Source organism: Mya arenaria, chromosome 13 (genome assembly GCF_026914265.1).
Source record: "Mya arenaria isolate MELC-2E11 chromosome 13, ASM2691426v1".
NCBI classification, from domain to species: domain Eukaryota; kingdom Metazoa; phylum Mollusca; class Bivalvia; order Myida; family Myidae; genus Mya; species Mya arenaria.
This window is the reverse complement of record NC_069134.1, coordinates 57,106,334-57,167,281: the sequence shown is the minus strand read 5'-3', so window position 1 is coordinate 57,167,281 and position 60,948 is coordinate 57,106,334. Positions and strand designations below refer to the sequence as shown.

At 34.3% G+C, this 60,948-nt stretch overlaps 5 protein-coding genes across 7 annotated transcripts in view; 2 read left to right on the top strand and 3 right to left on the bottom strand.

Annotated features, from left to right (window-relative positions):
- Positions 1-256: 256 nt before the first annotated feature.
- On the bottom strand, positions 257-24,903 carry LOC128214775 (phospholipase A-2-activating protein-like). The gene is made up of 12 exons (XM_052921413.1): positions 24,728-24,903; positions 23,440-23,633; positions 21,447-21,548; positions 20,830-20,949; positions 19,868-20,171; positions 18,603-18,754; positions 17,083-17,243; positions 11,368-11,590; positions 9,918-10,139; positions 2,959-3,066; positions 2,492-2,638; positions 257-1,835 (listed from the first exon to the last, which is right to left on the bottom strand). Exons 1-12 carry the CDS (start codon positions 24,865-24,867, stop codon positions 1,276-1,278), a joined length of 2,433 nt encoding a protein of 810 aa, XP_052777373.1. The 5' UTR covers positions 24,868-24,903; the 3' UTR covers positions 257-1,275.
- A 167-nt stretch (positions 24,904-25,070) lies between these two features.
- On the top strand, positions 25,071-32,965 carry LOC128214635 (39S ribosomal protein L13, mitochondrial-like). Its single transcript, XM_052921200.1, has 7 exons — positions 25,071-25,211; positions 26,818-26,941; positions 28,116-28,209; positions 28,836-28,896; positions 30,454-30,540; positions 30,844-30,965; positions 32,221-32,965. Exons 1-7 carry the CDS (start codon positions 25,191-25,193, stop codon positions 32,315-32,317), a joined length of 606 nt encoding a protein of 201 aa, XP_052777160.1. The 5' UTR covers positions 25,071-25,190; the 3' UTR covers positions 32,318-32,965.
- Positions 32,966-33,829: 864 nt separating this feature from the next.
- Positions 33,830-37,967, bottom strand: LOC128214722 (uncharacterized). Its single transcript, XM_052921346.1, has 4 exons — positions 37,786-37,967; positions 36,902-37,153; positions 36,355-36,428; positions 33,830-35,347 (listed from the first exon to the last, which is right to left on the bottom strand). Exons 2-4 carry the CDS (start codon positions 37,132-37,134, stop codon positions 35,076-35,078), a joined length of 579 nt encoding a protein of 192 aa, XP_052777306.1. The 5' UTR covers positions 37,135-37,153; positions 37,786-37,967; the 3' UTR covers positions 33,830-35,075.
- A 118-nt stretch (positions 37,968-38,085) lies between these two features.
- On the top strand, positions 38,086-45,404 carry LOC128214790 (3-oxo-5-alpha-steroid 4-dehydrogenase 1-like). Of its 3 annotated transcripts, none has more exons than XM_052921434.1 (9): positions 38,086-38,132; positions 39,386-39,532; positions 39,666-39,749; positions 40,492-40,571; positions 40,980-41,033; positions 42,626-42,718; positions 43,104-43,246; positions 44,079-44,259; positions 44,943-45,402. In XM_052921434.1, the coding sequence occupies exons 1-9, from the start codon at positions 38,121-38,123 to the stop codon at positions 45,004-45,006; spliced, it is 858 nt and encodes a 285-aa protein (XP_052777394.1). In that variant the 5' UTR covers positions 38,086-38,120; the 3' UTR covers positions 45,007-45,402. The 3 variants fall into 3 exon arrangements, with proteins under 3 accessions (XP_052777394.1, XP_052777395.1, XP_052777396.1); XM_052921435.1 differs by having other exon boundaries at positions 43,104-43,210; positions 44,943-45,400; XM_052921436.1 differs by lacking the exon at positions 39,666-39,749 and having other exon boundaries at positions 44,943-45,404.
- Positions 45,405-48,038: 2,634 nt separating this feature from the next.
- Positions 48,039-60,948, bottom strand: part of LOC128215411 (cadherin-12-like) — a 152,739-nt gene continuing 139,829 nt past the window's right edge. Inside the window, exons 6-8 of the mRNA XM_052922096.1 lie at positions 48,923-49,024; positions 48,418-48,558; positions 48,039-48,109 (exon numbers count right to left, since the gene is read on the bottom strand). Coding sequence (XP_052778056.1) covers positions 48,039-48,109; positions 48,418-48,558; positions 48,923-49,024 — 314 coding nt within the window. The remainder of the gene's footprint in view (positions 48,110-48,417; positions 48,559-48,922; positions 49,025-60,948) is intronic.

Below are 60,948 nucleotides of genomic sequence, written 5' to 3'. Positions count from 1 at the left end.
ATATTTACGTTCTTCAGTGTTAGAACCTATTAAAATGGGGATGATTCATGTATATGATAATCACGATTAACTAATTTTTATTTGGTAAAATAAAGACTATGTTGGAAATTTGGCTTACTGAAATAAACTACCTAAGCTCGTTATACTAATGAACTCTTAAGAAATAGAGGCCAAGTCATCAAAATACCACAACTAGGCATTTGACAATAAAGGAAAAAGAAGAAACACTTTCTCAGGAAAATAAATAATTTACTGGTTTAATGTTAGTTTCAATTTTATTTCATACAAAACTGTAAGTTACTACATGCTAAAAAACTTCACAGAACCAAATATCAGCTGTCTGCAAATTTTTCTGTTATTTTTGTCTTTGAGGTAAACTATTTCTGTTCCTTCTATATTGTCTGGAAGCTTGTTGTCTAAAAGCTTTCTCTGTTATTTCCATGTCGTCTGAGAGGTTTTCTGTTATTTCTGATTCATATGAGAGCTTTAAGTAAGTAAGCTTTGTGAACATATAAATAAGTGAAGAACTGGTAAGTAAACTATAAATCTTTTATACATGTAAATTAGAAATTTTTCATGAAGCAGAGCACGACAGATAACACTTAAGGAAATCAAGATATGCATTGCTCGATGCAGACAACTTAGAGAACGCAGATTAGTTTTTTTTATAAGAAATGGTGAACGAGTGTATTCTCAAATGATTCAACTTCAATTTTAAATCACATCAATCACATTTTCTTCCATTTGAATCTGCACTCGCACAGATTGACCAATTAGACAACTTTAGACAACTTTTTTTATTTTTGGTCTCAGAATCAGCTCAATTTGTCATCAATGCCTTCAATTTGGTCAAATGAGATAGCTCACAATACAACAGATCTCAATTGTTTGGAAAACTGCCCAAAATTCCATTTTTTTTGAAAGCATTCGTTAGTAACGCTTTTAGCCATAAAACACCCATTTTTGAACATAAATATTAAAAACTGCGACCTTTTGACATTTACTTTAAATCACTGGTTTCCAGACATTTACACAAAAGTTTGCTCATTTCAAAACAAAACATAAAAAGGTTGTCTAACCAGTCCATCTGTGAGAGTGTAGCTTTAACACATATTGAACTCAATAACGATGAAAACAAATGCTGAACAAAGAATTCAAATAACGTTAGCTAGATGAAAAGTGAACTTGACATGCCAATATGCATGTACCAATGTCTTAGCAGTTTAATTGCATACATACAATCCACCTTCAAGTCATATTTGATGAGTTTTCATTTCATCGTAAGAGATCCTGCATAAAATTTGCACAAGATGAGATCTTTGCAGGCTCAGATACTCTAAGATAATCTCCGAGCATATTTGCGATTCCGAGGCTTTTAGCCAGCTTTTGTATATTTTCATCCTTATGAATTAGTGTTCCCATGGCGATGAATAATCTAAATGCTGCTTCAGGATCTGGCTTGGATTTCAAACACTCTGATGCTGCTTGTAAAGTCTTCTTTTTTCCTTCCAAATCCAGCGAGCCAAACAAAGCAACAGAGAAATTCAGAATTAATGTCCCAAGGCCGATATGAACATTCTTGTTCTTAGAATCTTTAATAACGATCGCGGAGTTGACTATCTTCTCGCGGTTGTCCATGCACAGTTTAAACCCCTGGGGCTGCGCAAACATGTTACAGACGACCTTGAGACTGAGGACCTGGTTGGGCACGCTGTTTTCGGGTGTCCAGAACTTCATCATGGCAGCGAGAATGTCATCTTTCACGCAAAAGGCCACGTTCACCTCCTGCGTCTTGATGGTGATTCGTAGAACATCCAGGGCCGGAAATACACAGTCTGAAGATATATCAACTCATTTAAATATATGTATTATTTACACATATCTATTACAGGCATGTCAAAATGAACTTGGGCAACACCATTAACATTTTCGTCCTACAGCTTTTGGCCAAGAGAAATGGAAGTGAGCAAGTGAAAAAAACAAAACGGAGAAGGCAAAGACCAAACAACTTTATCCTTTATAAGTGATTTAAAGTGATAATTCTGAATAATGATAACAGAATTCACTACTCTATGTGTCTAGGTTAAAGAAAATACCCCCTAAAATATTCATTTGATATGTATACCCTTTTAAGTTTTCCAAAGTTGTCACTGACATAAAGTTATGTTTTTTTGCATTGCTATATGTAACATTGCTTCAATAGAAAGCATTGATAGGCATTTGTTATTTATTTCTTGAGTAAAAATATTAAAGAATATTAAAATATTCCAATTTTTTTTGCATTTTCTGCAAAATAGGCAGAGTAAAACATTTGAATATCTTAAATGGTTAATGAGTAATGCCAAAGTCAAGGTTTTTCAGGTCAGCTGATCCTGCCGAAGTAATGTCAACAAACAACTTCATCACATCATATCATTACGGTGAAGTAATATCAACAAACAACTTTATCACATCGAAAACACCAACATGGGCTTAAAGGGTATAGTCTTACTGTTAGGCCAGAGTAGAAGAGCCCGTAGAGTATTGAGGTTGTCCTCTGAGGGAAGGTCACGGTGAAGCAGCCCCTCAAGACCTTCAATGAGTTTGTCATCAACCTTCAACCCAGCCTCAACTGTCCCGTTGAACTCCCGCAGTTTCCCTGTCATATCAGGGTTGAGATCATATTAGATATGCAAATTTATATGTGTAGTACTTGTATTTAATGCATATATGTATATAAAATGTATTTATGTATATTATTGATTGGTGATGGTAGTGCCGAGATTGTTTATATTTTCCTTAATATTATCAATATTTTAAATTAAAAGTCTTCTCTTTGGGTGGTTTGCCTAAAACCCTCAATTCCCTCATAGGAATGACCACAGTGAACAGATTACATTCTGTCTACCCTTAAAAGTTGAAAACTTTACTGGATACATATCAAGAGTGTTTTGGGATAACCATCCCCAGATTTCTCACCCATAATCTGAGCAGGGTTGGCAGCATCAAATGTGAGCGTTGTTTCTTTAGGGAAAAACTCATTTCTCTTAGACAGGTTGGGGTTGACAGTACCTGTTGTATAAGCTCCTGAAATATATAATAAGAGATATAACATGTCATTTCAAAGTTTGAATATTTTCATGTTTTTTTTTTTATTTTATTTTTTTATTGTTTTTTTTTTTATTTCAATTAAACTTAAAAAAGCAATTCAGATATAGTTGGAAAGAATTATCTTGTACATATCCACTTTTATTTATGTCATTATTTGATTGTTTTGCTTCTTAATACAGAATAGTGATTTTTCCTTTCTTTTCTTCAATGTCTTTTTTTAAACTAGTGTTTAAAAAAAAAAGTATCGTAAATGCCTCAGAGTCATTGTTGGTGTTTTATAACATATTTCAATAACATTGTCCACAAAAATTTCTTGAGCTTAAAGGACATTTTGTCTGATGTCTTATGTGATAAATAACATAGGTATGGATTATGTCATACCAGGCATAAAAAAGTTATATTTTGTTTCTTTTATAATGTTAAACATGTGTGACGTTGGCTATGGCTGATTAGGATTGAACAAGGATAAGTGCTTCAAGAATTTAAGCAGTAATTTGTTTTGGAATTATTTTTACTGCCTGTGCCTTGCAAATTTGGAAAAATAATCCACTTTGGGAAAAATACAAAATCAGGCCAAAACAGCTTAAACAATGGCAAATATACCAGTACATGTTTTAACTTTTTTATGCATACATTATGTTGTAAAAGAGTAAGTCTTGTCAAGAGTTGGTTTATTTTTCAAGAATTTTTCATTGCTTTCTTATTCCTTCAAGTAATTGGCATTTCACATTTTTATTTGGAAAAAATGGACATTTTTTCACAAGGGGAAACAGCCTTTAGAAGGCAGTAAATTGCACCAAAAAAATCACAGTAAAGTCTAGGTAAACATGCTTGTTTGATGAATATGGAGTCAAAATTTATTCAATCACAATAAATCAAATTGCTTGCATTCGAAAATAATTTCTATTATTTTACATTTTAGGTGTTATTATGATTATAGAAAGAGCAGTGAAAATTGCATGTAAAGGATGTTAAACAAGACACAGTGACTATCCAATTAATTCATTGTTCTGGTGGAAAAATTTGATTATTGATATGCGAGACAATTATGTCTGGCATAAGACAATTATGTTTAGCTTCACACAATTACACTGTATAATCTGGCATAGTTTGCATTAACTCAAGACAAAATAAATATTCACCAGCAATGTCCTGTTGTCAAACATATTTCGTGTGCACTAAAATAATTAAACAGCAGGCTCCAATTTCTCGAAACTTCTTAAGTCCCTTATAACAGGATTAAGCTAATCTCACTATTTTTGGTGTTCTATAAAATCAAATGTGTTATCTTTACTTCTTATGGAATTTTTAGGAATAATCTGTATGATTATCAGAATAAACCATTTCTCATTTATCAAAATCCATTTTCAGTATGTATTTTTGCTAACTGAAATAAGCGACTTAAGCTTAAAAAGTTTTGAGAAATTGGGGCCAGTTCATGTGTATTCATGGTTCTTCAATTTCTCTTGGCCACAGATATGATGACAGATCAAAAATCACTATTCTGAGAATCTTCTTAACTTTTAGTGTGAGGGCAGGGTTCATACAATCAGACTGGCAAAAAAAAATCAAGGAGTTTTCAGGAGATTTCAAGGACCTATAATTGACTTTCAAAGACAATATTATAAAACTATGAGAATAATACATATTTTCAAAGACTGTAATTATTAGCAAACTACCTAAATAATACATATTTGTGACACAGTAACCTGTTATTTAATTGTCCTTTAGAGGGACTGTACACCAGATTGGCACCAAAAATAGTTTTTTTTTGTAAAGAATCTCAGAACAATTATTTAATAACAATTTTTACTCTTTGATATCATAATTTTAAAAATAAGAGCCGTCGTAAGACAGCGCGCTCGACTACGCCAAGGGCCATAACTTGTATTTAGGCTTAAAATGGAGTTATGTTTCTTGTTGTAAGATGGTCGTTAATAATTTAGAATTTTATTAAGTGCATTTAATGAACGGTATAGAAGTTTTTTTTATTAAAATCCCAACTTGCCCTTAACTTTTACTTGCCTAAAACTTTAACCTAAGTCAATCGGGGGCCATAACTTGTATTAAGGATATGGAGTTATGTAACCTCATTGGGTGATGGTCCTGAACAATTGTGTGAAGTATTAAGTCAATTGAATGAAGGGTATAGAAGTTATTAAACAATATCCCAACCTGCCCTAAAACTTTAACCTAAGTTCCATAGTCAATCAGGGGCCATAATTTGTATAAAAGATAATATGGAGTTATCTAACCTCATCATGTGATGGTCCTGAACAACTGTGTGAAGTATTAAGTCAATTGAATGTAGGGTATTGGACTTATAAGTGAAAATCCCAACTTGCCCTAAAACTTTAACCGGACGCCGACACCGGGGCGAGTAGTATAGCCCACCTTTTCTTCGAATAGTCGTGCTAAAAATACCAAAATGCAAAAAAAAAATATAGTCGGAGAACAGGTTTGAACCAGTGTCGCCAAAATTGCAGTCCAGTGTTGTACCCACTGTGCTACGAAGGCTTACGCTAAGTCTTTGAAATATTTAAGCTATATATCTAACTTGGTAATATTACGTGATAACATCGACTAGCCAATCACGCATAAGAATGAATTCTACTAGGTAAACATACATAGTAATCTTTTTTAATGAAAAAATACGAAAAACACTGCAAAAAATAAATTTTTCAATGCATTGTACACATACTAAGTTTTTGTCAGTTTTTGACAATTTTCTTTTTTCCCCCCGCTATTTCATCATACGGTGTATAGCCCCTTTAAGGTTTTCAATTATTTGTCTAATTTTCTGAGAGAATATCTAGCAAAGCTTTTATTCTCTTACGACCTCTTTCTATTTCAGTTTAAATGGAATTGTAAACATATATTGGGTATAACTGGTGCCGTGGTGATACTGGTAGGCAGATTTCTCTTGTGTTTTTCCAACTTTGTGCTTTTGTAAAGATGGTCCTTTATTTCTACAGACACTTCATTTAAGGCAGAACAAGGACATTTAAAGATTGATTTATATAAATACAAGCACTATTCAAGCAGATTTCAAGGCAAAACAAAATTTATTTTAAAGACTTGCTTGCAAAATCAGCCAGGAGCCTAAAATTCAAGTACTTTTCAATCTGTGCAAACCATGGTGAGAATCAAGCCCAAAGCTCGGCCAAGAGGCTACGACCCTTGTTTCAATGGTTTCCAAAGCCATGTATGTCCATTTCAAGGTACTTCTGACAATTTTTGATGCAAATTTCCAACAAAAAACTTCACAAATGCACAATCGTCTGATATCAAGAGCTTTCAATCACGATTTCAAGATAAATCTTGAATTCAAACATCCTTGTTTCCATAATAAAAGCAGTTTGAAAGCAAATTCCCTCATGAAACTCGTTTATGATTACTTCCTATTGTCATTTTCCTACCAATTGCTCTTTGACGAGTAAAAGTAAATAACGATGCACAATGCCGAAAAATGTGTTTAATGAAACATTGCCATGGAAACAAGACAAGTCAGTTGTTTGATTTTAACCTCCAGCAATGATTTAGCAGAATCAATGGACAAGTTCAGTTTGATCGATCTGAGAGCTCAAAACTTTTCAACTTGAAACAGAACTTGGACAAATTTTGATCAAAGACTTCTGAGGTTTTTTTAAATATTAAACAGCACATGGACACATAAAAATAAGCATTTTATTTTTCTGATTTGTTACTCTTTGATTTATAAAAGCAATAATTTTCCTCGAAAACACTAAAGCTGCACTCTCACAGATTGTCAGTTTGACACTTTTTGAATTACTTGTCTCAGAATCGGCTTATTTGGGTATCTGAGTGCCTTCAATACTGCCATATTAGATAATTCACAAAATATCAGATCTCAATTGTTTGGTAAACTGCTGAAAATTTCACTTTTCTTAAAGTTTAAGTTACGCTTTTAACCATAAAACATTAATTTTTTAATATAAATATAAAGCAGCGATCTGATCTTTTGTCAGCAGTCTTATATCACTGGTTTCTAGACATTAACACAAATATTGGCTCATAAAAGACAATTAAAAAAAATAATTAGTCAAACCAATCAATTTGTGGGAGTGCAGCTTTTAAAATGTGCACTTAACTGTCTGTTTAATTTCATGTACCAGTTTATTAAGGGGCATAACATTTTGACTATTTTGTCAGACTGATTAGACTCCAGGCCCCGATTTCTCGAAACTTCTTAAGTTCCTTATAACAGGATTAAGCTTAGCTTACTATATTTGGTGTTCAATAAAATGCAAAGTATTAAATTCTTTAAGAGCTTTAATACTTTAGATAGGAATTATCATTGTTATTGATGTTATTGAATATATATAATATATATATTTTTTTTAAATCACTTATTTTCCTTTTAACTTGACTATGAACATTTTAAGATATCGACTTAAGTTAAGAAATAACTAAAGATGTTTTATGAATATTGGTCCAGCTTAACTCCTGCCTACTGTTACCGGTAACTGTGTACAATCAGGTTTTATGTGAATATCTTCAAGGTTATTTTTGTAGCCAGGTTGTACGATGATGAATACAACAACAACAATGCCATTACAAGACCTCGTGTTTTTTTTTAAAGTTGAAAGAAATATATATGGCAGTGTTGACTGGCTTTTTAATCACTAGAATTTTAGTCATGTGAATTTCAAAGTGACACTCTTATTCAAAATCAATACATACACATGTATAACAAACATAATTTTAAATTGTGTGATTAACCTTTAACTATTCTTATATTGAAACTGTATTTAATAGCTGAATACGCAAAAAACTTAAATGATTGGTGAGTGCTAAAAGATTTACTGTGATTCACTTTCGTTTAATAAGGTAGAAATACCCTGTTTTCAGCACCTTTCTTTCAAATTAAACTTTTTTGAGTCCTTCATATAAACCATTGATTAAGACATTTATTGATGCTTTTGGCTATATCAAAACAATTGTATGAATGGTTGTAAATCTTATTTGGGAGTAAGAGTGCATCTTCAATATAGCAAGAAAGGCATCTAACTTCATTTTAGAAGCCAGACATCTCTTTAGCTTCAAGGCTTTCTTCTTAATTTGGTCTCCACTATAGTTATTGCGCAAAATTTACATGTTTTCTTTCAATGCGTAACATATTTGGTCTTTGTCAATTTTGATTATGCTCAAAATTTGTCAAACTAAATTAATTGTATATGTTAAAGCTGCACTCTCACAGATTGAACGTTTTGACAACTTTTTTTATTTTTTGTCTTGGAACGAGCCAATTTTTGCGAACATCCATGGAAATGAGTTATATAAGACTGCTGACAAAAAATTAGATCGCATATTTTTATGTTTAAGTTCAAAAAATGATGTTTTATGCATTTTTCTTAAACAGTTAGTAACGGTTAAAGGCATAAAACATTAATTTTCGATCAGAAATATGAAAATCTGCGATCTGATCTTTTGTCAGCAATCTTATATCAGTGGTTTGCAGATTTTTACGTGAAAATTTGCTCATTCCAAGAGAAAAATTAAAAGTTAACAGTAAATCTGTGAGGTTGCAGCTTTAATTCAAAATAAATGATATTTAACCAAAGGCATTCAACTCTTGAAAGTGAATTAGTAGTAAATTCATGCAACTCAGCATATCCACAAATAGACAATACCACTGCAACCCTATAGCAACACTTGTCTCTTGATTTTTGTTAAGTAAGCCTAAAGGAATAAAAGAAACAGACATTTTTGCCAGTGTGATTCAATTTACTTAACATTTTAGAACTTTGTTAAAGTTAAGGAAGTTGTTAATTTCATCGTCGTTTAAATATTTATTTGCTCTCAAAGTTTATTGGATACACTTGTGATCAGCAGCATTTCTAACAAGATTATAGACTGTTTAAGTCGTACTTGTTTTATTTAAATATATTAGCACATCGTCAAATAGCTTACAGAGCTAGACACCAGATGGTCCCGAAATCAGCAAATACCGTATTTCCTCAAAACAAGCCAAGAACTTATTATACAAGTGCAAGTTGTATAGTGTCAATCAGGAGGGGTGTAGTTGAAGTTATTGATTTGTACAATGTTGTCAAGGACAATTAATTAAAAAGTTGAAATTTCACTGTTTCTGTTCCTTATTCGAGTTTGAATAAGGAATAGGGAACTAGTTCCTTATTCCTTATTCGACTTAGTGTGCGTTATAAAGAAATTGAAACTCTCCATCCTTTTAAATAAGTAAATGCATTTATTCAAGTTGTTTAAAAAGATTAATTTTTGATATTTCTTCAAAAAATTAGCAAAAATTTTAAAGCACTATGTGTAAAAAAATACCTTAAAAGGGACTAGACACCAGATGACCCCAAAATCCGCAAATACCGTATTTCCTCAAAACAAGCCAAGAATTGTCAATACCAGCTAGTATGAGGCTGATAATACACCACTTAACATGATTAAAAGAATATCATGTCACTGTCTCAGCTGAGTTTACCTGATTAAAATTAGCACTTAATGACTTCTTCGTTTATAGTGTGTATATTTAGCATATGAAAGGCACATAATTTGTAGAGATACAATACCAAAATTATTTTCTATTTTACTTGTATTTATGTGGTAAACAAACGCAGTTAAATTCAAATTGGAAAAATAAGCAAAAACTGAGAAAGTTTCATGTGTAGTAAGCGATGTGATACACCAGTAAGTAAGATTCAATGTGTTGAACAAAATGATTTCAATTTTATGTTAGTTTTTGACATTTTTTTTCTTGTAAGTGTATCATCAGGTGTCAAGCCCGTTTACAAAAACACAACAACCCACATGCTAAAACTCAGAAACCTCATACTAACCAACAAATACATCACCACCTCCTCCACCTCCAGTTCCAGTCTGTTCGCCATTGTAGGATGGAACATATCTCCCCCCGCCTGTGAATGGGTCTGCCCCGCCTCCCCCACCTCCAGCACTTGGGGCAGAACTACCCCCAGGGATATACCTCCCGCCTCCTGTGAATGGATCGGCCCCTTCAGTTGACGTGGAGCTACTGGAGCCAGGAACATATCGGTTCCCACCTAGAAGAAATAGAAAATATTACAGTTAAAATTATTACAGTCATTATAAATGTCATGTTTGGTAGCCCTATATAATGATAGGCACCATTTGAAAGCAGTCTGTGAATAGAGAAAAAAATAGGTTAATGTTAAGACCAAAAGAATTAAATAATAAAAAAATATAATTCTCAATAAAAATCATTACAAATGGAGATTTCAAATGGTGTTTCATTTTAAAAAAGTTTCCTTTTATTTTATTGTCGAAAATACATTTACTAACAAATCCCTTTTTTACCAGTTTGATCAAACAGTTACAGAACGGTACCATTTTAACTTCAGTTGCTCCTAAAATGCAGCATTGATCTTATCATTACTAGAAAAACGCTCGTCTCCCCCATTGTGTGGTCATAGGTGATAAAAAATCAACAATGGACACTTTTGCACTGGTGACAAACAGACATAGGAGTCATCTACTAGTCATGACCAACCTGTATCATGAGTATTAAGTTCCAGGCCCTAATTTCTCGAAACTTCTTAAGCTTAACAGGTTTAAGAAGCTTATTTCAATTAGCTAAAATACATACTTAAAAGCGATTTTCATCAATGAAAAATTGTTTATTGTGATTATCATAATGATATTTCCTATATTACGTCTAAAAACTCTTAAAGAAGTAAATATAATGCACATTATAGATACACACAAAATAGTGAGCTTAGCTTAATCCTGTTATAAGGGACTCTAGAAGTTTCGAGAAAGAGGGGCCTGGGTCTTAGCAAAAACAAGATGTCTCCCCAATTCATTAAAGGGAGACATAATGCATGAAAGCAATATGGTTCTAAGTGAAATCAAAGAAAGAAGCACTATAAACCATTCTGGTTTCACTCCCTTAAAACTAAAATAATACTTTTTACTAACAAATACTTCCCTTCTCAAAAAAGTGTATGAAATGCAAAAATTAAATGCGCATTTAATCTGCATTAAACGCAGCAGTATTGGCGCTGTATTTTAAGCATATTTTTTCTTACTGAGTGAATTAAAAACTAGAAAATAGTGCACATTTTATGGATGAAGCGCATTTACTCTGAACTAAAAGCGTATTAATGCACTTAAGAGCATTTTTTCTGTGTTAAAAGTGCATTTTTTTCTGCATTTTAAGTGCTTTTTTCTTTGTTAAAAGCATTATTTTTTCTTCATTTCAAGCGCATTTAAAAAAAACAAAAACGTTTTGAAAAAGGGTTGGGTACCAACCAGTGAAAGGATCTGCGTAACTAGCTCCAGAGCCCTGGGTCAAAGTAGCCCCTTTAGTGTTTTCAGTGATGAAGTTTGCCACTTGGTCAAGGAAGGCCTGGCTGAGGTTGTTTTTCTCTATGAACATCTGGGCCGCAAACCATGGATCCTCAGTTAGGTTGTATGGCAGCTTTAGCGGTGGTTTCCCCTCCTCAATATCCACGCTGAACACATAGTCATACTCCTGTAGATAGACAAATAGTTCCAAGCGTTACAAACAAATTTTACTGCAGTAAAAGCACCAATTTCCCCATCCTCAATATCCACCCAAACACACATAGTCATCCTCCTGTAGATAGATAAATAAGTCCAAGCGTTACAAACAACTTTTACTGCAGTTAAAGCTGCACTCTCACAGATTAATCGTTTTGACAATTTTTTGTATTTTTGTGTTTTAATGAGCCAATTTTGCCTAAATGTCTGGTAACCAGCGATATGAAACTGCTGACAAAAAAGCAGATTGCAGTGTTCATATTCAAAAATTGTTTTATGGCTAAAACTGTTGTTGTTTTTTAAATTATCGACAGTTTACGGAATTATAATCTGTTTCATTGTGAGTAATTGAATATTACTGATTTGATGTATTGATGCCAAAATCAGCCAATTCTGAGACAAATAATCTAAAAAGTGTCAAAAACTGACATTCTGTGAAAGTGCACTGCTTTAAAGCAGCAATTTCCCTATCCTCAATATCCACACTAAACACATACTCCTGTGAACAAATACATATACAAGAGCAACACAAGCGATGCAACTGTTTGTCTTTTGTTTTCCCAGACTATAAAGGGGCATAACTTGGCTACCTGATAACAGTGGGGGATCCGTGGACTAGTGGCAAACCACTTGACTGTCAACCCAGGGGTCACAGGTTCGATTCCCAACAACACTACAAACATACAAATTGTCTTCCAGAAGAGACATTAAATGGGGGTCCTGTGTGACAGTGAAAAACACTGCTGCATGTTAAAAGGGGGGGGGGGGCCTGTGAGGCAGTGCGATACACTGGTGCATGTTAAAGAACTAGGGTAGCTCTAACAAGGGTTAAATTCTGTCTGTGCAAACTATGCTCCAAATACCTAAAATGACTAACAATCATATTGGAGCACTCGCCAAATAGGTTTTGCCCAAGTGCGATTATAATAAGCTTACAAACAACAGGTAACATAAAAGTCGGAGTTATGAGTTTATGAAACAGGTTTGTGCAATGTCATTGGCCTAAAAAATTTATCTGTGTTAAGGGGAATGGTCTGAGACTAGACACCATATTCTCCCACCTCAGATAAGTAGATCCAATAATTTAACCGTGCTAGAAATTCTTATCTTGCCCACGGGCGAAGATAAAATGCCCGTATGGAACTCCTTTTTTATGGTCATCACATTGTAATTACCTCCCTTGTTAAAGACTGTCGTCTGTAGCATCATGGAAACCCTGTCTTGTGGCAATATTTAGAACGCTAAATAATTATTAAATGTCACCATAAAACAATTTTCACGCACCTTTCAAGAAATAATGCTTCACTCTCCTTAGAACTATTTGAATACCGGTTCGACCATTCACATAATCAAAATCACTGCGCGCATATCCATGACAACCACGAATTATCGCATATCCATACGCAATTATTTTCACTAAGCACAATAGTTTCAGCAAAAAAACATTTTTACTTAGGGCTATTCCAGTAAAACATATGTCCCACCCCAGGAAGGCACTTTCAAAATGGACCATCCCCCTTCAGAAGTTTTTTTTGATGAGAAAAGAACCCCCTTTAGAATATTTTCTGAGCAAATTCGGACCCCCTTGAGAAGTTTATTTTTTTATACGTCTATATGCAAAGATTATTTGCAATTACTCTTTTGTAACTCTTTGATCAGGTGAGCTATATAGGACCTTATAGCTCACCCTAGTTTCTATGCCAATCATCACCCTGAGATTTTCAAATCTTTGCTCGAATAGGTTTCATATAAGATCACATCTGCACCCAATAAGTTAATTATTATAACTAGGTCAACAGACATGGCGCGCGCCAAATGAACTTCGAGCAGCCAATGGGCACGCTGTATACGGCCTTGTTCGATGATTGGCTTAGAAACTAGGGTGAACTATAAGTCGGTTACAGCTCATGTAATGGAAAATAACAAAACTTATTACTGGGCTTCGCTTGTAATAAATTTTGTTATTTTCCATTAATAAATTTGGTTATTTTCCATTATATGGACTATAACCTACACACCACGGTTCTCTTGTTTCTTCATATGTTGCTATAAGTGCATATTAAGCCACATGAGGCTGCTTGTTTGTTCCCTTGAATCGGTGTATATTTCTTGAATAAAATTATTTGTTTTGGCCTTAACCTAACAATTGTTTCTTTTATATTCCTATCCAAGTATGGAAATAATTTTGTTATATTTAGCTCAAGGAACTGAAAATTTATATTGAATTAACACATGAACATGACCGACGGAAGATGTGATGTTCTTCCAGCATTTCCAGCTCATTTGTTGGACTAGAATGCTCGCAGGCCAAATGTGGATAACAGACACCTAATGATCCCAAAAGCTCACCATAAGCTAAAGTAATACCTATAAGTTTCATAGAACCATTCAAACATTAAACTATCAAGTGACAATCACTGCAATGTAGAGATGCCATTAAATGTACAAAGATACATTAATACGGATCTATTCTATAAAGATTCACCACACCAGTTTATTACCTTTGATTCTCCAATTGGGAACACTTATAATTGAACGATCCCCAAAGTGCAACATAATGAAGTCAAAATGCCATTATTTGGGGACTATACTATAGCCACCACTATTCTATGTTTACCATTGATTGGGGATCGCTAAGTACAAGCTACTCCTGCAGCTGTAATATATCATTTTCACAATTCAATAGCAGTATTTACGGAACATTTTTTTCAAAGTTCACAAAAAAAGAGAGTGAATTCTCATCATTTAATACATGGGTGAAAAAGTTTGAAACTGAAAAGCCCGAAATAGCCATGGGAAACCGCATGGATGAAAAACAAAATCATGTATTAATGCAACAAAGTCCACAAGTACAAAAAAAATCGGCAGCACTTCCACATAGGACAGAGCCAAATTTGATTTATATAATACTGTTGCATGACTTTTAAATAGGAGTTGGACAAGACAGAAATAGAAAAGGCTTGGTCTAGTATTTCTGACTCATAATTGGCTAGTGCCCGTGTTCAGAAATACCACCTTTTCCCAGTTAGATAGACAATAAAACTCTGTTACCTGTTATCCCAGTCTTCTGATTAGATCATGCAAATTCTGATGTTCGCTTTATTGTTTAAATCCTAAGCATATATGCCTCTACAAATTCACTAGACATATACATTATTGACAGTCCGCAAGACACCATTCTCCGTTTCTGGTTAAAAAATTCTCTGTTATTCAGTCATTCTATAGTTATTTATAGCAACTTCCGAAACTTTGAAAAATCATTAAAAAATGACGGAAAAACTAAACAGATTGTGTTGACAGAACTTTTCCTATATAGATCTATATGTTGGAAAAAAGATGTGGACAGAAGATCGGAACTGACCGAGAATGTACGATTTACGATAACCGCAAGAACGGTGGATAACGGCAAGAAACTTTCACCCATGTAATTATATACAACCTAAAAATAACTTGTGGTCGAAATGTTAAGGGGACGAAACATTCGGATTTATAACATTTACGCAATACGTACAAATTATGATTTCTAATAAAATTCTAGACAACTGTTGTCAATTTGGTATACTTACCACGAAACGTATCCACACATGCGGCGCAACTATTGGTTTCTAGCCAATTTTGTAGGTTGGTCTTCGACCACGACTTTACAAATTCTGGCGCCTCCGCCATCTTGTTGTCAAGGGACGCAACTTCTTCTGATTTCCGGTACCGCGGAACCGACTCGTAATATCGCGAAAATTTGTATCCAAACCAATTCGGTACACGACGTTCGGTAAAATATGTTATATGGATTAAAAAAAACCGGTATTTCACCATCGGGCAGTGAATATAAATGAGCAGATACGGTCAGAAGCAAAAAGAAAATGACGCCCCCCTATAGAAGGGAAATTGGACTTATCACCACCCCCTACAGTAGCAAATTAAGAAAAAGACCTACCCCCTACAGAATTTCTTTATTTTGCCGTCCTGGGGTGGGACATATGTTTAACTGGAATAGCCCTTAGTTTTGTTTAACTTAGGTGGGAGAAAGAGCATCTACCATAGCCGCTCGTGTAAGATAGGTTCATCCCAACCCTCACGCAGGATGATGTGCGGAAACTCGGTAAACCTCGTTTCCGCAAAACACCTTATGCTCGGGTCGGAATGAACCTATCTTACACTCTCGGCCATTGAAGATACTTATATAATTCATTTGCAAGAAAAAAAGAAAATTTAAAAAACTTGCATAAAATTGACATCGTTGTGTACAACGCATTGAATCTTTCTGATGTATCATAAAGCTTATGCAACATGGTTCTTTTGCAGTTTTCTTGCATTTTTCCAATTTGAGATTTACAGGGGTTGTCTATCACGTAAATCCCAGTAAATTTAAAAATAGCGTCGGTATATTTATATGTACTCATAAACAGATATGATTTAAACCATGAAATCATTATGCGCTATTTATAAAGGAAACACAGATGAAACAGCAACATGATTGTTGCATTTATTATTTTATTATTACCAATGCGGTCTCGATCAAATCGAGATTGCTATTTTCATGCTCTCGATGTATTTTGTACTTCTGAAGAATCTCTTTAATGAAATACACAAATCATTAAAAGTTCATGTTTTTTTTAGATATTGATAAAAATTTAATTTAACATTTCCAGTGGCTAGGAAATTAAACTATATCGAATATCAGACTAAATATTGCCTGAAATATCAGGTTTATAAGGAATGATACAGGCATTTTCTAGGCATTTAATTGGTCAGATATATTGAGTCATTTCAAATGGCAAAAGTCCTTAAATCATTCAGCATTCCAAATTTTGACATGTACTCATTGGGATTGACATTCCCTATACAAATATTTCAGCAATAATTTAAGGTTTAAAAACTTGCAAGTTGCAAAGAAAGAGGTCTGCAGATGATTATTATAGTGACATGTACTTTTTGAGAGGTAAAAGCTAAAACATTCTATTAAAAGTGGCATAATATAAAGAACCAGATAAAACTGTTTCACTTTCAACCATCGATTTAAACCATGTTTTGTTTGTTTATTTGAGTTTATCAAGGTCAGCCCGCATCCATTGGCTGCATAATGGCTTGACCACAAGTGACATGAGATAAAAGTGACAGCAATTCGCAGTCAAATCCAGACATTGGAAGACTTGAAGAAACAGAGTAAGATACAAGAGATCCGGGTGCGATACCCTAGCTCTTTGCGAAGAGATGTCTTGGCTCTTTAACGTGCTTGGTGTAAAGCGGGATACAACTTTCCTGGGTTTAACCAGTACTGAGTACACCACTTTTCCTAGCCCTACCCTTTAAATGCCGAGCACCATGCAAGGGAGCTACTTGTTCCAACTTTTAAATTCTTTCAGTATGACGCGGCCTGGGATGGAACCCACAACCTCCTGCTCTGTAGGCGGACGCCTTAACCACTAGGCCACGGAGACGGTCTGATTTAAACCATTCCCTCACCTTTCCCTCATAAAGCGTCTTGCCGGACGAAGCCGTAGTTCCACCAGATGATCCCACAACATCTCCGACCTTCTTCCACTGCTGGATTCCACTCTCCCATCCATAAAGCTCGACCTTACCCTCTGCATTGCGAACCATCTTAGTCTGACCTTCCTTTGCACCTGGGAAACACAGAAATGCAAAATTAACACTTTTTAACAAACATGCCCAATTTCTTATAATAATATGTTTACTTGTTTAACAATTTGCAACATGTAGAATTCAGATTTTGAACAAGCCCCGCAAACATTTTACAAGTGTACAGCTTAAGGGCTTGTGCTTATTTCGACCACTGGAATATCATATTCAAAAAGGACATCAGTGGCTTATAAAATTAACCAGCTTTCATTGGCTTTCTTGTTTTCATTCATTAAAACCCAATCAATTGATGAATCTATTTTTATATGACCCTTATTAATATCTAGAATACCTACATTTTCAGCCGATGAAATTGCAGATAGGCACTCATTAATTACTAGGCTTAATCATTAAGATCTTCAACTTTCGGGAGTTTTTAAAGGTCTGCCCACTGCCAATACACAGCCAATGAGGTAACTATTCTATGACAGTAAAGATGAACTGAAGTAATATTTTAATGATATAGAAGGGCTCTTTTGCTATGCTCAATCTAATCATTAAAATTTGACTTCATGCATCTATTAAGCAAAATATTACTTGTCTATCAAAGTCGTTTGCTCATTGAGAAGAAAAAAATGTCCTTTTTTAATTTCTACTTTTTTTAATTTCTATTTTTTTTTTTTAATTAAGTCCACAAGTCAGTAGAATTCCAGTCAGTGGTGTTGTTCTACTCTACAGATTTTTGAAGGTCCATCTTTGAGTGACTTTGTTGTGTGGAAAAGATTTAAGATGATTATAAAAGCTTTCCAAGAATCTGTTTTCATTTCTTTGGTCAATGTTTACCAGAGTCATTCAGCCATCATTGATTTACTTTTCTTTTTCTTTTATTTACTGCGAGCTTTAAACAAGCTTTCATTAAAGCTTCTACCCATTTGGCTCATAATAAATCTGAGGAAAAACAGACCAGCTCAATTTCAAAATTCATTAAATTTATAACATGTCGAGGTATCTACTATAGTCTGCAAAAACACAGTAATATTTGTTATGTTCGAAAATAGCAAGGGAGACCAATCATAACGCAGCAGTTTGTTTGTGATGTTGTCATCTGTTGATTCCCCTATTTTCTTTCTTCAGACTAACCTGATTAATGTTTGTAAATACCAAACTATCTTAGGGGATTTTGAATTACAGCTTTTCCAAAAACAACTAAAAAACTTGCTCTTCTCATACGCTACCTGCAAACCAAGTTTCAACACTATCCATTAATGCTAATTTAAGTTATTGGACAGAAACTAATGTTTGAGCCCGACCATCCGCTCACAACATCCTCAGTCTAATAACTCTGTTATCAATGAAAACCTGATTAACAAAAGCCTGAGTAAAAAAATGTTCCCTTATCGTACCAGGTTTGGTGAGTGCCTCTAGTCCTGGTAGCTCCTCGGGTCGTATATCCTGGGGGACCTGGGACTGGGCTATCTGCTCGTCATACGTTTTAAGCTCCTCTGTGGAGGCAAACCTGGCAGGGTCGCAGGTGAACACTCGCAGGATTCCATCACTGTGAATGTATTCAAGATTTGCTACATGTCTTTTTCAACTAATTGCAAGGTCTTCAGCCAAAAAATAAGCTTGATTCTGATTGTACGATTGACTTTTTATTTGCTACAGACAAAAAATATATAATTGCTTATTACTAAGAAAACATTGTATTCATTTTTTTGGTAAGAAAATATGGCATTTGCTAATTTCAAAAACTAGAATATATATTCAGCACCAAATACTGCATTCATTCTTTGTTCCATATGACAATGAAAAATCCCTTTTGGCAGTTTTTGAACATGACTCATTTTTTTTTTTTAAACAACCCTGCTACTGACCCATATTTTTTTGGGCATGTAACCAGAACCAAACCCTGTTATTTTCTTGGCCTTATTAATTGGAGCCAAAACATAAACAAATCTTAAGGGCTATTCCAAACATAAACAAATCTTAAGGACTATTCCATTTAAACATAAAACCCCCGGGGGGGAGGCACTTTTAAAATATACCACCCTCCTACAGAAGCAAATTTACCCTTTCGGGGTCCAAATTAGCTAAATAAGACACCCACCCATATACTTTTTAAATAATTACCTTCCCCCAGTTTTACTGAAATAGCCCTAAATTAAAATATTTTGACTTTTTGTGAAAATCGCTTTTGATTTCCTTTTAAATAAAGGAAATATCTTGGAATTGAGTGCAACTATTTTTTCAGATTAAACAAAGCTCTGTTACATGTATAGAGTGTTGTCAATATACTTATACATGCTATATAAATACAGTGTGAAATTTTTTTAAAGCTAAATTTAATAAAATATGCACAAAATCGTCGACATTGATATGAATTTCATTTTGTGAAGACTTACTCATTTAAAGTAATTGAAAGCATTGTTATGAAGTCAATTAATGTCACACTTTAATAAGTGGCTCTCTATAAGTACTCGATAAGTACCTTCTTTAGTTAACAAAAGAATAAGTCTTCAATCTAAGACCACTTGTCCAGGGTTATCATGTGACTAGTAAATCTCTCAAAAGGTTAAACAGTTATGAATGTTTATATGAAGGATGAATTGGTGTCATGTCAGCTACTTTTAACAACAACCTCATCTTAATGGTCAGATTTACAACTTACCTAGCACCAGACACAATATCTCCGTTAGCCATTACACAGAGGCTCCATATGGACAGGCAAGGATGGTTAATGGTCTGTCGGCATTCCCCGTCCTTCCACACACGCACCGTTCTGTCCTCCCCACTGCTTACAAAATCCTGCCCATTCTGCAACACTGCTAGGCTGTACACGAAGTTCTCATGCCCGTAATACACAGCGATGCATTCTCCCGTTACAAGCCATCGTCGGACAGTGGCATCGTTGGAACAAGACAGGAACTCGCAGCCCTGTGTAACCGCCAAACCTCGAACACAATCATCATGACCTGGATGGATATGCAAATTTGCTGATTAAATGTAAATTTAGCATCAATCCTTAAGTTTTTTGAAGGACACATGTATATCTTTTATGCCATTGTTTCATTTTTTCGGAAAAAGAAACCTCCAAAGAAAGCTTTCTTTCTACTTTTCACACACTATTTTACGACAACAGTGATCTAAAATTATTACACATCATGACATCAGTAAACACTTCATCGCAAGTGCATTTTGGTGAATAGTACAAAAATGTGTTCTATATATAAATTTTTCCATGAATTGATAATTTAAGATATGCACGAAAAAATATTATACATTATGTTTTTCCAGTCTGGATAAAAAAATCCTTAGGGCAAGCTGCATTGCCAATAACTCGAAAATCCTTGTTACTGGATTACACACATACTCTCTGGTCCAGACCGGAAACACATGATAGATATTATTAATCAAACATATAACAGCATCCGTCTGATCAAAGCTAAGGTGCAAACGGGATCCATAACTGGCTATGCAGTGATATGATCTGACAGGCAGAGGCCAATTCAATCCCTGGGAACTGTGCCTTCTATGTAACACAATGAGTGTTAGCAATACACTCTGTAACCCTCTGTGAAAAACAAAGACCTTTAACATTATGATGATATCAGACATATAATCACGATTTACCTGTAATGGTATTCTCACACTTGCCGGCCTTCCACACTTTGATGGTTTTGTCTGCAGATCCCGTCAACATCACGCCTTGCTCGGGCATTATAGCCACCGCCCACACAGCAGACTGGTGACCTGTAACATAAAGGTTATCTCCATTGTTTCGTAATTTAATCAATGCAAAATATGAGAGTAAAAGAAATGAAATAAAGTCCTTGATGAAATAAGTCATTCTTATCAAGTTTATATCTTTAATTACACAAAGTATTGTTGAAGACTCGATTACACATAAGAGAACAATTTCCTCGTAGTATCTATGTGCATTAATTTGATACAATACATTGCTTTCTGAAACCATTAAATGTTTGATGTTTGAATCATATATACTTGACATTTACATAAATGTATTATATTTTTATGTAATTATGTCATATGACCATAGTGTGATACTTAACATACAATAATGATTTAAGATGTTTTATGGATCCTGGCCCTGAAATATATCTAAAAAAAATTGGTAAAAAGATAACATTTGGAAATATACTTATTGGCACTGGGGAGTTACCCAAATAACAGCTATAAAAACAGGAAAAAACTGCTGCAAAAATATTGCAACTCTAACAAGACAGTACCTTCCAGTGTCATGACGCATTTTTGGTGGAGCCAGACCTTAGCGGTTTTATCCCAGGAGCCACTTAGCAGGGTACCAAACTTGCCAGCCGCCATGGAACACACTGAAAACAACACATGAGTGGAAAAAGTCAGCTGATGTTTCTTTTTCTGTGTTTTATGACAACCATCATAATTATGATTGATGCTTGCTATCTAAAAAACAACGTCTGAATTCATGAACATCTCTTGTGGCGTTCCTAAAGGAAGCATACTTGGACCGTTGCTGTTTTTATGCTATGTCAATGATATGAGTATAAGCATAAGTGAAAAATGTAAATTATATGCAGATGATAGTGCTATCCTTTTCTCACACAAAGATCCGTCTGTTATTAGTAATGTACTCGGCAAGGAACTGGAAAACTGTAGTAAGTGGTTAGTTGACAACAAACTGTCTTTGCATCTTGGAAAAACAGAATGTATTTTATTTGGGTCTAAAAGAAAACTAACAAAAGTTGATAGCTTTAATGTAAACTGCAATGGCCATATCATAAAACCTAAACAATCCGTTAAATATCTTGGAAGTATACTGGACAATGATCTCAGTGCTGCATCTATTGTTAACAATATTGTCAGTAAAGTTAATTCTAGGCTAAAATTTTTATATAGACAAAATCGTTTTTTAGATATGAATCTAAGAAGATTGTTATGTAACTCCTTAATACAATGTCATTTTGACTATGCATCGACATCTTGGTACAGTGGTATATCTAAACAATTCAAGAACAGATTACAGGTCACTCAGAACAAAGTTGTCAGATTATTTATGGCTATGATTGTAGAACTTCCCTGAAAGTCTCGGCTTTCAGTGATATTGGATGGCTTAATATAGAAAATAGGATAAAGCAACTACGACTAAACCATGTACATAAAATCTTTAATAGCAAATGCCCATCATACTTACATGAACATTTTACTTTAGTCTCATCCACACATTCTTACAACAGTAGACATAGTGCTGGAAATTTTAAAGTGCCACAGGCTGACAGTTTTATATTAAATACTTTCTTTTATCAAGCAATCCAGGACTGGAACACTGTCTTCCAATAAAGTTAAAAGAATTGAAAAATAAGAATACTTTTAAAAAAGAAGTGAAATCACATCTCATTGTTGGTATGAAATGTGCAGAAATGAAAGATTTCCTTTTTTATTAATTGTTATTCATTTAATCTTGCATATCAGTTCAAAGATTTTTGTCATATTATGCTAAAGTGTCATATGGTTTTAACAGTCGGTTGCAATTATAACTGTAAAAGTTTGATCTCAAACATTTAATCATTCTTTAACTGGTCAAGAGTACATGCATGTTATTTTTGTATAAGAAAACCTAATTTAAACAGCTTACAACTGAGATCTTGGCAAATAATTATATTTGTCATAAGGACCCCATTGGAAATAAGTTGAATAACTTTAATATCCTGTGTTATATATTTGTCACATTGAATTAAATCTTTATTAATGCACGTATGTATCCAAAGCATTCTAATGATGTTGTGCTTTAGTACAGATATCATCACTAATACTTTGTTAATCAGTCTGTGTTATAACTTTATGAGATATTTGGTTTGTTACTATGACATATATATATGCACGAATAAATCTATCTATCTATAAAACTAAATCACAATGCAGTTTTTATTATTTTATATGTATGGTTTATCATGCATAATCGAGGGGAGAATTAAAACTGAGTAACATTAATCACACCTCATTCTAATTTTAAAGAATAAGATATCCGCTTTGGTATGCTAACTACCAGTACATGTATGCACTATCAAGCCAGCAACAAAAATAAATGAGAAGTCTTCACTTACAATGCAAGTGTGGCCAGACATTGGAGTTTTAACATTTCCACCTATTCAATGTTTTGACTAGGTGACCATTTTCAAAATGGCAATAAAATGTACTTTTCAAACAAAACAACTGTTAAACAACTGCAAGGTACAGTTGACTCACCAGTGCCAGAATGTCCTGCCAACTGGAAGATATGTTGTGGCGAGTCCAGTGTAAAGGCCAGGATGGTGTTATCATTGCTGCCCGTAAAGATGAGGCCATGGGGATATTTATCATCAGGAGGCATACAACAGACACTGCTTACGAAGTTCTTGTGTCCACTCATAAAGTGACCCTCACGATAGCCTTTACCATCCCTATAAAAACATAAAAATTAGGATTTTTTTGATTTTTCGCAACTTAAACATGTATTGTGAATCCATTTTTTTAAATAAGGAAATTCCACAAAAATGTCATCCCTTGGTGCTTGGCAACATTTAAAATTTACTTCCATTCTCGATTTTCTCAAGATAAATATTCGAGTAAATAAATTAACAGTAACCCCAGCATGCTTATTGAACTTTGACCAGTCATTCTGAGCAGAAGTAACTAAAGTGCAAAAGCATGCTGTTGTTGATTCGCTTATTTACTGAACAGTGCACAAGGCTGTTATGATAAGTTTTCATCACTGATTTACATAATCTTTTTCTATTAAATAAAATTCATTTGATTGTAAAACAACTTATTTAACAAAGTAATACCTAAAGGTTTATTTCAGTAATATACTGCACATGCTGTCGGTAAGTCAATTCCATGCTAGATTTTAGTCACCTATTGTGCAAATGCTGATATTGAGGAGTAGACATTGAGTATTTTTGGATGTTCTGGACCTAAACAACGCCCTCAATACTTTCTAAAATTTACAGAGGACCATGTTTAAATCAACCTGCAATGTCTGACTTGTTTTTGCATACACTGTTATAAATGTATTGCGATGAAAAACTCACAATTTTAGGCAAGACTTCAATAACATGTGTTTTTGTTAACATGGCTTGACACTATTGAATGTAATTTCTTTTGTTTGAAATAGGGCAATTAGCAATTATGCATGATTGGGCTATTTCTCCAGCTTGTCTAAGGGCTTCGAACCTTTCCCCTTCAGGGTGCTGTGCAAACACAGCACCCTGGTGTACTGTGGGCACATGTTCATATTTAAGCATTATTACAAAACAAGTGATGCAAATGAATAAAAATTAATGAATCATTGTACATATTAATGAGTCATTTCGAAAAAAGAAATAAAAATCTTGGCTGCCACTTAATAAGTATGTGGAATTGTCAAAACTCGACTGTATATCAAAAATTGACCGTCCCTCTATAATGGAATATGAAAACCAGTGTAGGGTGGGGAACTTTTTGTAAGCGTCATTGCTTACAGGAAGTGAAACAGGAAAACACAAGAAAGACATACTCCTCTTCAACCCAAACTCGAGCAGTGGCATCTCTTGACCCAGAAACAACAGCATTTTCAGGAATAATAGCCGGAGTCACTGCTCTGACATCTTTAGAATGACCAAATATTTGACAGCGAAGTTGATATGGTGCGGCCATTTTTCTGGAATGCAGTAAATGCCGGTCGCGAATACGATTGAATAAAAATATTTATATGGTAGTTTGTTTTTCTAATATGGTATTTTGGTATATACTTTGCTATCCATATATAATATAAAACACTAACAACAAGTACTTCAGAAGAGTGCACATGCAATAGAAAGAGTTGTAAGGTGGGATTTTTTAATCGGGTCATTGTTTACATGTGCACCGTTTTGAATGTCAAATTCACATGTTGCGTTCGATTTGTATTTTTGTCGAAATGAAGAGTGAGATACCCACGTAAAAATATATCTGATATAGGACTAATAGTGCTGAATAGAATGAGCCGAAACAGAGTTCTGGTATGACTTTCATTTTTTAGAGAAAGTTATTTGTAAATTTTGTCGCGAAATTATATGACAAATATTAATAAGTTGTATGTATGTAATTCTTTAGACCTGAGGTAAAGGATAACCCGTGAAGTGCAAGCACTTATTTCCAACGGGCCCCTTTGATTTATGCTGTAGGGACAGCATGTGGAAGTGACAGTGGTGGTTTAAAAGGAGATCCGGATCTTTTTCAAAAAGACCCCTTGGTTTTTTATGTGCTCATTGTGAAGCTCCGATACACCGGGTACAACTTTCGACAACTTTCCTGTGTTAAATCAGAACTGATTACAGCACTTTTCAAAGCACTACCCTTTAAATGCCGAGCGCCAGGCAAGGGAGCTACTTGTACCAACTTTTAACGTCTTAGGTATGACGTAGTCTAAAATAATAGACGTGTTTTACAGGATTCTTCCAATCCCTAACGTCTAAACGGGAATGTACAAAAAAAAAGGGGTGTTTTAAAAATATTGAAATTGTTTTAAGTGAAGTATTTTATGGTTGATATTGATCATAAAGAGTTATATTCATATTTTACCATGTAAGTGAAATGTTATTTTGCACTAAACAAGCATTTAATGCATTAAAACAAGTTGTTTACCTTTCCAATAAAACGAAAGGTGACTGACACAGACAACAATTATGCGAAGGGGAACAACTCGATACAATCGTAATAACTCGGCCTCCTCGGACAAAGCTTCGAGATAGACCTCGTTATACAATCGTAACAACTCGGCCACGGCCGAAATGTACCGAGTGATTTAAAACTGTGCCCTAAAGCCTTGCAGGTGCCCTTCATGTATATATCGTTATGTTTTGACAGAATGAAATGAAGAAAAGCCGTCAAACTCATAATTATAAGTTGGATATTTATTTTTATTTTTTGTATACGGAACTTATATAAAATAACATTATCTGGTAATAATTCTTGTTTTTATGATATTTTATAGACGCTATATGCTCTAACCCGGAATCCTGATCGGAACAACTACCCACTTTTGATACTAAACAATTTGTACGTGAAGGATTTGCCATATCAAAAATCTAAAAAAAATCCGTCAACATACAATTATTTGCACTTAGGTATGACGCAGCCAGGGATTGAACCCATGACCTTCGGGTCTGTAGGCGGATGCCTTAATCACTAGGCCAAAGAGATCTGGATCTGCATAAATAACCCAAATATTCACAGCTGCTCCTCTCGAGATAGCAGCATCAAAAAATAGATGGAATGAATAGTCCATGTGCTAAAGATTTTTGTTACAGCCACCTATAATGGTGTTCTCCAAATAATGGAAGTCAAATTTCACTTTCAGTTCCAATTCAATTTCAAAGAAAGTATTTGGAACGATTATCTGCATGCTTTCTTGACTCTTGTATCATGGATCCTTTCTAGCTTGTCAATTATCTGGAGAAATGGGTTTCAAGCAATGGAACACTGTCTTACATTATAGTGTCATTCTTGTAGACACAGACTACGTTTAACACTGTGGCCAGGCAGTGAAATCACAAATTCAATTGTACATGTATATATATAGCATCAACCATATTGTAACAGTTGAAAAATTGCTTTATTTTTTAGCAATGGGGTTGCATGAGCAGAAACTGGTGGCTGTATGATGCAAAGTATCAGTGTCCATTCAGATCAGCAGAAAAGCTGTGCATGTATTTGGAGGGAAGACACAAACCACTATATCATCCTTTGTGTAAGTGTGTAACTTTAGTCTGTGAAAACTCTAAAATGTTTATGACTATTTTACCCTTTGGTACCGAAATTGCAGAAAAAAATATATTTAAAGTAAAAAAATAAATCTGCTTTTAGTGGGGTGCAATATCATGCCGATACACTCAAGAAACATTTGCAAATCTCAGCCCACAAGGACTCAAACACAATCTTATGGATAACTTAACCTTGAAGCCATTTAAGGAATGGAGTTATTAAAGCTTTTCAAAATCATGGACTTCAAGGCAATATTTGTGCCTAAATCACTGTTTGTTGAAGGGTTCCAGCTGTTGGTATCAAAGTTTTAACACTTCTTATGATTTACCACACTTTACTGTGAAATCATTTATATTCGTTGGCATGAAATTTCGTGGTGTGCCGAAAAAATACAATTTCGTGGGTACTTAAAATTCGTGGTTTTTCATTTTTGAAAAAAAATAATACCCATGTGACCTAGTGTTTATTTTGCTGTTATTTTTTTCTATTTCGAATAATTAATAAATAACTAATAACAAATTTGGAATAAATAAATTGTTTTTACTTATCAAAAGGTATTTACAGCCTTACTGCAATTGGATTCAACTAAATGAACAATGTGAATCCGATGCTATAAATAGAATCCATCGACGTCATCATGGTCATGTGATTGCATTGCATCATCACACTCAATTGATTCTGGTTGACTTTACTATGGGGGTTACGCCATAACTTTAATGTGTTGTAAACATAAAAAAATAAATATCAACATTAAAGTTATGGAAGCCAGAACTAAGTATGTACATAACATGTCAGTTGAAAAAGTGAATAAAGGGTCTAAATTTCGTGGGCTCTTAAATTCGTGGATCACCCAACCCACAAAAACCACGAACATTAATGCCCCACGAACATTAATGATTTCACAGTATTTCATCATACAAAAAAGTGCATTTTACAAAAAAATGAGCGAGTCCCTTTAAATACTTAACATGTTTCTTGGTTGCTTCTTTCTTTATAGATGCCCAAATAAGTGATTCTTTCATGTGCCTTCCATTTAGAAATTAATAGTATTTTTATGTAAATTTAAGTACAGTGTATATACATAATGTTATATTTTATAATGTATTTCATATTCTCAGTGTTATTGACATTAAATTATCAAACAATTAAATGTTTTTCAGCGGATGTCGGGGACCATGTTGTTGTTATCAACACGCAACATATAGCGATGGTGGATGATATGTGGCGTAAACACCACTTTGAACTTGACACCAGGTACTAGGGACAATGATCAAGTATTGTCGAAAAATTGATCATTGAAGCTTAAGCTTGCTGATAAGCAATTACTTTATCATGTAATCAATTTCTTGCTATGTAACCGTATTATCTAAACTAAAATTACAAAACGCAATGAATAGGAAATTCCTGCTGTGTCAATTATGTATTAAGTCCAGTCAGTAATACAGTGAAAAAAATTGGAAAAATTGGAAAGTATTATTTACTAGGATTGCCAAATACTCCCAAGTGAGAATTCTTTGAATATTTGTTGCTCCTGAAGTACATATTGAAAAAAAAAAATCATAATTTTTTTCTCAACTAGTAACCATGATATTGGAGGCAGTAACACAAAACAAGAATACTTCACACTTCTATTTTATGCTGTTTGATGGTTAATTAAAAATAAAATGATGTGCAGTAATGGCATCATACATAAATGGCATCAGTTATTGTTTTACCAAGCACTGTGTGTTAATGTATGGATTCGATAGAGAAATGAACCAAAAGTTCAGGAATTTTTTATTTCACTTTTTTAAACAGTGCGTTTATCATGTTTAAATATACTTTTCTTTTCATGAACTATCAAAAAGCATGAAATAAATATAAATAGTAAATATTTGCAGATTTGCTGGAGGAAAATCAAGAACAACCTCCTGGCTGTTACATGAAGCAGACCCTACAAAGGCAAGCCTTTTTCTATACCGTAGTTCCAAAGTGTCTGACTATTGGACACATTCCCCTAGCAAAATATATGATATTTTTCCAAATCTGGAGAAAAAACACCTAATCAAAAGTAAAAAGAATAAATAATTTAGTCTTAATACTTGTATTGTTTATTCATCTTCCTAATAAATTGTATAATATAAAGTGATGGTGATTAATGAATCCAGAAAACGTTGTTTTTCATCACATTCAGTGATCAATATGCAATTTTAACGGTCATGATTTATTGCAATAGATATTAACACTCACAAGGGTTGATATTTCAACCATTTCAGGTCTATTGAAAGGGAAAGGTCGAAATAATATCAAAATATTTTTTTTGGTAAATTAAATTATTTTTTTCTCAAAATGGCATATTTTGCATCGCAAATCTTCCCAAATTGAATTTTTTCCAAAAATGGGCAGAAAAGGTCTAAGTTGTCTGGACTATTGTTCATTATCAGAAAAGAATTACCAGGCCATAACAAATAAACAGTTTGTTTGGTATTACCCGTCCTAATTATTCCACAAAAATAACCATGAACAGAGAGGGGTTTTACCCTCTCATTTTGGTCATATTTTGTTGATGTTTTTTTTAATACGGAATTAAAAAGTTAGTTAACTAAAAAAGAATGACCTACCTAATAACCCACCCAACAATATGTGAGATGGGCAAGCACATTTTTTTTTCAATTGTGGCCCCACTTAATAAGATATTGCCACAAATTATGGTCCAATTAGGTGACTTGTCTTTCCAAAAATAAAAGTTTCTATTTCTACATTGCCAAGTAAAAATAGAAGCTGTGGTAGAATTTTCCATTGACTCTGCCTTTGTAAAAAATATCATCTTGGATAACATTGGTTATAATTCACTTTCAAAGATACGGACCATATTTTCACTCTATCCATAGCCGCATAGATACACCTTTTTAGGCATAAGTTGTATAACAAGAGGGTTCTTTTGGGGCGGCTGATTTAACCACTTCTTTATAATGGAAAGCGTCAATATTGCCCAATCAGGTGTGGGATGAGAGTGATTTTAAATGGAAAGAAATGTCTGTAAGATTAAAAGAAAGACAAAAACTTATTTCTAGAAATGAAGATTTCCACACTATCTGCACAAACATAATGTTGGCTAAAAGTAGGTAATGAGATCCACTCACATTTTTTCTACTGGTATAGATGGTATGGAACTCCTCAAAAGTATGAACATTTCCTTAGAAAAAGACCCTCTCAGCTAAATTTGTCCACTAATCAGCAGTATTTAGCAGCTCAAACTTCAATGAGGAATAGTGACTAAGTTTCAGGTAACATTAAATAAAGACCCAGATATAACCTTGATAATGCAGGGATGTGATTTGTCCACGGATTCGCGGAATTCCGCGGATCTAATGGCCCCAGAGACCCCCCCCCCCCCAAAAAAAAAGTTTTAAAAGGTGTTTCAGCCCTCCAGCTGCCAGGTCGGTCACATCCCTGATAATGCTATATACCCATGACCTAAACCTACCATGTAATTGTCTTATCGTGTTACTGTTACAGGTGTTGTACAAGACAGTATTCAAAGCCGGGCCGAAAAACCTTCTGAGGCCAAACATGATGAAGAGACTGCATTTGTTCCCAGATGAAGTAAGACATTTTTTTTGTCGATCTGTATTGTAAAGTCAATCAGTGGTCAAAGCTTGCAGAAGCTTGTATGTCATTTATATTCAGTTCAAGGCTCAAATATGTTTAAAGCAAAGCTCTTGCAAAAAGCATGCATCATGAATGAATGATAATCTGATATAAAAACTTTTAATCCTTATTTTGATTAATCCTGAAATTTGTTACCATGACTATGACATCATTTTCTTGACATCATTTTACATGTCCGCAAAACCATTAACCAATGCAACTCACATATACCTGACATTTTTTCCTACTCCCTTATAGCATGTTCCTGATGAAATCATGGAAAACGTGTCGGACGTCATTCGTCAGATTCAGGTCGTTCCTAAAACCCTTGACTCATTCTCCGAAGAAGAAGTTAAATCCTTCCCCAAACTCTTTGACTGGTAAGTAAAAGTTGGAGTCTTGTTTTATTTTAAAGAAGCCAGAAATTTCAGAAATTTGTTAAAGTTTATGTGATTAACAATATTGTTGTTAATTTTTAAAAGTGAAATATTTGATCATGTGCTAATATATTTAAACAAAACAAGTATGGGCCCATTGTTTGGAAATTTTTAAAGTTAACAATGAGATTAACAATGTTGTTAACTTTTAAAGATTAAATATTTCATGATGTGCTCAATTATTGAAAAATAAGTATACCTGAAACACTTGTTATATATACAGCAGAGCACAAGTATCTCAATTAACCTTCAAGAGAAGCAAAGATTTGAAATTAACAACAATGATGTTAAACAACATTGCTATCTTTAAGAAAGTTCTGGACAATCAACCCTCAGTTTCTGATATAAAAATTATATTACAAGCTAAATTACAATTGATTAGTGTCATTCTGATGATCGATTATATTAAAAACTCAATCAAAAAGGTCAACATCTTTGAGAGCTTTTGTGGCACAATGTATATTCTATAAAAAAAAACATTTTCAAAGGTGAAACTTGCATTAGAATAACATTAAAACTGCACTCTCACAGATTTACCGTTTTACAACTTTTTTTATTTTTGTCTTGGAAAGAGCAATTTTTTGCGTAAATATCTGCAAACCAATGAAAAAAGATTGCTGACAGAATATCAGATCGCAGATTTTCATATTTCTGTTTGAAAATTAATGTTTTATGTATTAAACCGTTACTAACGGTTTAAGGAAAATGCATAAAACATTGTTTTTTGTTCTTAAATAGAAAAATCTGCGAACTAATTTTTTGTCAACAGTCTTGTATAACTGGTTTCCATTAATGTTCGCAAAAATTGGCTCGTTCCAAGACAAAAAATAAAAAAAGTTGTCAAAACCTTCAATCTGTGAGAGTGCTTTAAAATAAATTGCCTTCATGGGACTGCCAACACCCCTGAATGAAATTTCTATTCCAGGTTAGGTCAATTGCACTACTAGTAAATAAAGGGGTGAATGCAAAAAGGTTTTAAATGATATCAAATATAGAAGCAGATAGAAACTTTTTGCTTTCATTCATATAGTTCTAGAGGTAAATGGGTAGCAGGTTCACTAATTAATGTTTTAAGGACTGTTAGTGTACATAGTTAGTAATTTACAGATCTTACATTCAAGATCTAAATTGTATATACAGGTCCAATATGCTAATGGATTCATCATTCTATAACATTGTAATATCTTTCTTTACTCAGGCCTAAAGACCATATAATGTTCAAGAGAAGACCGTTGGAAGACGTTGTGAAGGAACAAGAAAAGCTGAATCCTCAGAAAAGTGCAAAGAAAAAGTGAACCTGACTTTTGACCAGTCCTTGTCATTATGTGAACAGTGATTGTGTTTATTTTCAAGCCACAGGACAGCGAATTTAAAAAAAAAATATTGATTAAAGAATATTTTAATTAAAAGGGACTTAACTCAAGTTTTATGGGTCAGACATCGAAAGTTAAATTTAGTGTGAAGTGTGAACAAAATGCTTGAAACAAAACATCATGAGAAATGTAAATAAGAGCATTAGTTGAACATTGGATTTTGCTGAAAAGTGTGAGTTGAAAATTGAATGAAATTAGGGATTGATTGAGAAAATTCTGTTTAAATAAATATTTGCCAGTAGCTGTTTGGTGTTGTTCATAATAATATTAAAAGTAAAATAATTTGATCAAAGTTTGAAAAAAAATGTTGCCGGCATAAAATCTGTGAGCAAGTCCCTTCAAGGAAAGGCACTGCTGTTTGTGAAACATGTATAGTGACAATGCTGGATTGTGATTATGAACTATTATTGTGTTCAGTGATAAAACATGTCAGTTTGTGAAAATGGTGTTATGTGTTTTCATGGACATAAACAAGACAGAAGTATTTTGATATGATTATTGTTTTGAAATAATTGTTTCCTGTGTGTAATTACATGCATAAAACGAAAGAGAATAAAAGTATGAAATAAATGTTTTGTTTTTAGTATGTTCAATTTTATTATGCATTTAGCTAAAACATGATTGGACGATTTGTTCCAGTCAATGTTGTGCATGTTATTTTATGTCTTAGATGAGAAGTTTTCATTCTCACACTTACTTAGTGCCACATTTTCTACCCCTGAGCATTCATCAAAATGTCAGAATATTTGTCTTATTAATAATTAGGTCAGGTTTGAATATGTTAAAAGTAGGGTCAAATTTAAGTCAACAGGCCCATGTTCAAAATGTTTGTTAAAAAAATGAGGCCACATTTTTATACTAAACTTTATGAAACTTGGTCATTCTCTTTTTATTAGAATTTTGGTTAAAATGTCCAGTCAAAAAAAAATTAAAGATCAAATCTGAGAAACTAACTCTCATGAGGGCACAATTTTCCACCGAATATTCATTTAACTTGGTCACAATGTTTGTCTCTATGAAATCTTGATTATTGTCTCCAAAATGTTTGTCATAATTGACTAAGAGTCCTTTGAGTCAAAAAATAGGTTACTAGGTCAAATGTTAAAAAAACACTTAAGCCTCATTTTCTTGTTAAACATCGGAAAAACCTTGTTAACATGCTAAAGGCCTCATTTTCCCTATGAGTATAGCATAAAAGAGCACTGGCGGTAGAGCAAACAGTGTACTTTGGTGTATCATATTAGTATTTTGGAAGGATATTTTCACATTAAAGGCTATGATGCTCCGGTTTGCAAGATAGGATTTTTTCCCACCTCAGATAAGTAGATCCAAAAATTGAACCAAGCCCACGGGAAAAGATAAAACAAGCACCCTTATGGAACTCCTTTTTAATGGTCATCACATTGTAATTACCTCCCTTGTTGAAGACTGTCATCTGTAGCATCATAGAAACCTTGTCTTGTGGCAAGAAATAATGCTTCACTCTCCTCAGAACTATTTAAAGACTGATGTGACTATTAACATAATCTGAATCACTGCACGCATATCCATGACAAACACGAATTATCACATATCGCATTTATTATCACTACGCACAAAAGAGTTCCACAAATATACATTTTTACTTAATTTTGTTTAACTGAGGTGGGTTGGGATAAACCTATGTCTCTCGGCCATGGAAGGTACTTATAGTCATGAACCTCTTGTTTGCAGGAGATAACTTTTTTTTAACTTTCAGATTGTTTTATTTTTGGCAAGGTTCCTTTTTTGTGAATTTTAAGTATCAGTATTGGTATTGGTCGATTTCGCAAAGGTAAATATTCATGACATCATTTTCTAGCATTTAAAATAATTTGTAAATTAATAGAATCTATAGGTTTAAAATTTTCAATTCTAGAATGAAAGTTAAAAGTTTAAGCAAGGGTTTCAGAAGGGCAGAGTGCAGCAAAAAAGGGACAGGTTGCTTAGGGGAAAAGGGGCACTGTATTGTATTTGGCCATGAAGACAATGAACATAATGATATTTAACAGAAAATATTAGGAATTGTGTTTAACAAATGTAATTTAAGGTTTCAACAACAAAATATGTTAAATTTTGTATACATTTCTATTTTATAACCATAGTACAAGTTTTAATGGCACGGTGAAGCACTTTTCTATAACCCTCTAGCTAAAACTGTCTTTGTTGTAGATATGGGTCTAAAATTGCAAGTTTGTGACTATTCATAAACATGGGGCATGGTACCAGCTTCACCTAAACCTTGATTAACACCAACCAGGACTATCATCTTTCTTCTTTAAACTATAAGAACAATGGATAGTCAATGTTCATGTATGTTCATGTAAACAATTTTGAGCAGTGCCAATGTAAAGTTTCGTGAATACAAGTCAAAAACATAGAACAATAACAAGACAGCAACTGTGTGGCAAGATTTAACCCAATTATCTATACCATAGTACTTCATCAATAGATTTGCACAACTACATAATCGTGTAGCGAAATTCACATTCAAGTGTCTGCTACATGCTACATCCACTCTTTAAAATAAGTGATAACTATTTCACTTGAAACCATGAGCCTGTATTCATGTATATAACATAATTTTCTCATGTCAGACAAGATATCAAAGTTAGCACATTGTTCTAACATGGACATTGGTAATTAACTGATAAAAAACTTGTCAAGTCTGAAGATCCACTTCCCACGGTTTCGCTGGTGGCAGTTTATCACTGGGTGTGGGCTCCACATTCAGGGGCTGTATGTCTAATTCCTCAGTACCAGGCAGTTTAATCCCCTTCTGAATCATTTCTACCAACTCAAGAAAGTTTTCTGGATGTTTTGGCTCCATAACTTCACCCTCAATGTCTTCCTTGTTGCTACTTGTGTCATTAGTTTTTGGTTTCGTAACATCTGCTAAACTTGTATTCTCTTCCATACATGTTTTGTAAGAAGCTGAAAACAAAGAATATGCTGTGGTATGCTTCGGCTTTCTTATGCACATAATTTATAAATATTCTACATTAATAGGCACATCTTGTGAAATTTATATTTATTTCCTGGAATAATAAAACAATTTGTAGCACTATACTCACATGATAACTACCAGAATGTATTTTCTTTCCTTGTGCATTTTATTCAAGATTTAGAAAATGTTCTCAGTTGGTTTAGTTTATTCAAGTTAATTTTTATAAGCTTGATGGTGACAAATGCTGATAGCTTATAGAATTACGCTTGAATCTGATTCCTGGGTAAGAAAAGTACTTATGTACATTTTGAGACTCTTTTAGCAAGTTCCCCTGGTGAGGATCGAACCAACAAGCTTTTGGGCAAGGTGCATACACTTGAACTACTAGACCACTCTCACCCTGATGGGAATTGAACCCACAACTTTTTGAATGAGGGACAAACACCTTAACCACTAGACCTATCTCACCCTGGTGGGGATTGAACCCACAACCTCTCAGTTGAGAGGCAGATACATTTACCACTAAACAACTCTCACCCTGGTGGGGATTGAACCCACAAACTCTTGTGTGAGGGGCAGACACCTTTACCACTAGACCTCTCTCACCCTGGTGTTGCTCAAACCCACAACCTCTTGTGTGAGAGGCAGACACTTTAACCACTAGACCACTCTCACCCTGATGGGGATTTAACCCACAACCTCTTGTGTGAGAGGCAGACACCTTAACCACTAGACCACTCTCACACTGGTGGGGATTGAACCCACAACCTCTTGGGTGAGAGGCAAACCCTTTAACCACTAGACCACTCACCAAGGTGGGGATAAAACCCAAAGCTTTATTGGTGAAAGGCAGACACCTTGACTACTAGACCACTCTCATCCTGGTAAAGATCGATCCCACAACCTCATGGGTGAGAGGTAGATACCTTAAACAACTAATCCTCTCACACCCTCACATTTGAGACATGACCAACTGCAGATTTTTTTCTCTTACCAGTTTCTTCTACATTTCTTTCATTATCCTCTAGCCATTTGCAATACTTCTGATAATCGACTGGTTCCAATTCTCTGAAAAGAAAAACAACAAATATAAAGGAAAGTGATTACATGTTTAAGTACATTCAAAATAGATTTAATATTCTTGTAGCCTGTAAAGCTAATAGAATGGATAATTGAAGGTACTATGTAAAACCATAGAGAGCTACTAAGAATTATAAAGAAGCACTGAAAAATAATATTTATGGAAACATATAACATGATATATATGTTATCAAAGTACAGGTTATTCTATTTGGTCTCCTTCCAATATATTTCAATCTATAGGTAGCTCTTATTACATGCTCATAGTGGCTTATAGCAGGGCCCAGGGTAGATTGTATGTCAGTTTATTTCCTGAGAAGACTTAATATTATTAAAGTATACATTTTATAAATATTGCCATTATAACCAGGACAAAATACAGTTTTTTAGACTGTGATTCAGTTCAGTTTTAAAAGAGTTGCTGTACTGCCAAAAAACCCAGCTACATGAACATAAAGTACCTTGAAAAAAAGAAAACTTGAGCTTTGATGAAAGACTCTTTCATTTTCTGTGGAGGAATTGCTTCTTTGACCTTTCTCCAACCATCCATAAATTTCTTGTTCTCATGGAAGTCATAATGGTACAGTTTCTCAAATAAGGCATCTGAAGTGTTGTCCTGGTTAGACACTTTGTTATCCTGAGTCAGGGTCGTGTCCCCTACAGCTGCTTTCATTATGGTGGGGTCTGACTGCATAATCTGGTAAGTGTGCTTTCTGAAAAAAATATTTTGATTTTGATTTGTTTTCTTTGTTTTTCTTTTATAGTATATTGTTGTTGATGACAGTGATTTTGATGCAGAGAAATGTATTTATGTAAAACTTTTAAATTTCCATGTAATATATCTTTCATCACCATATTACCAGTACATGATTGTTGATTGTATGAATTTTTAAGGAAAAGTTGAGGAACCAATAGTGCCAATAATTGTTTTTTCAGATTTCTAATACGGTAAATCTTTTTTAGGGATTAGAAGAATCCTGTTATGAATGTCTATTATTTTAGGTTAAAGGTACATGTACCATGTTTTGTCGTCTGTGTTGTGTATGTGCAAAAAATAATTGTCTATATCTTATAACTTTTGTAAAATACACATGAATCTAAGTTCACATGTTACCAATGATAAAACACATACAATCTACATGGTACTTTTTGTATGTATTATATTGTCAAGATGTAGAGATTCTTTCATTCATTCAGCTGTTATCAAGCTATGCATCTTGATCAAAAACCATTAAAACATATGTATTTGCTTGTTGTGCTCTAGTGCAGTGTGATGTTTACATACTGTTAGACAATAATTGTGTTTCTTTTAACAGTTGTTCATTTTACTTTAGTACTTGCTTACATCAATTCTGTTCAGCAGAGTTGTGTGGTGTTGTTTTTAAATGAATTAAAACTTAATCTGCTAAATTATTCTGCTCTTGTTATAATTAAAATAAACCCCTTGCGTGACAATATTGATATATCATGATCAGTTAATTTGTACAAGATAAAAGGTCCTGCAATCACATGTTTAGTTTGTTTACATTGTCATTTACTTCCGGGTTATCCAACAACCAATGGCAGCCACGAAGACATAACCTCGACCAATGATAAGCGTTCTTACATCTGACGGTGTTGAATAAAATATTGTTGCGTTGTAAAATCAGGTTGACATTTGTTACCCAACAAGAACTGGAAATGGGTATGCAGGTAAATTCTCCCCTTTAAATCACTTTCACCTGTGCATAACTATTTTATTAACTTTCCACTGCTTAGAGACTTCAATGTTTCCTTTAATTTCCAAAGACACTAGTGAATCACATGCACAAGGGTTTCTCACGAATGTTTTTTTACCATACATGTATATATATATAGTCTACGGATTATATAATAATGAATATAATGTAAAAAAAAATCATGAGAAAACCCTCTGATTACTATTGTCTTTAAATTCATGTTGTTTTATTTTGGACATAAAATGTCCCCATATTGTCATAACTTCAAAATCTTGATCATGTTCATACAGTACATTATGTACTTCATATAATCATTAGCCAATAATTCACGTATAAGGATTTTTTTTTAACATTTGGACATTCATTTTGTTCCCTATAAGCTACAAGTCGACTGATTCATACCAATGTAAAACATATTCTTCAACTGTAACTCCACAATATTTAACACTGCATTGTTAAATATAAAACATAAATCATTTTTAGCCATTACCTTTCTCTTATTACACTTAAACACAAATTCAGATCGAACTGTCAACAAAGCATAGCCATTTTTTAACTATCTAGCAGGTGCCCATTATCTTTCCGCTCAATATACTTAGCGCTGGGATCTGTCATTCTTGGCTAGGAAAACAACAAGTGGGATATGGACGCGTAGAGTCGCCAACACAAAAAGACTGAAGCGGCTGTTTATATGGACTAATATAATCATATAAAATAAAAATATACATGACATCATTTTATCTGATTTCATTTGTTCGGGCTGTATTCATAAAGCATCTAATTGAATGATTCAACTTACTAAAAAAAATATTTTAAATAAGTATGTTGAATTTAAGGAATGTATTCATAAAGCATCTAAGTGAAAAATTCAACTAATGGTGAATGAAATGCCATTTGTATCAGTTGAATTTGAAGAAAACTGACTGTTTTTAGACTACAATATGAAAAAAGGCAAGTAAAAGGTAAAATAATAAAAACATAAGAATAGAGTTGATGAAAAATTGAGAGAATTTCAAGAATTCATTGTTAAAAAATAAATCATTAAGTCCGGATAAACACTTATATTTCAATTTAAAAGTGTGTGTGTGTGTGTGTAAAAAATGTCCAAATATAATGCTTAATATTATTGTCAGAGTAATAACACCTTGGTCAAGTGAGAAAAACAGACCAAGGTTGGCATCCATTTACATTGCTCTTAGATTTTCTTCATATATTATCTGATTTCAGGCCATACCTTGGTCACTCTACAGAGATGATGAAACCAGGTTTTGGGTTCATATTGGCCTTGTCATCCTAGGGTTTCTTCTGTCTGTGATCACACTTATAGCACAGTGGGCCAAACCTGCACCCTATGGAAAACATGAAGGTTCAGAGGTAAGGGTATACGTTTGTGACAGTATAGCCCTGCCTCATATTCAGAGGATTTAGTTCAATTCAAACCAATAATATCAATATTTTAACTTTGCCTTTGGTGTGACACTGTGTTTTCTTCTTTTTGTTTCTATAGGCGGGCAATTGGGGACCAATGATTCCACAGCGTCTTGGACACATTTTTTCTGATGCCATTCCAGGGGTTTTAATGTTTATTTTGGTACGTTGACATTTTCTTAATGGATATAGATTGATTGCTTATTTGCCATCTGTTAATTATTGAAATATTTTTAAGAGTTTATTATGAAACAGTCACATTTACTGAATTTTTAAAATACAATAGAAATACCCAGTTAGTGTCCCCAGAGTATGATTAAAACTATTGTTGGTGTATTATAGATCTTATTAAGGGACTTGGAATAAATAATTACAGTTAAAAACATATACTTGTGTACTAAACGTAGGATTTGAAGATTTGTTCTCACTATTTTCCCCATGCATATTATTTATCCTAGCGCATTATCTACAGTAAAATTCAAAACATTATATTTGAAAAAAATCTGAAAGCTTTGTAGCAAATTTTCACTGGAAAATCAAAAATCCAAACAACAAACTTGTTATTTATATATACATATGGGTATGAATTATGAAATAGCTTTGGCACCCAAAACCTGTCAGTTATTAAAATTCACAAGAGTGCTGAGCTTCAGCGTGAGGGTATAATTTCAGTCATGTCAGGGTTGCGGCTGATGTAAAAGAAAGCTGCACTCTCACAGATATACCATTCTTACAACTTTTTTATTTTTTGTCTTGGAAAGAGCGAATTTTTGTGTAAATATCTGCAAACCCATGATATAAAAAATCAGATCGTAGATTTTCATATTTCTGTTCGAAAATGATGTTAATACTTTTATTTTTAACAGTCCGCCCTTGATTTCTTCTTTTTGTTTCTTCCATTTCAGGTGTTTTATCTCTATGGTGACAGTAGAGGAACTGTAAACTACATATTCTTAGCACTCTGGTTATGCCATTACATACATAGGTACAGGTTACTTAAATTTATGGTTTATTTAATTGAAACTCTTTTTTATACAAATATTTTTCTCAAGCATGTATTTCTAAGTATTACTTTCTCATTTCCCCACATGAAATACAAGCTTTTGAATAAACTGCAATGCCATTGAAATATAATGTATTGTAATAACAGTAAAGAAGGCTGTTTCATTAAGGGGTTTGGAAGTGGCTTTGTACCTAGAATATATATTTTAAATATTGTGCACTATTGTTAGAAATATCTAGGTATGAATTTGCTGTTAGTTTCGATGAAACAGTTAATTCAACTGTACATCGTTTAACAACCACAACAGTAGCTAGATATAGTCTAACCCGAGTAGTAGAACATTGCATTCAATACATTTAATAGTGCTGTGTAAATGCTTCTATCTTTCAGAGGCATTATCCATCCTTTAACTATGCGGTACAGAAGTGGACAGGTTGCACTGGGGTAGGTCTGGCTTTAATTGCAATTAATTGTATGTTGACGGATTCTTACGTTTTTTTTATATATTAAATCCTTCAGTTAGTGATTAGAAGAATCCCATATTTTATTTCTATCTTATTTCATTTTAGACTAGTCTGCCCATATTCATAAAGAAACTTGGTGTTCACTTTTTTTTCTATTTTTTGAAAAATGGTATTTTAAATCCCCTGTACCGTTTATTAACAGTATCAAATTGATGTACTATTTTAGACCATTTTGTGCTTTTCGTACCCATGCACTGTACAACTATTGGTAATTATGTGCTCTACACACACAAAAATGACAAAATTGCATAATGAAATATGCTTAGAACTCATGTTTAACCATAGATTGTGTTGCCTGAAAAATATTAATATCATATTTAAATTCTTAATATATTCAATCCACAGGCATCTGAATCATTGTTTGTCACTAAAATGTTGTTTAAAACCATTTTGGGTACATACAATGAGATAAACAATACATCTGAAGATATTTAGTGTCTTTCATATACAAAAAAGAAACAAGGTATGTAACTCAAACTTACCCGATTTCACGGTAGAGTCCAGTTTAATGCAAATTTCTTTACCAACATAAAAACAATCCATTTTTAAATAAGTGACATGGAAAGAAGAGTCAATTACCTTTAAAATGGTGTGCAATATGTTGGTATAACTATATTGTCTTTAGACAAACAAGCATAATTCAATGTCCAATTCTCGTGTTTTTCTTTAGTCGGAAAGAGTACAGCAAATTCAGATCGTCAATTTTCCCCGTGTAAACAGTACTAAAAACAGACCTATTGAAGTTATTTTATGCTTCAGTGTACAGATAAATTAATTCCCAAAGTACCCAAAATGGTTTTAAACAACATTTTAGTGGCAAACAATGATTCAGATGCCTGTGATTCAATCATTTTCAAGGGTTATAAAGTTCAGGATTAATCTGAAATCTGAAATCAGAATTGAAAGCTTTTAACTTCTGACTATTGTACAGAAAGATTGTTATTTGTTCGGACATTTGCATTAAAACAGTAGGAAGTACCTTAAAATGAATATACATTGTAAATGACTTTAGAAACAATTTCAATTGGGTCCCAAACCATTTACCCTGCATGGGCATGAATTCCTTATACTCAAACAGACCCCCATCTATTTGTCATGCTAAGCCGTTTAACAATTACCTATAAGAACCGCTTATTTAAAAAAATAAGATTTTGTGTTTCATTACCAATGATTTAAGTAAAATTGTTGATGTGTTTTGAACATTCTTAAAGACTATAATGGTAGAATAGAAAGATACATAACCTAATGACTGTGTTCATTAACAGCATTGTCATATTTTTTATCTAGTGCTCCAAGTAGATGATTTTTCTTTGCTCATATTCTATTATTCATTTTGCTTAATTTTCTCGTTTTCTTGACTTTTGCCAATGAGTGCCGACTGTAAATAATTCAGAATTATTCAATACATTTGCCATGCTAGCCCGATTGAAATTTAAATTCACATTGTGAATTGATGTTGTTTAAGTATAACATTTGAATATTATTTATAAAACTGTCTTTGTTGCCTTTCAGGATTACACTGGGAGGCTTCTTTCCAAACTGTTTGTTCCATTTTCTGAATGCAGATTTCATTGGCAGTGCCGTTTATGCATCAAATTATTACTAGTAAGTTCTTAGAGCTTCTGATCTTTATAACAAAACTGATGTGGATGATTTGTAAACATTAATCGATGATACATGATGAAATTCCAAGAAATTATAAGAAGTTAGTGTTAAATAATAAAATGGAGTTAATTCTGGAACAACAAGAGCTGTCACAGGAACATTACAACTCTATAAATGAAAGGAAAGGATGGACGAACAGTACAATTGCAAATGCTCCCCCATGACAAATACAGTTTTTATTCAAAACAGATGAAAGCGTTTATATTATAAGAAAACAAGCAATTTAAAATAATTAGTTATAGATTTTTTTTATAAGAAGGACTTCCCCCATTCCTCGCTCGAGCAAAATGTCAGATGCTAGAAACAGACGTTGTATATATTTCAGTGACCCTCGGTTTATATGCGGGATTGTGATTTTTGTTCTGGGGTTCGTGATTAACAGATGGGCCGACTACAAGTTGAGATCTCTCCGTCGACCCAAGACTGAAGACGGTAAAGTTATGACCTCCCTTCAAACTAATGTAGATGGTAAATATGCCAGTCTTTGAAATGACCCTCTGTAACTTAAAAATAGTATTTTGACATCAAAATCATTGACGGTCTCAAACTGTACATGATATAAATTGATTGCTCTGAGTGCTGCTTGATTTAAGATATGTCAGCGGTTGTCCAGAGAAAGTTGCATAACACACAAAGGTGATTCAGCTAGAGTGATAGGACTTAAAGGCCTAGTTTAAGGAATGTTTGGTTTGATAATCCCCTGCTGTGCATCTTCTGCTAATTGCGCTGGTGTCACAGTAGGGGCCAATTTCCTGAATATTGGTTTATTGGCTCAGGGCCATTTAGGGTCCATTTATATAATAAAACCTCCAAAACTGCACAGCAGGATACTCAGATTGGAGATCTAATAAGAAGGCACCAGGCAATTAGATTAAGATCTATACTTAGTGGTTGTGTACTATACACTGATTAAGGGGTGGGGTTACTTATAGAAGGCTTAAACTAGGTGTTTAAATGTTTACATGACTGTTATATGTTGACATATTTTAACAGTTTATGGTCAGCATTACAGAGTATTTGAACTTGCAGCGTAGTAAAATGTAATGACATAGTTAACCATCTGTATACATCCAAAGTATTTTTCTATTGAAAATTGCAGAGGTGTTCTCAATGACTCATTACTTGGAAACTACATTTTCTCACTCTGGCTTAGATTTGATGAGTTCTGCCTCTCCATCAACAAGGTTGAAACCACTCATCGTTCTTGTCATTTTCGCATGTACAATGTATATTAAAACAACATATTTCCAATCAATCTTAAGGACACCACTCAGTTGGAACATGTGAACACCATTTCCAGGAGACAGCGGCTACTTCATACCCAGGGGAGGCCTGTATGAAGTGATCTCATGTCCAAACTATTTCGGGGAATTGGTGGAGTGGCTAGGCTGGTCACTGGCCACGTGGTCTCTCGCAGGGCTGGTTTGGGCTCTCTTTGGTGCAGCGACATTTTTACCCCGATCATGGCATAATCATAACTGGTATGTGAAAGATTTATGTTTGTTTTAAAACTTTGTAAAAATAGGTCTTATTTCCTTCTTCATTGTTTATAGTTCTATTGTCCTATAATATATATACATGTTATACATTGTTCTTAAATAAAAAAATATCATGGGGGCCCATATTGATTTGCCTTCGTGTGTCATGCCGTCTGTGAATCTGTCCGTAAGTAATATACATACTTATTTCGCTCAAAGCTCCAAAACCAGTTCAGCTCGAGTCGAGAAAGCTTGTGTTGTGTACTTGCGGTTTCCTGCTACACATAGTAATACCAGAGTGATGGTCCTTGAAATAGCTAGTTGAATAAGCAAAAGATGGCATTTTACGACTTGTTGAACATATGTCGCTCATAATTGCAAAATTATTAGACATACACTCATGAGATCTTTCATGAAGGTATTTGACATTATTAAGTTGTGCTTCTAATATTTTGATGCACATTTGTGGATAATGGACAGAATAATGGCCCTTGCCTTTGTGGCATGGGGGCATTCGGGTCCTATGGACACATTTCTAGTTTATTTATAATTTTCATGAACCACCACGGACATTTGTTCATTTTTTTTATTAAAAGTATGGATATTGAGTATTATTTACACTGACTATTTATGCTGTATAATCGGAACAACCCCATCTAATTTGATTTTTTTTTGGAATTTTCCAGGTACAAGCGGCAGTTTGAAGACTATCCAAGTCAAAGAAAGGCCCTGATACCGTTCATTTACTAGGCAGAGTGCTGCAGGGCTATACTCAGGGATATTGCTTTGATAAAAATGAGTTGCCTATGAAAAATTGTTGCGGAATCTTTAGCATCTTTGAGCATTGTGACTTGTTTTGTTATGACATATTTATGAATTTTATCCATAAATATAGATTCTGGAATATGCGATTTGTAGATGACCAGATAGGGGATATAGCAAAGTTCGAACCCGAATTTGGTTTTCTGAACCCCTATATCACATTGTGGTCACCTTGTTACCCTGTTACTTATAATGTATGTTACATGTACTTGATTTGGAGTAACATTTTACTGAACCTTGGTGCTAAACACATGTTGAACTTTTCATTTGTTGATTATATGTATTTTAATGCGCTTTATTAACATGTCTGTGATAGGATTCATTATACAAATAAATTAAACATATTTTATACCTATAGTCTTCTATCTTGCCGAGTTAATGCAAGTACATCAAGCAAACATGAGTGGAAGGCACTACTGCAATTTCTCTTTAGTTTCATATGACTGACCTTTAAATCATTATTAAACTGGTATAATTCATACAATGTAGCTATGTGATGGTGGATAGCTGTTATGCGTGAAGTTTTATGTAAATCTGAAGAAAGTTCCATACCCGTAAGTCATATGTCACTTAATTGTAGTGAGGCGCGATAATCAAATAATAGAAGTCATGTATAATGAAATAATTATCAGTGTGTGCCCATTCATAATCGATTATCATCGAACGATATTATACTTAATATCTTATAAAATACACGTAAATGCTACCAGTTGTTGATGGATAACATAATATCCAAGTTGATGGTTTGCATGTACAAAAGTAGCTGACTTATTCTTCTGTCATTCCATACCTTTGAGCCAAGTAAATATTATATAAGGCACATACATTCTACAAATATGTAAATTTAGGAGCAATAATAGATTTAACAACTACAATGTAAAGTGTCATATCGTCAGCAAAAAGTCTTTTCTTTGATGTAATTCATCGACAATATCGTTTATAATTATTAGGAATACTAATGGGCCTAAAACTGAACCTTGGATAACTTAAACCGAGATGAAAACTATATCTGAAAATGTTCCTGTAAGGACAACACAATGTTTTCGTTCTGATAAGTACTTCATAAACCATGAAAGAGACACCCTGTTATACCACTTCTTTGTAACTTAAATAAAAGATCACTAAGACGGACTCTATCAAAAGCTTTGGATATATCACATAAAACTGCCCTGATTTCTTTTCCTTCATCGAGGGCTTGACAGAAAGAATGAAACACGGATACTAGCTGGTTGACAGTCGAATCTTTTGGGACAAACCAAGACTTGAAAGTCGTTATTACATTGGTTTGAGTGAAGAGTTGAAAACATGTTTATGAATAATGCGTTCAAGGTTCTTACTAAGAACGCTCATCAGGGAAATGGGTCTGTAGTGGCTGACGTCCTGGGGGCCGTACTTTTTAAAATTTGCACTGACATGAGCGAGTTTCCATTGGCGAGGGACCTTCCCTATACGTAACGAGTAATTCAATAGATTTGCAAGCGGGGTCGAAATTATTTTTCGACTTCCATTAAGACAACACCATTAATTAGGTCAGGACCAGAAGCTCTACCTCTTTTAAGGAAGTGGAGTCACTTCAATAGAAGATACATGTAGTGAAGCGGAGTTGGGGTTTACCTTAAAGAAATCTTTGTAAATTTATTATCATCTACATAAATTATCTGTTCAGTTCTGTTTGTCAGGTAGTTGGATTAAACTGTGTAACGTTTATAGTTTGAGACAAATTTGACCAGTAAACATTCAAGCATCTGTCCATTTTCGCATTTTTAATTTCAATATATGTAATATTTCCACTCAATACTTTAATTATGTTTAATCGGCAAATTAATAACAAACATACTGTCCCATTTGGTTATTTATTCATCTTTTAATTGCATGGTTATGATTGTTATTATGTATACAAGAGGAACTTTAGCAACGACGTTTTTATTGAGTTTTACTGTCTGCAAGTTCAACCAAAAAATCGATATTAAAATACATTGCTTGGTTTATTGAGTGAAGAATACTGTATCTTTATCAATGATAATAACACTTTTCTTTTTTTGCAATCTGGATTAAATTGACAGATATGAAAGAGATGTTAGTAAGAAAACATTTACAAAAGAAGAAATAATTCCACACTTTCAGAACGCCAGGATTCATCATAGTGAAATTACTTCTAGAAGAAAGAAAAGACACGGCACATAGATACAATTTGATGTCAAAACATGTTTTTCTGTATAACTGTTTGGTGTTTAGGATTTCATTTGCGAGGTGATTTCAACACTGAATCAGAAACTTTACATACATTAACCTGCAATCGGAACTCCTCGGCCATTTTTCATCGAAAACAACCTCGGTTTATATAAAATATGAACGGTTTACAATTTCAGAATTCTGAACATTTAACTACGCTGCAAGTAGATCGCGTAGTGATTTTGATATATTAGTTCAAACATTAGGACTTTACACTTAGGAATCTTATTTATTAATGCAATAATACATTTCACTGGCAATCAATTTGAACTTAGTAATTCAAGATAAACGCTAAAACACTACAATTAATTATAACTATTATTTTATTTTTTACGAACTACTACTACATCCGAAGTTGTTTTCGATGGAAAATGGCCGAGTTTTTCCAAATGATAAAACTGATACGATCTTTAATTTTGTTTCGTTTGTCCAGTTATATGCATCCATTGAATCGAATATTATTGTTAAATTTTAACAGAAAAATGTTCGACAGTTGTTGTACTGCATAGAAGACACACAGATCATAAGAAAAACACAAAACATGTATACAGTCAAAACTGTTCTGGTTATGTTGGTTTTGCTGGGGGGTTTTGGTGAAATTTTAAACGTTATGTATTTTGGTTGTATCGAATGTTCGTTATCTCGAAGTATTTCCCGAGGTCCCAACAACTTCAACAGAGCGAGTTTTGACTGTACATCGTATCCATTGGCGACCAACGGGCAACTCCTTACAGCTGGATGAGGACCATGGCGACGGAGATCGTTAGCGTGGTGCAGAGTGCTGCAGTCAGTCTTTCACCTAGATGAAAATAAAGAGATTGTCCTAGAACATAAAATGAATTAAAATACACAAAGTACCTCCGCCGCCATTTGCCGAACATGGACACGTGTGCCGGTATTACAAATAGTATGATGGCATTTATGTATAGATCTGCAGTGATGTCAACGTTCGCTATATGTGCATTTAGCTCGTCCTTTTCATATTGCCTTGTACTGAACGCAGGAGTATGTTCTTAAAGCTTCGTTTTCATGATGCAAGTTGATTGTTTTTATGATGTGTATATGTAAAACTACATGTATACGAAAATGTTCTAAGCAACACAATACCTGAATTCCCGCTCGAACACGCTTTGTTGTCCTCGCTAGCCAGGAACCCAAGTTGGCAAACGCATGTTTTCGGCTCGCCGCTGCACTCTCCGTTGATCAAACATTCCTCGGAGTTTTGGCATGATTGACCAATTTCTTTCCCTACAAATAAATACGTAAACAATGCAATGTCTGTCGACATTAGCGGTCATATGAGCAGTATTTCCACCCGGACACATTCAATTTACACATTTTGAAATTGAGTTTGGGGAGTGGTTCATGTATGGTGGGTGACGCGCCTAACTCACTGATAGTATCGCAATTTATCAATGTTAAACTGAAGGTGCAAATCGCGGACCACTTAACCTCCGGCGGAAAAGTGAAGATTTTTTCTCTGAACCCAGAGGGACCCTGATTAGGGGTTGGTGAATACTTAAGAGTTTAAAAAGACAATCAGCTAAAGGGTCTTCTAGGGCTGTTTGGAGCTGCGATTGTGATAGCATATATAGAATAAAGTCATACTCACCTACTGTAATTGTCAATGTTGCAGTCCCTGTAAATCGTGGAGTGTCATCATCAGTTGCATGAATTACCAACGCGTATTGCGATGTGGTCTCCTTATCCAAACCTCCTGCAGCCGCAACTTTTATAACTCCAGTTGATGCAGCCATTTCAAATGCATTTCCCGTGTTTCCACCTGCAATATGCACATCCTTTTAAATTAAAGCATATTTTTGCATGAAATTGAAATTCAAAATACAGTTTTACAGTAAGACCAACCAAACATTTGAAACTTCAGGGACAAACCCACTTGTCCATGTAAAATTTAACAATGATACTGCTTAACGGCACAGAGATCAAGGTCAAACGATCTAAGGCTATCAAAACAAACACGTGGATATTCGTAACTAGTGGGATACCGCCTAGGAACGGACAATGAATCATTTTGGATTTCATTGAGAAGTTTACAACTTGAAATGTGTCTTTTACGGTGTTTTTGATATAATATTTATTATTTTATAATCATGTATGTATTTAAGAAAAATATTGATTACATTTATTTTTTATTAGTTTAAAAAGACATACTGTGGATTGTGTATTCAATAACATCGCCATCATCCTCGTCAGTGGCGGTTAGTGTCGTGACTGTTGTACCTAGATATAAATGTATACGATTGTAATAATGATCTTCTGTAGTGTTGTGCGATCCTATCATCGAAATAAATTAACATTATCTTATAATATGACTTACATGTGTAGTCATACGTACTCATATGTGGTACAATAATATCTTGTTTGTTTCTATGGAAACTTAACGTTCGATTCCGAGGTTTACAACAACAAAAATAACTCTAGGAAGATAGCATTCGGAGCCCCTCGGTCATTTTTAATCGGCCATTTTTATCGAAAACTACATCGAATGTATGCCGGTTCATCAGTTGTAGTTCGTATTTTTGTTTAATTATATCAATAATTAAATGTCGTGTTTTAAAGTTGTATTTATTGATCTAAGTTTAAATTGATTATCAGTGAAGTGTATGATTGCAAACATAATTAATATTCCCAAGAGTTAAGTCATAAAGTTTACCTGCTAAATAAAATTACTTCGCGATCTACTTGCAGCGTACTTAAACGTACCACTTTTGAGTATGTAAACCGTCCAACTACATCTGAGGTTGTTTTCGATAAAAATTGAGGAGGAGTTCCGAATGGGAAGATTTTATTTGGGAAATAATCAATAAAAGTACCAAGTGCAGCTTTGCCAGCAACCGTAACGGCAACATTAGTTTGGGCAAACACGGGAGCCACATTGACATCTGTGACCGACATCGTGACTGTTGCAGTACCTGTTGCAGTACCTACAGTACCTGTTGCAGTACCTGCTGCACTGCTATCGGTAGCCCTGAAGTAGTAGTATGCATTTAATGTATGATATGTAAAGAGAATGTACTGCATAAAGTTATGTAACTGCACTCGTGTCAAATCCTAACACCTCCAGCAAAACAAAAGTACAAGCTAAAACTTGATAATATTGCAAAGCAAAAAACTTCACAAATAAACAAAATAAACTAGAATCAAAGTTAATCCAATGCAAAACTGAAATACAAACGGCATTTGCACAGTGATATGTGCTTATCATAATTCAAAACGTCCATGAAAACATATCTTCACAAAATTACAACCTGAAATGGAGACGTTTTTAATTTTTTAATTGGTTTTATCGTGTCCTTGAAGTTCTTACTTACTCTATTAGAAAAATGTACGATGTTTTAGTCTCGAAGTCAAGTTTAGCATTGTTCAGGCTGACTACACCTCCCGCCATTGTTGCTATCGTATTAGGATTAGTCATTAATGTGTATGTGATAGTTAGATTGCCCGCTGCGTCCGATGTTGCGACGACAGTAAACAATGGCATGGACGGATTATGATCTTCCCCTACAGTAACTGTACCAGTGGCATCAGAGGCGTTTACAGGTGTCACACCCGTTCCCTTCCAACCGGTAATTGCGCAGCCAACATACCCTGAAAGAAGTGATCACGATACTTACATTCTAGTGCGAAACAACAATAATGCAATTTTACGTTAGACAACATGTCTCGTTCAGAATTTACTTTTTCTTTTAATATTGAAACAAATATGCGCCACCACAAAAGCTTGTTTAGAATTTATCTAGGTACGGTTTGCGAATTCAACATAATAGGTAACATAAGAACTTGTCAACTAGATAAGATTCGTGTTAGATAAGTGGTAACACGAATCGTATCTAGTTTAATGGAATTTGCAAATCATAACAAGATAACCAGTAACTTATAAAAGCCAAAAATGCATTTACAGATCAGTGGTATTAACACGAATCCTATTTTGTTCACCAGTTATTATATTACGTATTAAGTGGAATTCGCAAACCATAACAAGAAACCCTGTTCGTGATGTACAGCATGAAAAGGTAACAGGTGGCAGAACTTGGCACTTAAATTCAGACCTGTCTTTATTTTTCATGCTTTTAATTTTCCGAAAAAGCTCGCGAATATTAATTAACTCCATAATTATCGCGAAAATTATATGGATTACACGAAACAATTCGCGAACGTTAGGAGGTTATCTTAAGGAAATTATTGGCCACCAAGAATAGTCTTTATTGCCACCTAGAAAAGTCTTTAAAACACTAAGTTATCATACAAAAGAAAACTATACAGATATCTTACTCGACATTAATAAAGTCCCAAAAACAATCGCAAAATATGTTGCAAACATATTTAACATGACTACAGACTGTGATCCAATGTTGGAGAGCGAGGGGTTTATAAAGCTAAATGAATATGCGTTTCTAAGATAATTTCCAGTGCACACTTTTAGAATCATTTATTGCACCAATTGTTCCATTGCTGTATTCTTTAAGTGTTAAATAACATTTTAGGAAGATATGGGAGTACTAATAGCAATCATTATTTTAGAGTTTACTTTTCGGCGTAATTAGTTTTTCGGTAACAGATTTACGAGATTAATAACAAAGCACTGCTTGTATGATGCATCCTTTATATATGGTACTATTGATGGAATAATTTATATAATTGATTACTTAATCCGCGTGTGTCCTTTTGTGTTTACATCTTTAAAGTATAAATTCATTTAAAGTTTAATGAAATTGAGAATTTATAAACATGTTGATATTATATACTATTAGTTTTCTATGCACTTACTGGTAGTGTGTATTCGCCATTAAGGTCTCCACCTTAACGCAAATGTGAGAATCATTATTTAGATAATTATGTTTGTTTTGAACGTATTTTAAATTATATGACTATTGTCTCGTTTCAAAAGATATATCCTAAAAACTTAATTTACCTAATGCATTTTTTATACCTTTAAAATCGAAAAAAATATAATGAAGAGATCTTGCAACATGAATCAAAGCACTGGGAGTACTGAGTGCCGCAATACCTTATTGAAACTGACATTGAGAAAGATATTTAGTTGAATATTAAAGATGCACTCTTACTACCAAAGAAGATTTACTACAAATAAATTTATTTTCATGTACCAAAAAGATTTATAAATGTCGAAAACAATGATTCTATTGAAGGATACCGAGTTAAGTTTGAAAGAAAGGTGCAGAAAAAGTGGTATTTCTACCTTATGAGACGATCGTAGATCACAGTAAATATTTTATCACTCACCAAACATTTAATGTTTTTACGTTTTCAGCTATTAAATTCATGGGTAGAATCATGTTATCAGTAACATATTTTCCATAAATGCATTATTTAGTAAGTAGCTCAAGGTTTATCACTTACAATTATGTTTTTATTCATATGTATGTCTTGATTTTTAATAACGGTGTCACTTAAAGAGAACCAGAAAATATTTATTATTTTTCAAATTGCAAAATTCTTGATTTCAGATTTGCGGTCACATGTAATCACTTTCTAAATAAGACACTGAGACGAGTATATAAGCCGATAGGGTCGGTGTTTTTTTATTATTTCAAAATTAGATACCAAGCCGGTGTAACGTTGTAAAGTGACCCCCATAGAATAATGACCCCCCGGTCATTATTTTATATAAAATAATGACCATTTTCTATAAAATACTGACTCCCCTTATAAAATAATGACCCCCCGATTTTATCTGTAAAATATTGACCCCCCCCCCCCACTTAGCCTGTTACTAACATATCTATATCAATTCAAGTCACTGTCGTGTTTCTATGGCTTTTATATTTGTTGTTGTTGTTTTTGCTTCTGGAGCCGCTGCATGTTACTGCTGCAGAAGCTGCTGTGTCTACATCTATTGAAATGAAATATAAAATTGCTTCCATTTGAATTTCATTTAAATTATCATCAATGTAATACAATATACATAAGTCGCTTTAACGTAGCTGTATATGATTCAACTTCAAAGACAACATTGTTCTACTTCATCTGACGTTAGATAGCCTTTGTTCATACCGTGGAGGCATTGCTTAAAACGAATGTGTTAAAAATGCAAGGCTTTGAGGAGCTATTTAAGCAGTCACTGTTCGTGCCATGACTTACATCAAAGTCCATGATGTCACTGAGCGGTGTTTTTTATGTTTTATGCAGACTGCATCATTTCTAAAAATAGTTCCTTTGATTTACCTCAGAAAAGCCGCTCGTTCAACATCAAAGAAAACGACAGCGACACCGAAAGCAGTTCTACGTAAACGCGTGTATATATAAAGGTCTGTGGTAAGCAGTCAGTCCAACCTTGCAGCATGGACGAGAAAGATTACACAGATGTTGTAGAGTTTGTAAAAAATGGGAAGTATCCCGTTTCTGTAAAAGACAAGAACAAAAAGAGGAATTTTCGTAGAAAGTGCAAACCTTTTATTTTTGATGACGGGTTGTATTATAAGAAAACCAGCTCATCAAAACGTTTGCAAGTTGTTAAGAAAGGGAAGACAGATGACATCATTCAGAGCATGCATGCATCAGATCACGGAGGACATTTGGGAGTTTCAAAAACGTAAGTTTGATATAATGATTTCATTATCATGACCAAAAAGGAACTTGTGATTCCTGTGAGCCTGTGTTAGATATGACATTTAAGATTATTTAAATTAGTACGAAAGCTGAATAACAAAAGCGTCAAAACGTGACTGAACTCGTAATAACGAGATAAATATCTCGTAAAAACGACTAAGTATCTCGTTATAACGAGACAACTATCTTGTTATTAGACTTGTACGGATTATGACGGACACGGACACTGAGAGCGAACAACCGACAGGCAGGGGATACTCTCAAAGTTATTTCATGCTTTAAAACAGTCATGTATGTATAAATAAGGCGTATCAGATGAGTCGTTTTACAAACTAACATTAAGCTCTAGATCTTTGTATCAGTTATGATTAATTTTCGATTATAATAACTGTAAATATATTGTGAGAACAGTCCGAACGCAATATTTTGGTTTTCGCTGACAAAACCATTATACTGAAAAAGGTAAAGAATATATAACGGTACTTGATTTTAAAGTTTATAATATAGGTGAACAGGTCTTTGGATCATTCCATTATTAGATAAAACTGAAATAAAGTGTTTTGTCTATATATTGTCCGCTTTTCATGCCAATAGTAAATGATACTGGTTTATTTTGATATGCAGTGTGCAATATTAAAGTATAGTCCGTTTAAAAAAGCTGATTATGAGATACGAGTTTATTGTCAATAAATAGGGGTGTAATGATCGGATGACTCCAGGTAAATGTTATTGTTTTGATAAGTATTTTATTTACTTGATGCATTAGCATATTCACTTTAATTTAATTGTCCTCTAAAATGCTCTGTACTTAATGAAATTACAGATATTAATTTCTCATATAGAGTCGCTGGCCCAGTGGTATCGTTCAGATCTATGACGATAGCGGTTGTGGGTTCGAACCTCAAGTGAGGAAGTTTTTTTTATGCCCCCCCCCCCCCCACAAAGTGGGAGGCATATAGTGATTGCACTGTCTGTCCGTTCGTCCGTTCGTTCGTTCGTCCGTCCGTCCGTCCCGTTTCGTGTCTTCGTCATAACTTCTTAACTGTTGAATGGATTCGAATCAAACTTCACAGAATTGTAAAGCACCATGAGAAGGTGTGTCGCGTCCAACTCTCAGTTCCCCAGGTCCAAGGTCAAGGTCACACTTAAAGGTCAAAGTTCAAATCTTTCGTGTCTTGGCCATAACTTCTTTACTATTGAATGGATTTGAATCAAACTTCACAGAATTGTAAAGCACCATGAGACGGTGTGTCGCATCCAACTCTCGGGTCCCCCAGGTCCAAGGTCAAGGTCACACTTAAAGGTCAAAGTTCAATTTTTTCGTGTCTCAGCCATAACTTCTTTACTATTGAATGGATTTGAATCAAACTTCACAGAATTGCAAATTTTGAGTTCAAACATTTCAAGGTCAAGGTCATCCTTCAAGGTCAAAGGTCAAATTAAGGTCAATGTGCTAGGGGGGCATTTGTCTCTTACAGTGACAGCTCTTGTTATTTCATTTTTGGAAAGAATTACATAGTTTGTATTTAGTAATGTTATGTAAAAATCTAAATCACGAGAACCTCACTTATCTCGATTTTGCATGTATAATTCAAATAAGGTCCGAGTACACATAATAAGTAGACAGTATCCTCCAAGTAAACTATAAGAATGCCAGGAAAGTATTTGAATTCCGCCGAAAAGGAAAAGGTTGTATCTGTGCACTTATGAGGATCGAACCCATGATCATAACATGTGTAGTGTTCCGCATTCTTCCATTATACCACTACGCCACAGTCATTGAAAGTTGCTTATGTAAACTCAAAACTAATTCTAATAATTCTATCGTCATTTAGAACATTTAGAACAACATGTATTGGATTTCAACTTGTCTCAGGTGCATCCATGGCTAGCTTTATTTTTAGTAATGATACTACAGTGAAACTTGTAATAGGTGACTTTCCGTGAGACCTTAACAAAAAGGTCACGTATGACTGGGAGTCTTTTAATTCAGGTCCACTAACGTCAAGTGTTTCAATTTATTATTTGTTCTTGTAAATCCTGATGCCTGTCTTTTTCTTGGATTATGGTATTTAAATTGATATAAGATATTCCCTATTTAGAATATGTATACGTATTTGCATTATTATTTGTCTAATTCCTTTTTACTTGTTTTGCAAGCCATTTTGTCTGCCGTGATATCATATTACTGCACATCGGTTGAGTTTTCAAATCCCGCGTTTATTCATCGGGTAATGGATAGGTTTATATGAGATTATATTTCCATCATATTTTATTATTGTTTGGTAATACTAAAAGGAGCAGGGATTTTGAAATTTCGAAATTTTAATTAGGTTGGTAGCTCCAATTCGATTTTCTCACAAGAAAAGTTGTTCGTACGGATTATATAAAATGAACTCGTGCATCCACAGATCGTCCAATTTTGGACATATTAGAAGTTATGGTTAAATTGACTTAACTCAGATAATAAAAGAGAAAAATAAACATTTTTGCCATAGCACACAGTAAAGTTAACACGCTGGTAAGAAATCCAAGATCCGAAGCGCTATATGTTAATGACTGAAAAATGCATGAAATTCGTTTAATTAAGCCATATTATCATCACGGGGTGCAAACATTACGGTCGTTTGTGGCGTCAGACAGGGAGTCTTTTAATTCAGTCAGTGACTTTATATAGATTTTTTTACGTCAGGCGGTCGTAAACAGGGTCGTATACGGCAGGAAGTTGTCTAAATCAGTGAGTCGCTAAGGCAAGGTTGACTGTATTTTGGTAACTTATCTGGACTAATAGTTATGTTTGCTTTGTTTCAGATGGGAAAAGATTTCGACTAGGTTTTACTGGAAAGGATGTTTCGAAGATGTACACACGTTTATACAGAACTGCGACAACTGTCAAAGAAAGGTGAACCTGAAGAAAGCAAAGAAGCCACTGCGACCTATCACAGTTCCCGCCGAGGCTTTCAAGCAAGTGGGCATGGACCTTATAGGTCCTCTAGAAACCTCTTATCAGGGTAAGTTTTGTCTGTCGGTTTGTTGGGCTGCTTTGGTAGACCCTGGTGACTTTGACTCGTAGACAATATATGTCGGGGCATTGTGGTGCCGCATAGCGGTGTTGCTGCATAAAGATGGTCAAACAAAATTATGCGGCGATTTTCAACGCATGCAGAGGGCATGTTTAGGCGGCAGAAAGGCCCCCTTTCGCCGCATAAAGAAACCCATTAAAACATAAACGATAATTACTAGTTACTTCTATGAAGTTTCAACCAGACCAGGATCTAGTTTTATGTACTCACTCTCTCTTCCTCTGAAAAAGTCTTAAGTTCCGAAGGTCATTCCATCTTAAGTGGGGGCATATTTTATTCACTATACATTATATAGGGAAAAAAAATTGTGAACGCAACTTCTCCTACACCGCTTGGTGGATTTTGTTCAAACTTTCACAGATGATCAACCTTAATGTGTAGATGATCGTAAAGACAGGAATTTTGGCTGTGATTGGTTTTAGCAAAATTATGGCCTTTTGATGTTTTATTCACTATACATTATATATGGAAAAAAAATTGTGAACGCAACTCCTCCTACACCGCTTGGGGGATTTTGTTCAAACTTTCACAGATGATCAACCTTAATATGTTGATGATCGTACAGACAGGAATTTTTGCTGCGTTTAGTCTTAGCAGAATTATGGCCCTTTGTTGTTTTATTCACTATACATTATATAAGGAAATATTTGTGAAGTAATAATTTTGGTATTAATATACTTATTAATTTCATATTTGAACACAACAAAGCTTTGAACTGGACCTTCAAAAAATTAATATGAAGATAACCTTGGCCTCTGAATGACCTTGACCTTCAAATTTAAAGCCTCATAAGGCCTTTGTGTTTGGAGTGGCTGCCACTATTTTTGTGACTAAAGTATACTAAAGAAATTATATATTTTTCAAGTTAAATTATATAAGAAATAACTGTTTTCTTAAAGCTTTTTAACAGATTTGTATATCCAATAAGCATTATAAGGAAAACAAAATATTTTATTACCTCCCTTAATTCTTTTTACTATATGTTTACATGTAGGATAATTAAAAGTGAGTGTTTCTTTACGTTTTATTGTTGACATTCCCTATTTAGACAAATGTTAAACCCATTTTTAACATAAAAATAAAAGCCTTATGGGACTTTAAAGTTTGAAATTTCCCAAAAGTGACTAAAACTTTGCTATTTATTTATTAGTTTTCTTCATGCTTGAGCACAACAACCTTTTTAAGACAAACTTAATATGCGCTAAAGATCAAATGATATAACATGTTACTAAGCATCATGTAGGGGTGCACCAGTGTCCTATGGACACATATCTAGTTGTTTTATGCGTGGCATGTCGCCGCATAAAGGTGGTCACCCTCTATATGCGTTGAAAATCACCGCATAAACGAGTCCGACCACCTTTATGCGGCAACACCGCTATGCGGCACCACAGGGCATAATAATGTTATGACCCCCGTAATAATACTATGACTGGGGGTCATAATACTATGACCGGGGGTCATAATACTATGACCGGGGGTCATAATACTGTGACCGGGGGTCATAATACTATGACCGGGGGGTCATAATACTGTGACCGGGGGTCATAATATTACGACTCCTCCACACATAGGAAAATGAGTCTCACACAAACCACTATATGAGGGTTATTTTCTGTGTGAGGCAGAGTCATAATATTGTGCCCCCGGTCATAAACTGTGACTGGGGGTCATAATTTTACATCTCCCCTACACATAGAAAACGCCCTTCACATAGTACCAACGGTTGCACTGCTCATTTTTAGTCACTATTATGCATAAAAGTAATGATGCGACTCATATTTCTATAAGGATCAGTTTGCTAAGTTACAATATACTTATATTGATAAAATCACCATGTCCAGTCTTCACGTGGTTTGACGGTGAAGTTAATGCTAAATGATGGTGGAAAACAACCTACTGGGTATTTCACCTCTGTACCACCGTACTCATTTGAAACGTTGTAATACATTGTAGTCAGTTTAACTTGAGATTTTTAGTTACTGGAGCGGTAGAGACGTATCGGTAATGCACCTGTTGAGTGGTGGTAAACTGAAATAGATTTTACGCAGTTTACGATTAGTTACAAGCAAAGCGACCGCCCATGTGAAACAGGGCCATGTGCGAAAGCAACTGCATTTCTTTTTAAGCACTGTAAATATATGTCGTATTTTTACGGGAAAACCATAGTTTATTAAATTAAATTTTGATAGTTCTGTATTTTTACGGGAAAACCATAGTTTATTAAATTAAATTTTGATAGTTCTGTAACTTAAACGCCGTCGACGGTTGCCAGCTGATATGTCAATGTACCAGCTGTTTATGACCTGTCAGTCAAATATGATCAGGCTTATTAGTCCCCTACGAGGACTATAGGAATGCCCTCCGTCAGTCTGTCCGTCCGTCCGTCTGTCCGTCCGTCCGTCCGAAAATCTGGATCCCGCGATATCTTCAAAATACTTAAAAAAAATTCATGAAACTTGGAATAGTGATAAAGGGCAATATGGAGATTATGCACGTCTTTTTATTTATTTATTTTTTTCGTTTTTGCGTCCGTCTGTCTGTCTGCTTTAAAAAACATTCAACACATCTTTAACCTAACTGGATTCCACTATATCTCCAAAAGTACATTGAATTTTTTTATGGAACTCCCCTACCGGTGTAACCGAGATAGGATTGCCCTCCGTCCGTCTGTCCCGTCTGTCCGTCCGTCCAAATTTTGTTTCCGGGCTATTTCTTGAAGACTATTGGCCAGATTTCAATTATTTTTTTTAAGAGTTATAGCATTTGACTAGCAATTTGCAATTTTCAAGCGAAATGAATGGGGGATTTTTTTCTTAAAGTAGTTTGTATAGAACATATCAACTGTAAACTTGAGAAAGATATTATTAAGAAACAGAGTAGTGCTTTTTTATTTTCCTTCCATTTTTGTCGAGCCCACCTTCGGTGAACTCGACCCTTAGTCGCCAGGTTTTGATGTTCGCTATATGTGCGTGCATGTGTCCGTCCTGATTTTTACGGACCATAACTCCAATTTGAATGAAAATGGAGGAATTTCTGTAAAAACTTCACACAAGTGATCACCTCCATGAGTTCTAGTTCTGCGCGCATGAACTGGGTTTATGGGTCAAAGGTAAAGGTCTTCTTAGAGATCACTGATAAATGCTTGTGCAGGGCATATCTGGTAACTGCATGAAGAGATTTTTTTTACTATAACTTCACACAAATGTTAACTACCATGAGATCTAGTGTCGCACGCATCAACCAGGTCTCCAGTTAAAGGTAAAGATAACAGAGGTCATTAGAAGTGCTTTTCTAGAGGATATCCTATATGCATGAGGGAATTTTTATGCAACATCTTAAAACTGCGATGCTGGCCCGTAGACATGCAGAATGAAATTCTAGTTTCTATGCAAACTCAAACTTGAAAAGAAACATCTATCGGCTGGGGATATACTAGTATTGTCTTTGACAATGCATCGTTGATTAAAATAAGTATTGTAAAATGCTTACATTTATACATTTCAGGAAACAAGTACATTGTCGTTATAACAGAATATTTGACAAAATGGGTAGAGGCAGAAGGGATTCCAGACAAGTCATCTGAAACTGTACTATCAGTATTCACAAAGTTTGTCACGACACATGGTTGCCCCAGCGTATTAATAACGGATCAGGGGAGAGAATTCTGCAACGACTTGAATGAAAAGTTTTGCAAGCAGTTTGGGATAGAACATAGAATTGCATCAGCATATCACCCACAAACAGGAGGACATACTGAAAGATTTAACAGGACTTTGTGCGATATGCTTGTGCACAGTGTAGATTTGTCGCAGAAAAATTGGGACATTAAGTTACCATACGTACTGTTTGCCTATAGAACGTCTAAACATGAGTCGACGAAACAAACACCATTCTATCTTGTGTTTGGAAGGCACGCACGCTTACCAATAGAACTAGACTTAGCAATGCAATCGGATGATAA

Bases quoted from the DNA above. Each gene is read 5' to 3' on its own strand.
- LOC128214775 (XM_052921413.1), bottom strand. From the start codon at position 24,867: ATGGCCGCACCATATCAACTTCGCTGTCAAATATTTGGTCATTCTAAA. The intron at 11,591-17,082 runs GTGAGGGAATGG...GTCTATCTACAG, and splicing joins AGACGCTTTATGAGGGAAAG to GAGTATGACTATGTGTTCAG. The intron at 3,067-9,917 runs GTTAGTATGAGG...TATATATTTCAG, and splicing joins AGGTGGTGATGTATTTGTTG to GAGCTTATACAACAGGTACT.
- LOC128214635 (XM_052921200.1), top strand. From the start codon at position 25,191: ATGAGCCGAAACAGAGTTCTG. The intron at 28,897-30,453 runs GCAAGCCTTTTT...TTACTGTTACAG, and splicing joins ATGAAGCAGACCCTACAAAG to GTGTTGTACAAGACAGTATT. The intron at 30,541-30,843 runs GTAAGACATTTT...ACTCCCTTATAG, and splicing joins TGCATTTGTTCCCAGATGAA to CATGTTCCTGATGAAATCAT.
- LOC128214722 (XM_052921346.1), bottom strand. From the start codon at position 37,134: ATGCAGTCAGACCCCACCATAATGAAAGCAGCTGTAGGGGACACGACC. The intron at 36,429-36,901 runs GTACTTTATGTT...TTTTCTTTTCAG, and splicing joins CAAGTTTTCTTTTTTTCAAG to AGAATTGGAACCAGTCGATT. The intron at 35,348-36,354 runs GTAAGAGAAAAA...CTTTGTTTTCAG, and splicing joins AAGAAATGTAGAAGAAACTG to CTTCTTACAAAACATGTATG.
- LOC128214790 (XM_052921434.1), top strand. The intron at 39,750-40,491 runs GTACGTTGACAT...CTTCCATTTCAG, and splicing joins GGGTTTTAATGTTTATTTTG to GTGTTTTATCTCTATGGTGA. The intron at 41,034-42,625 runs GTAGGTCTGGCT...GTTGCCTTTCAG, and splicing joins AGTGGACAGGTTGCACTGGG to GATTACACTGGGAGGCTTCT.